Here is a 70,817-nt window from a genome sequence, read left to right as displayed (position 1 = left end):
CCTCCTTCACAGAACAGCTGGGGCTATGGGAATGAGCTGGGAACCATAGCCATGCATCTGGAGCTCAGGGGTGTGGCCTTCTCTGCCTCCAAGACAGCTGGGCCACTGGGAGGGGAGCAGCAGCTGAAGGCAGAACAGGGCCACCTGGGGAAGGTGAGAAGTTGGGGGACAAGCAGAGACAAGGGCCCTGGGTGCCCATCTCAGGCTGACTCCGTGGGCACTCAAAGGGCCATGTGATGGGAAAACTGAAGTTTTGTACCATCTGGCTTTTTGTGTGATCATGATCAACAAATAGAAAGAGTGCTTTCCTAAAACCAGTAAGTGAAATCATATTATATATATTAGCCTGCTTAAAACATCATATACATTTTTCTTTCTCAGCAAATAAAGGTGAACCCCCTCTTTTAAATGAGCTACTTGGTATGGGTTTTCACGATGCAGGGAATCGTTGTGTTATGGACGGATATCTGCATTGTTTACAAAGATCTATTATTGCCAACAATGCTTGAATATATAGCTTCATGCCCACATGATCCTGTCAGTGAATGTGGCACTGACGCTGGTTTACATGTTTTGAATTTTTATATCTACTGCTCCACCAGTTTATACTCCCATTAACAGTGCGTGAGACCACCAGCATCCTTGCCAAGCCTGGGTGTCTCCAACTTTTTCATTCTGCCAATCTACCAGAGGACCTCATTGTGCAGTACTGACAGCCCCATCCTGGAAGTAGACCAAGTGGGTCATAACTTCACCTCTTGAGGGTGAGGTGGAGGGGCTTCCTCCCCGGTGGGGAGGCTGGATGGTATGGTTTGCAGTTCCCTGGATGCTGTGCCTATTCACCAAACTAGAGAAACAAGTGTGGGTGGGAGTGCTGAGTTCTCTGAACCCCGAGGCAACCTGGTCCCTCTGGTATTCCCAGAGGGGCTGGAAGGTGAACCCTGAGGTTTACAGGACCTACGGGTAGTGAATCAGCCTTTTACTTTCACCAATAATAGATTTCACTTCTAGGGACTGAGTGGGGTCATGTTGCCTTCTCTGTAGCAGAGAGTATGCTTCTCCGTGAAAGAGAGGGGCTCAGTGAGCGGAAGATGTGAGGTCCTATACCTGGATCCCGACAAACACTCTTTTTTATTTTTTTAATTGAAGTACAGTTGATTTACAATGTTGTGTTACTTTCAATTGTATATAGCAAAGTGACTCAGTTATACACATATATATGTATATATCTATATTCTCTTTTTTTCAATTCTTTTCCATTATCGGTTAGTACAAGATATTAAATTTAGTTCCCTGTGCTATACAATAAATCTTTACACTCTTAATCTGGGGAATGGACCTTCCTGCACAGCCTGGTTACTGTATTGAAACCCGTGTCTTTTCATGAGGACCAAAGAAAATGATAGAAGTGCTTTGAAAACTGCAAGCACCCAAGGGTCCTCCATGAAACCTGGAAACCCTGTGTTACTGCACCTCTTGCAGCATGGCTCTGACTGTGCCTCTCGCCTCCTCCAAAACCTTCGGTGGCTTCCTCCTGCCTGCAGAGAGACATCCCACTCCTCAGGAAGGCATCCCAGCCCTCCCAGCTGGGTCTGTCACCCACCCTGGGCTCTAGCCACACACAGTGTTTGGTTGTGAGCTCTCTCGCCTTCTTGCTCTGACTCCGTGATTTTCCTTAACTCCCCCCCACATTTCCAGATCCTGTTCATCTTTTTTTTTTTAATTTAAAAAATGTCTTTCTTTCTTTATTTTGGCTGTGCCACGTGGCTTGCAGGATCTTATTTCCCCAACCAAGGATTGAACCTGGGCCACGGCAGTGAGAGTGCCCAGTCCTAACCACTGGACCGCCAGGGAATTCCCCCTGCTCATCTTTTCAAGCCACCTTTTACATGAAACTCAAGCCCTATCCCTTCAAATGCACCCACAGGTATCAACCTTACCTCAAGGAAGCTTCTGTCAGTGACTTCACTCCCCTCGTCCCCGCCTAATCCTTCCTCTCCACCAATCCCAACACAACCGCACTTCTATCTACAGTATTATGTGTGTCTGAGCACACAGTGTGGTGGAAATAGCATACAATCCACAGTCTAAGATTTGAATCCTAGTTCTGCCACTTAGTGTGTGATCTTGGGGAAATTAGTTAACTGCCCAGGGCCTCAGTTATTCTATCTGTAAAGTGGGGGCAATTTCTCCCACTCGCAGGATTATTTGGTAATCAGTGGTTCTCAGGTGTGTGTGTGTGTGTGTGTGGGTGTGTGTGCATGTGTGCTGACTCCCCAGGGGACGTTTGGCCCTGTGTAGAGACATTTTTGGTTGTCACAACTTGGGAGGGATGCTACTGGCATCTAGTGGTAGAGGGCAGGGATGGTCTAAGTATGCTATGATATATAGGACAGCTCCCTACGACGAAGAATCCTCTGGGCCAAAATGTCAACAGTGATGAGGCTGAGAAAGCCGGTGTAGATGAAGGAAAGTAATAAGGTGCTCTAGGCTTTCTGGCTCACAGTAGGTGCTTCCTGAACAGCCTTTCTTTCTTCCTGCCCGCTGAGTGTCAGCTCTTTATGGGCAGGAAACGTATCTGATTCATCCCTGTGTTGTCTGGAGCTCCCAGCATAAGGCCTAGCACAGGGCAGCTGAATGTCAGGATTGGGAAGGAAGGAAAGAAGGTAAAGAGGGAATATTCTTATTGTTGCAGGTTCTATGGAAAGGCAGTTGAAGACCTGAATGTGGGGATATGGAGCCTCCAGGGGAGTAAGAGGGAGGGAGTTTTCCACGTGGACTATTATTTGGAAGGAAGGCTGGTGGCTGAAGAGATGGGCTGGGTGCTGTGTGGAGACCTCCTCCAAGTACCCTGCCCCTTTTGGGCCAGCATCACTTAATGGACAGGGCACTTATTGTTTCTGCCTCTGAATCACGGGGCCACGGTGAGGAGGAATGTGGCATGATTCAGGCTGAAGGGCTTGACCATGGCAAGCTCCCCAAGTGACTATTTCAGTAATAACACTACGCACTTTTATGTTTTCCTTTCATCACAGCTCTCAAAGCACAGTGCAAACGTTAATTAAGGCTTTCAGCATGGCATGAGGCACTGTGTGTAAATATTACTCTCCCCACTTGGCTGAGAGGGTAAACTGAGCCAGGGGAGGGCAGGTGGCTTAATCCAGTGTGGCTCATACCTTATTGAGGCTCCACCTTGGAGAAGTTGGGGTTTAACAGCCTCCCTGCCTCTCCAACTATGACTTCTTTCTCTCCTTCCCAGGCCCTCTTGGTGATACCATGAGTAGAAATGGTTTCTTATTTCCCACTGGGGCAGCAGGATGACAGCTCCAATGCAGAGGTGCAGGGCATAGGGAGCTCCTCATTCAGATATATCCCTTCACTGCCATGTGTCACCACTTCTGGTGGGGGGGGCAGTGAGGGGACAGAGGATGATGTCAGAAGGCAATCGAAACATTGTGGATTTTTGGGGTTTTTTTTTTTTTTTTGTGTGGTACAGGGGTCTCTCACTGTTGTGGCCTCTCCCATTGCAGAGCACAGGCTCCGGACGCGCAGGCTCAGCGGCCATGGCTCACGGGCCCAGCCGCTCTGCGGCATGTGGGATCCTCCCGGACCGGTGCACGTACCCGTGTCCCCTGCATCAGCAGGCGGACTCCCAACCACTGGGCCACTGGGGAAGCATGTTTTTACGGACTTCCCTAGCGTCCAGTGGTTAAAACTCCAGGCTTCCTCTGGAGGGGGCACAGGTTTCATCCCTGGTGGTGGAACTAAGATCCCACATGTCCCGTGGCACGGCCAAAAAATTAAAAAATAAATAAAGAAAAGAAACATTGTTTTTAGGAGAGACACTGGGGGTAACTTTAACTTTCCTCGGAATTTTTCCAAAACCTTAACAACAGGTGAATCGGGTTAAGCAAATAAGAGGGTTCCTTGTATTGTTCCTGCAAATGTTCTGTAAATTTGAAATTACTTCCGAATAGAAAGTTTAAAAGGAAAAGAACGGATGTCTTTTCTAGAACCGCAGCGGCCAATGCAGCAGAGAGAGTCCAAAAGAAACACTGGAGGAAAAGAGACAAGAGGAAAATGTGTTCTTAAAAAAGAAAAACAAAATCCAAAACACTGGCAGAAGGAAACCCCTTCCGCTGAGCGCACAGGCTTGCCTCCTTGGGTGACACCGCACCTCTCTGTCCTCGCACGTCGGGGTGCTGCAGTGGCGCGCGTGCCCCTCCCCGCCACCGCGCCGACACTGCCCCTGGCGGTGACTCACGCCGGGCATCCTTTAAATACGGGGAGGGACCGGCGAGCCGCACTCACGCAGCAGCAGTGAGGCGTCCCACGTCCTCCTCTCTGGCTCCCTCTGGTTGACGGCCGCCGGGCGGGCGCTGAGCTGCTGGTAAGTAGGAGGGCTGGCCTCCTGCCTCCTCCCTCCCTCCCACCGGCCTGGAAGGACCCGGCTAGCCTCCCCCTCCTTTTTTTGCTGACCCCGCTCCCCGGGGAAGAGCGTCCAGAAGGGGCAGGGCTGGCGCGGTGCCTGGGGATGCTCTCAGAACGCGGCCGGTGGAGCCTGCGCTGGAGGGCCACGTGGCCGAACCCAGGTGCCTAGGGCCACAGCCCCTCTCTGCGGATCCCTGACCAGCCTCTTACTCTTTTTGTCCTGACCCGTCCTGGATGTCGACCTGGGACGCTGAGAAGATGTTTTAGACCGGCAAAAAGTTGACTTTGAAAGTTGACTTTCAAATTATCACACCAGTTACCCATCGAGCTTACCTCTTACGGGATACAAGCTCCACTGGGAGAAGAGTTTCTCTTTTTAAGATCCAGGTTATTTGAACCCAAGTCCTCTTCCCCAGCACTTACTATGGTGGCCACCAGCGGCCTGTCCTGTATTTGGGTCTGTTGAGGACCAATGGGGGTATCCCAAGTGACAGAGCTGTCCTCTTTTCATAGGCTGACTTCTAGTTGCTACAAAAGTGGCTTCAGCAGATGTGCTGGCGCCTGGTTTGGATTTCCAATTTGGAGTTCGGCTGTGGACTCAGGGTTGTTCCAGACTCTAAGTTTGTGTACGGCTTAGGCGGCTCCATCATTCTGGCAGCTTTCCCCTCTTGCCTTGGCCACTAACAGCTTTGGGAAGGGAGAGTCAGGGCTGGAGATGGATTTGTGATGAGGCTGGTTTGCATTTAAAATTGTGACTGTTGAACCTTTACCAGATTCTCTGCTCAAATGTAGAGGCAGGAGCGGGGCCAGGGAACCACCTGTGGAAAACCAGGACTTTTCTAGAGCTTCCCACCGTGCCAAGTGTGAGAGAGCCAGTCTACCTCCAGGGCCAAGTGTGTGACCTCAGGGCAGGTTGCGACTCTCTCTTGGATGACACATCACTCAGACTGAAGGTGCTAGATGCCTGTCTGTCACGCTCCGGCTTCTCCTTTAGGATTATATCACCATATCAACCGGTGTTGGTGCCACTGGCTCTGTAATTTAGAAATTCTTTAATGGCTGTCACTTCTTATACTCTGAATCGATTGAACATCTGGGGTACATTCAGGGCCAGACAGTCCTATTTGCCTGTGGTCTTGAGTCAGCTGGGCGGGCTCTGCAGGGATGAGACAAGAATGTGAGAGAGGTCGGTGTGCGGGGAAAGGTTCTGAACAGACCCTGCAGAAAGTCAGGGCACGGAAAGGCTCTCCCAGGGCTGGGGACACTACCTGGGCTTGCTCAGTAAATGGGGGGGGGGGGAGGCTGCCACTGGAAGTAGATCCAGATGTGGAGAAATAAGGAGAGCTGGGAGAGAAGCTGTTCCAGCTCGGTCCTGCCAGCAAACACTCCCACAGCTGTGACTACACGTGGCAGTTTGCCTCCCTAAATCCTGACCGCGAAAGACTGACGGCAGCTTCTGGTTTCACTGCCTCCCTGGCCTTTGGGGACACAGGATTTAGAAACTTCTGTTAAGATGCTTTGATGAGGGGCTGGTCCATTTTACCTAAGTTGGGCCCCCCAGGTGTTACCCTGAGAAAGGGGCTGTAGCCCATGGCTTTTAAAATAAAAGCCCCAAGTGGAAGCGTCTCCCCGCTCGGCTGGCAAGTTTGTCAGTATGTCCTGCCACTTCTGCCAAGCTAATTCCAGCCCTGCTCTGGCCTCTGCCAGAAGCCCTACCTCCCCTAACCCCAGGGCTGGAAAGGACTTGTTTCCTCGTACTCATTTCCTTTTCTAAACAAATGGACTGAACTTTGACCTCGATGGGCCATGAGAGATGGGGTCAGTGACTGAGGCAGGTGGAGGATGAGGGTGTACCTGCTCTTCCCTTGGGGCTCCAGGATGTGTTTGGGGTGGAGCCCTGAGCCGGGCTGTGTGTTGAGACGATGGGATCACCCGCTTCTGCTTGAACAACCTCTTCTGTCCTTCCATCCACTCCTCCAAGCCACTCAGGTGAAACGGAGCAAACACGAGCATCAGGGCAGCCTTGAGGAAGAACATCTCTCAAACCATGCAGCCTGGGAGTTGGGAGAGGCACTTGACCTTGACTAATCATGCTGGGCAGCTGGAGGGTGGATTGTAGATGAGCCTGATATCATTTTAGAATGGAGGGAGAGAAGCCACCTCTTCCCCGAATCCAGGCACAGCTGGACACGTGGCTGATGAGGTCCTAAAGCCTCATGTTAAGGTTCAGGGGGACCACCAAGCTCTATGGTTAGTTAGAGCCCTGATCTGGGTGTCTGGAATCTTCCACTGACTGTGTGAGCCCAGGCAAGGCTCCTCCTTCCTCTGGGCCCCTTAGTTTTCCCATCTACAAAATGACCAGATGGTTTGACCAGATGGGCTCTGAAGGCCTTGGCATCTCTGATGCCCTGGGCTCTAAGTGCTGCTCCTGGGAGCAGCCTCTACTGCTGGGTTCAACTTAGCACAGACCCCAGATTTCTGACAGGGATGGAGAAAGGGCCACTGAAGGAAGTATCGATAGAGGGGGCTGGACCCTGTCTATGGCCCGACCTTCAGCCTCCCCAATCCAGGGTTCAGTCTCTCTGTCTTGGCAGTAAATGACATAGGTCAGGAGCATGGGGTCCCAGCTGGTCTAGGCCTCAAGTGGTGCTTCCGAGTGTGGGCTGTGGACCCCTGCCTCAGAGTCACTTGGGGAGTCTGTTAAATGTGCAGGGTCCTGGGCCGTTTCCCCTACCTCCCAGACCTAGGGATCAGGAGCTCTGTGGGTGGAGCCTCCAGAGATTCTGATTTTACTCGACAAGATGAACAATATTTGTAAGTAACATTTATCAGGTACTCATTTTGGGCCAAGAACAAGCCTAAGTGCTTCACATGCATTAATTCGTGCAATCCTCATCACCGCAGTGCTGTGAGTTCGGTTCTATTAAGCGAGTTTCCCAGGCACTTCCAGGCGACATTTAGGCGACATTTATGTACTGATCTGGGGAACACAGTGGTTACCCCCTTCAAGCGAGACGTGGAGGTCAGGATACAGTGAGCCTCTCATTCAGACAGTGGCTTCAGACCCGCTGGACCGTGCAGAGAGGAGCGGCTTAATTGAGGCTGACGCCGGCTGTGTACAGGGGAGACAACACAGCCCGATGCCTGGCATCTCCCTCGGAGGACGGGGCAACGTCTCAACGCTGATGAGGCCATGTTTTGGGAGATCTCTGTGCGGGGAGGGCACAGGCCACGGAGGGAGATTTCCTGTCTGGGCTTCAGTTTCCCCAGGTGTGCTGGGAGGGGGCCTCCCTAAGGCCCCCCTCTCAGGTCCCTGATCCATGAAATGGTTCTTGGCTGTGTGAAGATGCGCCAGTTAACAAGTGGGATTGCCCTGCCTGGAAAACTTTGGAAGCAAGGTGGGCCTGAAAAGATGGATGCAATGTCCTCAAGCCTCCATGTGAAGGTGGCACTGCTGGTGGTTCCACGTGACCTATAGGGGGTGGTGGGAATGGCGGGGCTTCAGGCCAAATCTCCTTTCTGTCTCTGGTAAGATATCAGAGCTGCCAAGGGCCCCTGGGAGTCTTTACAATAGGGGAAACTGAGGTCTGGAGAATTTAAACTCACACTCCAACTTAGAGTTAAGACAGAGTAGAACATCCGTCTCCGAGGTTCTTTCCAAAAGCTTTGCTCCATGGCATTGAAATAAGAAGGCGTCTCCTCCGAGGGAACCTCGTGTTTCAGGAATGTGATGATGGTATTAAACCCAAAAGTCCCAACCCACCAACCAACAAAGCTCAGGGCTTCGAGGCTAATTACGTGTTTGCCCATGAGTCATAGAGGCTGTTTTTGCTAAAGAGACCAGAGCCAGAGCGCCTGGTCCAAGCGCTTCCACTCCTGGGGAGGGACCACGTCAGCGTGCCCAGGTGAGCTATCTGTCTGTCCTGCTGTGTGTCTGCGGGCTCAGTGAATTCCCTGGGCCAGCGACAGACACCAGGCTGCTCCCCCTCCCAAGACAGGGGCTGGACCAAGTCGCTGCAGTGACTAAGGACGAGTTTGGCTGCCTGGAGGAGGAGGGTGTAATTAGGGCAGCTCTGTGGGTCTTTAACTGTCATGGCTGCCAAGCGGCACAGGGCAGCTTGGACTATCAGTCCACTGTGTGCTGGGCTCCTGAGGGCCTCAGGCTGCCGTGGACGCCGGCCACACTTGCTGGATATCCAAGGGCCCGGCTGGTTATCCAGCCTGCTCCCGCGGCCCCTCCCTCCCCTGAGGGCTCTGCAGCTGGGTTTGGGGTAGGCTCCCTGGAGATCCTTCGCAGTAGTCAGTGCCAGCCATGGCGGTAACAAGTGCTAGAAAGTAGGAAAGCAGCGCATGTGGTGCTGGAGTGGGCTCTGCAGACACGAGGATTTATAAAAGGGAAAATCTGCAAATTCTTGCAATATTCGTTAAGCTGAGTGTGGTTCGTTTTAAACAGCAGTGGCTCTGTTTCCATAAGGGAGTTGTTCCCATAAGGGAGTTATCTTTTTCCTCCTCTTCCCAAGACGTGAGGCACCACCCCTGGCCGTGGGCCCTTCCTGGGGCTGGCTTGATGCCCCCTCCCCAGCTGGGGAGTGCAAACTCAGAGAGGTCTGAGATGGGTCTTCAGAAGGTTCCTTGGCCCACACCATCATTTATAGATGGGGAAACTAGACAGAGACTGCCCTGGGCTTTCCAGGTTATGGGCACTTTAATTTAGTCCCTAATACTTGGGCTACAACACCATTTTGAAGCATCCTGGGCATAGGAGTATACATAGAAATTAAGTGCTAGATGGCTCGTCACCAGGACTGATGCTTCACATTTTGTAAGTCAGTCTCTCACACATATATCAAGGGGATGGGCAAACACCCACAACTGTCTGCGTGGACCCCCTGGGAGCACAGGCACAATTGTCCTGGTTGATGGCTCTCATATCCTTGCCCTGGGACTCAGCCTTAGAATCCTAAAGTCTTGGTGATGGACAGCTGTCATCTACCAGGTGTAGAATCTTCTCTCCAGCTTCCTTACCATGTTTCTGCTTTCTTTCTGCTTGAACACTTTCAGGGATGGGGAGCTTACTGCCTTATGAGGTTGTCCATTCTGGTTCAGACAAGCTGTCTTCGGTGAAGAACTAAAATGCATGTGACCCCATAGCTTCTGTGTACTAGTTTCGACCTCGAGAGCCACCCTAAGGCTGTTTGCTTTATCCCAGGGCAGCCCTTCGCGCACACTAAGAAAGTGCTTGCAGGCTCATCACATCTTCTCTTCTTTCTGCTATTCGTCCACAGTTCCTTCAATGGATGCTCAGATGTTCTGGTTTCTGCATCCCCTCACCATCCTCTTACCCTTCTCTAGAAGGCCTTCAATAGACCAGTTTGTCTTTGGCCTTCTTGAAGTTCAGGGTGAAACTGAGAACAGCATTATAGGTGTGGACTGATGAGGGTGGTGTAAAGCAAGACTATCACCTCCTTTGTTCCGTACTTAATACTTCTATTAATGCAGCCTAAGATCACATTAGCTTTTGTGAGCAGTCTTCTTTCTCTGCTACCATCAATAAAACGCCCTCACATCTAAGGGTGGATGTTAAGTCACTCTTTCAGTGCCTCCTTTCTAAGCTGTTCATTTTCTGCTCTCAAGTTCTGGATCCAACATTTATCTATACAAGTTCATTCTTTTAGATGTGTCCATAGCTTAATCTGGCCCCCTTCCTTTGAATCTAGACTCCATTGTCAAGTTGTTATTTTTCTTTCATTTCTCCACAGTTCTACATACTTATTTGAGTCTTGATGGAAAGTACAGCAGGTCAGGGCTTGGATGGGCTGTAACTAGGGCAACAATCAAGGCCTGGGTAGGTGGGGGATGAACTTGGGTTCTGTCCTCAGAGTAAGCTTGTTGAGAGCAGGGGAGGGGTGCATTGAGTTGAGGCCAGGTTGGGAAGCCTGGATTACTCTGAGTTATGGGCCAGACTCAGGACTCCATGAGTTCAGGGGAACAAAGAAAGGCCAGAGAAGTACCTTCTCCACCCAGTCAGTTTATGCCTTACAGGCCATCATTTGAAATTCCTTCTTCTGACTCAGGGCTTTTGCTCATTAAAAGGACAGGCACTGCAGTAACACTCACGGTTCTCATCCAGGAATCTGGAGATGCTGGCTTTAAGCTCTGAGCCTCAGTTTCCCGGCTTCCTGCATTCCCCCAAAATGATGGGCATGCATGATCAGCAGGTCTTAACCCTTTGGGAGTTAGAGACCCCTTTGAATCTCAGATGGAAGTTACAGATGTCCTACACATGCACAGAAATCCATAGTCCCTTGACTAAGAATGCCAAGATTCAAAGCACCTTGAGGCCTTCCTGCCTCCAAGAGTCTACAAGGGCCATTGTAGGGGAGCTTGGCACTTGTTCACACGTTTGCACAGAACACACCCTCACAGCCTTTCTTCAATTTGCTCCTCATGGCCGCCTCAGGAGGGGGCAGAGGTTATCACTGTCACTTAACAGATGACAGGCCTCAAGCTTCATTCGAGTCAAACAGCTAATTTGTGGTCCTTAAATATTCATGTAGGGCCCAGTTCCCATGCCCCCCATCTCCACTTTCTATTTGTATAGACCTGATCTCAAACACCAAACGTTCCATGACTTTGACTCCATTCCCAGATCAGCACCATGTCTGCGGGAGCGTCTGGGCCTACCAGCTTTCAGCTCAAAGTACATCCTAAGTTTTCTGGGACTTACTCGAGGCCACCCAACGTTTCTTCTGGAAACTAGGACTGGTACCCAGGAGGCAGACCCCAGACGTCGGCCGACGCACAGCAGCCCCTTCCGGAGAGACAGGAAGTGGTGTGGATAATTTCCTTTTATTGGGAAGGTGGTTTGGATTAAACCTAGATGAGGCCCCTGTGAAAGGGTTAACACAGGGGCAGGTTGGTGGTGGCGGTGATGGGGCAGTGCTTGCCGCTGTGCGGCGGGGCCCAGGGAGACGGAAGGCTGAGCTTCCCCGCAGTCTTTTCCACCAGATCGCAGTGTGGTCCTGCTCTGTTGGCCGCTGCTTCTCCCCGCAGGTGTTCATATCTGTGGCCTCAGCATCTTCCCCCAGGTTCAGGCCCTGTTTATTTAATCTCGTGTCCTATCTGTTCCTCCTGAGGAAGCCACATTCAACTAGCAGTTCCAGGTGCTCTGAGAGACACAGAGGTGGATAAGATACTGCTCCTGACTGAAGGAGCTCATAGGGATGGGACACAAACGTCCCCGCCCTTGCAAAGCCTATTGACTAGTGAAGGAGACAGACGGGGACACGGTGAATGCCATGTGTGGCTGCTGTGGCTTAGGCCATAATGGAAGTTGGGAAAATCACCTGCACGGGAGGGTAACTAAAGCTGACTCATGAAATCCTGGAAAGCTTCCTAGGGGTGACTGCCTGTGAGCTACACTTAGAAGTGTGGGGAAGATTTGGATGAGGATGAAGAGCCCTCCAAGTGGGGCGAATGGCTTGGGCAAAGACGTAGAAATAGGAAGGCCTGGGGGAAAACGAGGCTGCAGACCAGACCACAGGTGGCATGAGATGGGTATGTGGTGATGGGGTTCAAAGGCAAGCCAGCGTTTGGCACCCAAGGTTGACGTTGGCTTAAAAACAGCTGAAGCGTCAGTGAGGCAGTCCTGACTCGTGCGCTTTCTCTCCTTGCAGAGGCCATGCCACTGAAACATTATCTCCTTTTGCTGGTGGGCTGCCAAGCCTGGGCTGTGGGCTGGGCCTACCATGGCTGCCCTAGAGAGTGCACCTGCTCCAGGGCCTCCCAGGTGGAGTGTACGGGGGCGCACATCATGGTGGTACCCACCCCGCTGCCCTGGAACGCCGTGAGCCTGCAGATCCTCAGCACGCACATCACCGAACTCAACGAATCCCCGTTCCTCAACAGCTCGGCCCTGATCGCCCTGCGGATTGAGAAGAATGAGCTGTCCCACATCGCGCCCAGTGCCTTCCATAACCTGGGCTCGCTGCGCTACCTCAGCCTCGCCAACAACAAGCTTCAGGTTCTGCCCGTCAGCCTCTTCCAGGGCCTGGACAACCTAGAGTCGCTCCTCTTGTCCAGCAACCAGCTGGTGCATATCCAGCCGACTCACTTCACCCGCTTCAGCAACCTCAAGGAGCTGCAGCTGCACGGCAACCACCTGGAGTTTATCCCCGACGGGGCCTTCGACCACCTGGTGGGCCTCGTCAAGCTGAATCTGGGCAAGAATAGGCTCACCCACCTCTCACCCAGGGTCTTCCAGCACCTGAGCAACCTCCAGGTCCTCCGGCTGTATGAGAACAGGATTTCAGACATCCCCATGGGCTGTTTTGACGGGCTTGGCAACCTCCAGGAGCTGGCCCTGCAACAGAACCAGATTAGCATGCTGTCTCCTGGCCTCTTCCACAAAAACCGTAACCTCCAGAAGCTCTATCTGTCCAACAACCACATCTCCCAGCTGCCCTCCGGCATCTTCATGCAGCTGCCCCAGCTCAACCGGCTCACGCTCTTCGGGAATTCCCTGAAGGAGCTCGCTCCGGGCATCTTTGGACCCATGCACAACCTGCGTGAGCTTTGGCTCTATGACAACCACATCGCCTCCCTCCCGGACAATGTCTTCAGCAGCCTCCGCCAGTTGCAGGTCCTGGTCCTCAGCCACAACCAGATCAGCTACATCTCTCCGGATGCCTTCAATGGGCTGGTGGAGATGCGGGAGCTGTCCCTCCACACCAACGTGCTGCAAGAGCTGGACGGGAGTGTCTTCCGCACGTTGGCCAATCTGCAGAACGTCTCCCTGCAGAACAACTGCCTCAGACAGCTCCCGGGCAACATCTTCGCCAACACCAATGAACTCATGACCCTCCAGCTGCAGAACAACCGGCTGGAGAACCTGCCCTTGGGCATCTTCGATCACCTGGGGAAGCTGTGTGAGCTGCGGCTCTATGACAACCCCTGGAGGTGTGACTCAGACATCCTTCCGCTCCACAACTGGCTCCTACTCAACAAGGCCAGGCTGGGGACAGACACCCCCCCGGTGTGTTTCAGCCCAGCCAATGTCCGAGGCCAGTCCCTCATCATCATCGATGTCAATGTTGTTGTCTCCAGTGTCCAGGGTTCAGTGGTCCCCGAGGTGTCCACCCACCCAGAGACACCCAGCTACTCCGACACCACCTGCGTCTCCTCCACCATTGACTTCACCAGTCTGACCACCACCGAGACCACCGATAGCCGTGACACGGGGGGCATGACCCAGGCCCAGAGCAGGCTGACTGTTGCTGCCATTGTGATTGGCATCATCGCCCTGGCCTGCTCCCTGGCTGCCTGTATCTGCTGTTGCTTCTGCAAGAAGAGGAGCCATGCAGTCCTGATGCAGATGAAGGCACCCAATGAGTGTTAAGAGAGGCAGAGGCTGGAGACAGGGCTGGGGAACCGTGGGACCCCCAGAGGATCCGGGATTTCGTAGTTCCGCCTCCACCCCTGGGTCCACAGAGCCATCCCCTGCTCCCCCTCTGGTCCCTGAGAGAAAGGTGTCCCCACCTTTTCCTGACCTGCCTGGTTCTCCTATAGAAGAGGTTCTCGCAGAGCCTTCTTACCAACAGGGAGACCTAACCCACTGTGGCAAAAACCCTGCGGTGTTCCCAATTCACATCCCTGGGCTTCTCTCGAGAAAGCCCCTCCTCTAAAGCCTCACCAGCTCTCCTCCAAAAACCACCTTCCCTGCGTCTGTACCCCTGCCAACCTCTATAGACGCAATTATTACACACCTGCCACTTTGTGGCAATGGTTCTCCGCCGGGACAGCCCCGCTCCCAAGTATTATGTAAGTTGATTCCCCTTCTTCACTCCTCTTGTTTGTGACATGGCTCTACCCTGTCCCCTCAATGAAAGGTCTCCCTTCACTTCCTACTCCCGAAGGCAAGGTGACTTCTCTCCTCGAAGAAGGCTTCAAACCATATAGCTGATCTCTTAAGAACTGCCAAGTGCCCTGGCTTTCAGGATGCTATGAAAGAGAGAAGGGGAAAATGAGGCTGTTCAGGTCCTGAAGGCCGGACTACCCTCAGCATCTCTTGCGATTTTTATCTGGAAAAGGGAGAAAGGCACCGGTGCAACAAGTTTAGCCGCTTAGAGAATGATATTTCTGAACTGCAAACTTTGCTTTGAAAATTTCAGTCCTTTAAGGAATAAAATCATGTAGAATTTCTCACCGCCCCGCAGAAAAACTTGAAAATCAGCTTATTGGTACTGGATGGAGAAAGCAATTTGGTGCCTGGGGGTCCTTGTGTTCACCCCCAGGATTTTTCTCTTTTAACTTTTTGTGGAAGTGTAATATACATACAGAAAAGCATGATAGTGTATAGTTTGATGGATTTTCACAAACTTTACACACCTGTGTAATCAGCCCCCAAATTAAGAAACGAGACATCGCCAGGATCCTCCATCCTGAGCTTTTCCTGGAGAAGACTGGGGCCTGTGGAGGTGGCATGAACTTACCTGGGAACTGGCTCCCCATGGGTCAGGATGAGCCCCTCACTGCCCTCCCCCTGCAGCCAGCCCTTGCAAAGGCCCAGCTGCCAGGGTTGGAGGAGAAGATGTAGGTACACTCTGGCCTGGACGGGAAATTGTATTAAATCCCGGACCTTGAAGCACCAGGCTTGGCCAGGTCAGAGGCATCTCAACTAGAGAGTCCCATGCAACCACACACCCTACCCTGCCAACAAGCTGTCTGGTGCTCATTGGAGGCCCCTCTGCTTGGGCCTTTTATGGGCATGATATGCCTATATCTGTTTTTAATTTTCACTCTCCCTTTGGGAAAGTGAAATAGCTCAGAGATGAGATCCTTTCATTGGACAGCCAAGTGTAATGGAACCCAGCAATCCCTCTGGTTGTGGTAAAATTCTCCATCGACATTACAGTCAGCTAGACACTGAATTTCACCATTCTCATACACGGCAGGCAACATGGGTACACAGATAGGTCACACCGGGTCAAGGCCCTCTGTGGAGCCTCTCCCTGCCTGTGGTCTGGTTACAAGAGTTGAGTTGTTTGGTCCAGAGTTGCAGTCACATGAATACCTGCCCTCGCCATCCTTCCTGCTACATATATATTCACACTGGTAAAAAAAGTACACTCAGGACAATGCATGTCTTTCTCTGGACAACTGGTATACCAGTGTAGAAGTAGAAACAGTGACATGGAGAATTTCACGTATCTGTGTCTGCCCAGGAAAGAGCTGCATCCAACACTACAGGGATCTGGAAATCTGCTATCAATCCTGACTGGCCTTTACTAGTTCCCTCTGCCCCACGAGACAAATAAGAAATTCCCTTGGGCCTTTACAGCATGATGCTGGAAGGTCCCAACAAAACGAGTATGTAAGAACTTGTGCATTTTGTAGCTTTTCACTCTCTGTCATAGGGAATCTGGGAGAGATGGGGCCTGTTAAGGCAAAAGACATAGTATTCCCAAGGTGAATCTGGGTCTCCAAAATGTTTTCAAATTATTTATAGCACCTGGCGGACATGTATCAAGGCTTGCCAGGGTCCAAAAGGACGTGAGTCCAGAACTTGGGGCATGGGCATCATTCCACTGATGGTGGCCTGCCGTGTTGATCCTGGGGCCCAAAGGGGAAGCTTGGCTTGCTCTCCTCCAGACAGGAAGCATGGTTTGGCACTGCATTCCTCAAGATGCTCCTTGTAACTAGGCTCCAACGTCTCCTTGTGCAAGGGTACAAGTGGGCCAGAGATGGCAGAGAGGTGAGGAAGGAGTCCTTTTCATCCAGTGTGCCCTGCCAAGCTGAACCCAGAACCCCTGGGTATTGATGGCATTGGCCATGACCTTGGAATATCTTCCTCTCTGGCCCAGGATATCACACGTGGCCTGAGGGCAGCTGTCCTCAGAAGACTCCCCACAGGAGCACCCTGGGTGGGGCTGGTGGACCCTTTGCCTGACCTTCTGAGCTTGCCTGTTCCTTTCTGCCATCAGCGTGGACTGGAAGGAGCCACTGGGCCTCCTCTTCCTTGGCAGGCGTTTTGGTCTTTCTGAACCACGTTGTCTGGTCAGGGAGCTGCCAGAAAATGTGGGTGGAGTTTCCTTTCCGACAGGATGATGCATTTGCTCACTTCTTGGGGCTGGAGTGAGCTGCTCGGTCCCCCAAAAGTTGAGTTCACTTTCCCCCTTTGCTCATTGGCTTCTAGTTCCCCTTGCCAGTGCTCCATTTGGAGTGGAGGGTCAATGTTGGAGGAAAGATAATAAAAGCCCATTAGAACCACTGTTTTTCAAAAATGCTTACTGTTCATGGATACCCTTCAAAGCACCTAACAGCCATTTTCTTTTTAACCCTCACAGCACCCCTGTGCTTGAGTAGTACATGTGAGAGGGTCTAAAACCACTTGTCTTCTGCGACATTATTCAGTAGGCTGTGGCTTTACCTTCTCTCTTTAAGCTTTGCACAACCAAAGAAAACGGGAGTCACTCCTGTTGCTCCCCATACCATAGTCTTAGCCATTGGAACCTCCCCTGGTACTGTATGGATCCAACGCTTTGTGAATACAGGAAAAAATTAAACTCAGCCACCCGTTAAAGGAAAACTGGCTTCTCTCAAGGGAACTGTTGGGCCGCGTGTATATCGTTCCTCCTCGTTAGAATTTAAAGGCAAAACACCCTCCTCAGAACTCTTCCTGGGAACCAATACAGTTGTCACAGATGTCTGTGTAGTGCAGTGATGGGAATCGTTTCCAAACTCGGGAAGCTTGTGGCGAGCAGACAGCTAGAGATAACTAGATAACTAGAGTTGCTAAAGAGACACTGGAGGTAGCCCGGCCTTTAGCTATGAATCACTCAAAGAATTCAGCCTACAGATCCCACAGTCGGAACTGAATCGGGGCTGTTGGGGAGCCGGTGGTGGTCTTGGGGAGCAGGTCTTCGCTGTGGTTCAGAGAGGCATGAGGCCTACATTCCTCCAGGCCAAACTTCTCCCAGTGTGAGCGCTCTCCTTGACCTAAGGAGAGATTGTTCTCACAAACCTGTTACCTTCGTGCTACCTTCAAAAGTAGATCAATTTTGCCTCGCTTAAAGAATCATTGCAAATAGTCCCAGGTGCTTGGTGATGCATTTAGAGCTTTCTAGGCCCCCGAGGTTTTACAGAGTGTGAGCCCTGGTGGGCAAGGTTGGGGGTCTGTCTTTCCTGGATGCTGCTTGTAACAGATTTGGTGCACAGAATCAGCAATAAACGGTATACACAGGACACGTGGGATACTGTGGGCGCCTTGGCTAGCGGATCTCACTGTTGATTCTACGCTTGTCACACGAATGCAAGGCTGACCTGGACAGCCCCCCCACAGAGACCAATTCCAGGCTAGGAAAGGTCTTTGGAAAGTGAGCGGGGACCACAATGATGTCTATAGGTCACTGTGGCCAGAAGGGGCCTTAAGAATAGGTTCAACCCATTTTATAGATGAAGAAGGTAATATTGGGACAGGAAATGTCCCATTCTTATTTCCGCTAGTCACCTAGGGAACTAGTGGCTGAGCTCGCAAGACGACCAGGCTTCCAGACTCCCAGGCTGGAGTTTCTTCTATGCCTCAGAAAGGCAGTGAAGTTCACTCAGCATTCATTAAAGTGTCTGCATGCACGCGCACACACACACACACACACACACACACACACACACACACACACTCTCTTCACTTTGTTCTGAAGCCCCTGGACGTACACCTTCAGGGCTGTTCACTCTCTCCCCAAGCAACTGCTTTCATCCTTGGATAATCCCAGTGGTTAAAGCTTCTCTCTCCATATTGGGCCAAAATTCACCTTCCTATATCATTTCCCCCTTTTAACTCAGAAAGGGTTTACAAACTTAAATAAGCACTAAATAAAGAAACAAACACAAAAGGACAGCAAACCCACAGCCCTCTTAGAATTTCTCCTGGCACTGAGAGCCCATGTGTGCGTGTGGCCGGCTGCCCAGCTGTGGTCAGTCTGACCTTGCACTGGAGGGGATGTGAGTGTGGAGCCCTCAGGCCAGAGCAACTTACTAGAAACTTTCTAGGGCCTAGTGGCTGCCCTTAGGGTCCTAAAGTTGCCAAGACCATAACCTTAGCTGGATTTTGGCCCCAACCTGGATCCGTCCATGGGAACAGTTCAGGGTCATTTTGTAATCTGCAGAGGCCTTGCCTAGATTCTCTTCTGCTGTCCTGTGACCCTGGTGACATTCCGGGAACGCTCAGGCCACGTGAGGGGAGGAACCACTGCCTGGAACTTTGATCAGCAGCAGGACTGCTGGGTTCAGGCTGACCACTGACCACACCAGAAGCCCTTCTGCTCCTGAGGGACAGCCAGGGCAGCTGGTCCCCAACCGTGAGCCCCTCGCGGTAGGTTTCCTGGGGTCACTACAGGGCTCTGGGGTCTGTGGGGACGTGGGAGGAATCTGGCCTGGGATCCCAGCTTGGGGGCAGGAGATGGGCTGGCCGCTTGTCCCAGGTTTCAGAGCATGTCCCCAACTCCATGAAGGCTGCACCTCCTGTGTCCCCTTGCCCGGGCAGGAGAAGCCCCTGAGGTACTCAGCCAGGGTGGTGCTGGGCTGGGGCTGGAGGCAGGTCACGGTGTGGGATTCTGAGATGAAGGTGACCCAGTCCCTGGGCACAGACAGCTCCTAGTGGATGGTGGGGATAAAGCCAGTGTGACCATATGTGTAGGTTTTCCCGGTCCCACCCTTGTTTATGCCTGTCATCCTGGCATAATTATCAAGAGCTCTCCTTTTATTCTCAGAAGTGTCCTGGTTTCGATGATAAAGTAGGAGTAAAACATGTATGTGGCTACGTTTTAGCAACAGTTATTATTTGCCAGGCACTGCATTAAGTCCTTTACTATTTACCATCTCATTTAGCATATTTATCATCCAATTGAGTGCTAATTTTAACACTAAGGGATGGGGTAATAACCAGGTATTGGGAAACTGAGGCTTAGAGAGGGAGTGACCTGCCCAATCCCACACAGCTAGTAGATAGCCGTGTCAGAATTTAAACCCAGGGTACAGCAATGACAGAGCCCTAATCCATGAAGCAGGATGAAGAATAAGACCCTGGATACAGGCTCACGAGAGCCACAGATACATCCTGTTCAATTCGGCACCCAGGGCCTGAGCACCTCTCTGGCTCAGCCCTGGGCCAGGTGCTGGGGTGCATGGCCAGGTAAGAGATGCTGCGGTCACGGGACCGCCACCTCCCAGGGGCTCCTAGTCAGGTGGTGCAACTGACTAGAAGGCAGAGCAGAAGGACCCACATGTTCGACAGAAGACAAGTCCCTGCAGGGTCCAAAAGAGGCACAGTCCAGAAAGGCTTCCCAGGGGACGTGGGACTTGTGCTGGCCTGGAGGGTAGGGAGAATGGGGACAGGTAGCAACAGGGAAAGGTCAGCAAGGGCATTCTAGTGGAGGGGTCTGCCTAAGAGAGGTGGGGCCCATGGGGAGCATTTGGAGAAAGGACAGTGCCCGCTTCACAACCTCCTATTTCAGAATGTTAGTTCCCTTCAGGAAGCTATGACAGTGGATAAAGTTTCCTTGAGCCTCTGCAATGTAATTGCAAGGAAGGAAAGGAATCAAGGAAGCCCCTGTTAGGTACTTGGAACCGTGCTGTGTGTTTTACATGATCTAATTTTTTTTTAATTGTTTAATTTTTTTGGCCGCGCTGTGCAGCATGCGGGATCTTAGTTCCCTGACCAGGGATCGAACCTGTGCCCACTGGACTGCCCGGGAATTCCCTACATTATTTTTATAATAACTTTCAACCTTATTACAACAGTGACACCTATTTATTATTTTTAAAAGTTGAAAATACATTATTAAGCCAAAGGAAAAAATTAAAATCACCCGCAATTAATTCTGTTCTTCAGAGATAACCACTGCAAATATTTTGTGTACCGTCTGAAGCTCTCTAGGGGACCATCAAAGTCACTTCAGTGACATAAACTCAGGTGTGGGTTGAAAGGAGCTTATTACGAATAACGAAAGACGTTCCTCTCATCACTCAGGATATTCCAAGGGTTTTTGGAGCTCTGTGCCAGGCAACAGAAAGACCAAATATAAATGTATTATATCAGAGTACCGTAAACCCATGGCCAGTTGTTTCATTTAATTGCCGCGATGACCCTAATGCGCGGTAATGCGGGTGTTATTATTATTATCATGATTACCACGATTGTTCTCAATCTACAGACGCGGAAACTGGGACTCTGAGGGATTACTTCACTGCTTGGGACACCCTGGGCAGCAGGGAGGGTGGGGAGGGCGGGCTGGCTGGGAAGGGAGCCAGCCCAGGTCCCACTGCCTCAGCCACTTGGCTTACCTCCCCTGATTGAGAGGAAAGGAGACCGGGGTCCCGGAGACTTGGATGAGGCAGTCAGGGGCTCCAGATAAGCCTTGGAAGCCCCTCTTCCTGCTCGCAGATGTACTAGAGCCCGAGGGGCAAAATCCAGCCACGTTGGTGAGACAGATCCTGTTGTGGATACCCCAGGTCCAGGGACAAGTCCCCTGGGGGTGTCGGGCCGGGCTCTGGGCTCCCGTCACCCTCTGGAAGGAGTGAGGGTTGGCTCTGTGGTGGATGACAGATGGGCTTGTGGTACACACACAAATGTGCCAATCCAAAAGTAATCTGAGAAGAGGAAAGAGTCCATTCGCAGCCAGTCACCCCTCCCACCCTCCTCCACAAAAAAGCCAGGCTTCCTCGGCTTGCTGAAGGCATGGAACATCTTTGTGGGCATTTGCCGGTCTCTGTGCAAATGCAGAGGTGGTTTCTTAGATGACGAGTTGGAATCTTCTGGCTGCCGCCCCACTATCCCCTTCCTCCACAGTACCTAGGCGGGGATGCTCCCGGTCTCCAGAGCCTGTGGAGACCTGCTCTTGAGGGTGGCTCGGGGAAGAGGCCCAAGTCCAGGGCATCCTGGCCACATCAGAATCTGAGCTCCACTAAACCAAGGACAAAACAATGACCCGTTTCCCTTGGCCAGAAGAGCCAGAAAGTGCTGTAGCGAGACATCTGGCTGGCCCGTAAATGAGGTGCTTGAATGAGCTCACCAGTCTTTCCTTAGCTGACTCCTGTGACTGCTTTACAACAGAGCTGGGGCTGGCCTGGGCTGACGTAGCTGAGTGCTCTCTGTGTACACGGCTCTGGGTTTGGAGCCTTCAATGCATTTTCTCATTCACCCTTCAGAACCACCCCTTGAGGAAGGTAGTATTGAACCTTGCTGTTTTGAAGGTGAGGAAATTGAAGCACGGAGAGGTTAAGTAATTCAGCCAAAGCCACACAGCTAGTAAGGGATGGAGACAAGATTTGAACCCAGACTCTGACACCACAGCACAAACTCTTAGCCATTCTAGAGTGATGTGAGAGTGAGTCTTGGGCTGGGAGCGGAACATTTGGAAATGATAAGTGTTCCATACCCTCACTGTGAGTACCATCTATCACTTCCTTTGCCCCAGTGGACTGGGACAAGAGGGTCTTGCACTGAACTTTAGAGGCCCTGTTCTGGTTCCCCTCCCACCATGACACCCCCAAGGGGTGAGAAGTTTGCATGATCAAAGGGACATGCCCATCTGGAGGCTGTGTCCCCATCTCAAATCCTGATTCAGGTACCCAGGACCCAGGGCTTGTGTGGCATGCCTCCCGAGGTCCATCTTCTCTAGGCTGACCCCGTCACAGAAGTGTGTTCCCTTAGGCTTGTGAGGTGCGGGGACACAGCTGTGTGAGGGATCTCTACTCACAGTACCGGAGAGAGGCCGGTGGGAAGAGAAGGGGACAGGCGGTAGACAAGGTCCCTTGTGTATGTTCACCTTGGGTCCTGAAAATGTGAGCATGGGTCTTCCTGTTCCAGAAGCCTTGTGGTGTTGCTGCAAGCACCTTGCTGACAGCTCAGGCCATCAGGACGGATCCTAGCCCCATACTTCTTAGTCGTGTGCCCTTAGACCAGTTGCTGTAGCTCTGGGTCCCCCAGTTTCCTTGTCCTGGAAATTTCTCGATGTGCTCTGAGGATCAAGATGTAGGTGTGAGAGCTTTGGGAGCTGGCAGGTGGGTCTCGCCCCCCAGCTCAGCCCCCCACACCAGAGAAGCTCCTCCCACCTCTCCCACCAACCACTGCCTGAGCCTAAGCTGATTTCTCTACACTTGATTTTCTGTGCCATTGATGCCATAGTTTTGACTCAAGTCCTGAATTCTCCAGTTACATCCTTTGTTGGAAAATTCTAAAGTATATTATTTCTTTTTTTTCTGTATAACTACAATTTTTTTTATTAGTTATCTATTTTATACATATTAGTGTATATATGTAAGTCCCAATCTCCCAATTCATCCCACCACCACCCCCTGCCCCCGCTTTCCCACCTTGGTGTCCATATATTTGTTCTCTACATCTGTGTCTCAATTTCTGCCTTGCAAACCAGTTCATCTGTACCATTTTTCTAGATTCCACATATATGCGTTAATATACGATATTTGTTTTCCTCTTTCTGACTTACTTCACTCTGTATGACAGTCTCTAGGTCCATCCACGTCTCTACAAATGACCCAATTTCATTCCTTTTTATGGCTGAGTAGTATTCCATTGTATATATGTACCACATCTTCTTTATCCATTCGTCTGTTGATGGGCAGTTAGGTTGCTTCCATGACCTGGCTATTGTAAATATTGCTGCAGTGAACATTGGGGTGCATGTGTCTTTTTGAATTATGGTTTTCTCTGTGTATATGCTGGGTCATATGGTAGTTCTACTTTTAGTTTGTTTTGGTTTTTTGCGGTACGTGGGCCTCTCACTGTTGTGGCCTCTCCCGTTGTGGAGCACAGGCTCCAGATGCGCAGGTTCAGCGGCCATGGCTCACAGGCTCAGCTGCTCCGTGGCACGTGGGATCTTCCCAGACCAGGGCACGAACCCATGTCCCCTGCATCGGCAGGCGGACTCTCAACCACTGCGCCACCAGGGAAGCCCTACTTTTAGTTTTTTTAAGGAACCTCCATGCTTTTCTCCATTGTGGCTGTATCAATTTATATTCCTACCAACAGTGCAAGAAGGTTTCCTTTTCTCCACACCCTCTCCAGCATTCGTTGTTTGTAGATTTTCTGATGATGCCCATTCTAACTGGTGTGAGGTGATACCTCATTCAGTTTTGATTTGCATTTCTCTAATAATTAGTGATGTTGAGCAGCTTTTCATGTGCTGCTTGGCCATCTGTATGTCTTCTTTGGATAAATGTTTATTTCGGTCTTCTGCTCATTTTTTGATTAGGTTGTTTTTTTTACTATAGAGCTGTATGAGCTGTTTATATATTTTGGAGATTAATCCTTTGTCTGTTGATTCCTTTGCAAATATTTTCTTCCATTCTGAGGGTTGTCTTTTTGTCTCGTTTATAGTTTCCTTTGCTGTGCAAAAGCTTTTAAGTTTCATTAGGTCCCATTTGTTTATTTTTGTTTTTCTGTCCATTACTCTAGGAGGTGGGTCAAAGAAGATCTTGCTGTGATTTATGTCAAAGAGTGTTCTTCCTGTGTTTTCCACCAAGAGTTTTATAGTGTCTGGTCTTACATTTAGGTCTTTAATCCATTTTGAGTTTATTTTTGCATGTGGTGTTAGGGAGTGTTCTAATTTCATTCATTTACATGTAGCTGCCCAGTTTTCCCAGCACCACTTATTGAAGAGACTGTCTTTTCTCCATTGTATATCCTTGCCTCCTGTGTCATTGATTAGTTGACCGTAGGTGTGTGGGTTTATCTCTGGGCTTTCTATCCTGTTCCATTGATCTATATTTCTGTTTTTGTGCCAGTACCATATTGTTTTGATTACTGTAGCTTTGTAGTATAGTCTGCAGTCAGGGAGTCTGATTCCTCCAGCTCCATTTTTTTCCCTAAGATTGCTTTGACTATTCGGGGTCTTTTGTGTGTCCATGCAAATTTTAAGATTTTTGTTCTAGCTCTGTAAAAACTGTCATTGGTAATATGATAGGAATTGCATTGAATCTGTAGACTGCTTCTAAAGCATATTATTTCCAAGTGACATTGGGTTAGAAGTTAGAGGTACAGCAGGGGCGGGTGAGACACAGTGTCCCCATGAGGCTTTTCCTTTCACCTGCACCTCTTGCTTTGGTCCCAGCTCTCCCAGCAGGAGTGATCAAGGAAACCAGGAGATCTGGGTTCTAACCCAGGCCCCACTGCAGACACCTGGGGGCCTGGCCTCACCCTCTCAATGAGGCTGGCCAGATGGTCCCTAGGGTCCTCATGTCCTTTCTAGTGGGATTTCTTCTGGAAACTGCCTTTGAGAACCAAGGACCAAAGGGGTTAGCAGGAAGGGGACTGGCATGTTGATAATATTATGGCACTTTACAAATAGGAATTGCTCCTCTCTTACTCTAGGTGAGGGAAGGAGGAGGGAGGGCTCAAGGCCGTGCTCACGCCTGGCTACGGTCATTCACTCCGGGCTGGAATCATTCCAGGGAAGGGCAGCTCTGCCTCTCAAGCTGCTCATCTCAGCCATGGACGATTCAGTTCAACAGACCCTATCATGAATCAACACGAGCATAGAGAGGACCACACCCACCTTCTTGCAGAAAGGACAGCTGTGAGAACCCGTCATCTGGAGGACGATGCCAGGTGCTAAGATAGAGAAACATATCAGGAGTCAGAGAAGGCTTCTGTCAGGATGCCCAGGGGTTTCATGTAGGAGCCTAGGGACAGGCCAGGTAGCAGGTATGGGTGGGACCATGGCTACGTCATCCTTCTTCAGCCAGGCCCTCTTCTTCTTATCTGTATTCTGTGCATGCAATCTCAAGAGAATAAAGTCTCACGCTAAAGTTGAACTCTGTAATGCTGGTCTGTGGGGTGGCAGGACCAGGAGGCTTGTCCTTTTCCCTAGTGTGTCCTGAGTGGCAGCAAGCACCATCACTATTAGAGACCTTCCCAACCATGGTGTTTAATCCACCTCCTGTGGCTTACCTATGTGGCCATCAGAGGAGCCTCAAGGGAGCGGCAGCGCTTTTTCAGGGAGAAATTGTTCCTTCTCTATTGATTAGGCAGAAAAATTCCTGGAAAAACTGAGAGTTATTGAGTGTCTGAATGGGAAGAGGGTACAGGGGGCTTTTTGTGAGCACTGGGCTTGCATGTGGAGCCTTTTGGCTGAAGCTGAATCTTGCGAGGGAGGAAGCAGCCAGCAGAGGGCAGCAGAGAGGCAGGCAGCAAAAGGTGCTTGGGGCCAAGGTTCCCCAACAGGGAGCCAGCTGAGTTCTTGCTGAGGACAGGTAAATTGAGAAAAATTACGATTATATTGCGTGAGGATTTTCCCTTTCTTTCTGCCTTTCCTTCTTTCTGTCTGTCTTCTTTCTTTCTTTAAAGCTAAATATATTCTAGCTAAAGGGCATTTTGTTCTTCTACTTCTTTAATGTTCAAATAATCTTTTCTGTAATGATGGTGGTTTGCAACCTTTAACAATGGTTAGCATAGCTTATTAATTGCTCACACTATGTCAGACACTGTTCTAACAACTTTACCTATATTTACTCATTTAATCCTGCAATTACCCCAACAAGGTTAGCACTAATATTATCGTCATTTTACAGGTAAGAAAATTGAAGCACAGCCCAAGGTCACATAGCGAGAACGTGATAGAGCTGGTATTCCAACTCATGGAACTTGAACCACGAGAAGCCATGTAAATGATGATGTGGGTGGGAGCAGTAGAGATGTGGGGGGTACAGACCCCCTAATGGGACAATTAAGGCCCCGTTGATCTCGTTATGTGGGAATGTGAACCCAATGCCCCTAAATCATCCTGAAATCTGGAAACATTTAATGTGCTACTTCTCAGTTTCTACATGCTGGCTAGTGGTTTAGACATAAAAAAGACTGAGTGGTAAGTAAAATGTGCTTGTAAGCTGTGTCACCAATTCGTGACCTGTGGTAGATGCTGGCGTTAAAAAAATTTAATATTTAGTGAACTAAAAACTTGGTCCCCTTCCCTCATTTAAAACAAAAACCTACAGGTCTGTGGAATCCCCTCATCTGGGACCCACCTGTCCACACAGTGTTGGAAAGTTCCGTGGGCTCCAGGCTGGTGATAGGGGTGGCGGGCAGGAGGGGAGCATTTTGGTAGCAGCGCTGAAGAGAAGGCGGACTCATTTCAAGATAAGAGCCCATCTTGTCCCTGTGTCTGCTCTCAGCCTCAGCGGTGCAAAGAGCTGAGGGTAAGATCTCCTCATAATTAGGCTCTGCGATGTGCTGAGATTTGAAAACTCAGGAAGAGTTACGGTTAAAAGAATTTCCAACTCAGGAATAATCTGCCCATACTTTACATATCATCTTAAAATTTCCACAGTACCCATGGTCTCCTTTTATACCCCTGTTCCATGCCTTTTGGTCTTGCTCCCACCTCTTTCTCCAATCTGGAAAGAACACGTCAAGTCCATGAGACCAGGGTCTTGGTCCTGCCACTAACCTGCAGGGTGGGATTATGGACTGGCCACGAGACACCCTTGCTGTCAGAAGGTTGGAACTCTGGTCCTATTGACCTTGCAAGGCTGCTGTGAGGTGGTATGAAAACAACTATTAGAAACATAAACTAGCTTCCCACCTCCTGGCTCTCTGACCAGTGTGCTGGTCACCGGGCTGCCTGCCCTTGACGAAGGTGCCACTTCTGTTTTCGCTTCCCACTCAGATCTAGGAGATGCTGCCCAGAGCCTGGCTGCGCTGGGCCTGCCTCTTGCTCCTGGCCGTGCCTACCCAGCCCTGTCCCAAGGGGTGTGACTGCTTCATCCGGGAGGTCTTTTGCTCCGATGAGGAGCTGGCCACCATCCCGCTGGACATCCCGCCACACGCCACAGACATCATCTTCGTGGAGACCTCGTTCACCGTGGTGGGAGCCAGGACCTTCAGTGGCAGCCCCAACCTGACCAAGGTGGTCTTCCTCAACACCCAGGTGTGCCACTTCGGGCCGGATGCCTTCGGGGGGCTGCCGGGGCTCCAGGACCTGGAGATCACTGGCGGTGCCTTCTCCGACCTCAGCACTGACATCTTCTCCAACCTGACCTCGCTGGGCAAGTTCACCCTCAACTTCAACATGCTGGAGGCTCTGCCTGAGGGCCTCTTCCAGCACATGGATGTCCTGGAGTCCCTCCAGCTGCAGGGCAATCGGCTCCAGACGCTGCCCGGGAGGCTCTTCCAGCCTCTGAGACGTCTGAAGACCCTCAACCTCGCTCAGAACCTCCTGGCCCAGCTGCCCGAGGAACTGTTTGCCCCCCTCTGCAGCCTGCAGACCCTGAGGCTGAGCAACAACGCACTGACCGGCCTGCCCCAAGGGCTGTTCAGCCACCTGGGCGGCCTGCAGGAACTCTTCCTGGACGGCAACTCCATCTCCGAGCTGCCCTCGCAAGCGTTCGCGGGGCTGTCCCGCCTGGAGAAGCTATGGCTGCAGCGCAACACCATCAGCCACCTGCCCTGGTCCATCTTCTCCTCCCTGGGCAATCTGACCTTCCTGAGCTTGCAGGGCAACGCACTGCGGACGCTGCCCGCCAGCCTCTTCGCCCATTCCCCGGGCCTGGTCAGCCTGTCCCTGTCCCACAACCAGCTGGAGACCATCCCCGAGGGAGCCTTTGCCAACCTGTCCAGCCTCGGGTCCCTCACGCTCTCGCACAACACCCTCACCCATCTGCCGGCTGGCATCTTCAGGGGCCTTGAGGGGCTGGTCAAGCTCTATCTGGGCAGCAACAACCTGACGGCCCTGCACCCAGCCCTCTTCCAGAACCTGTCCATGCTTGAGCTGCTCAGCCTTTCCAGGAACCTCCTGACCACGCTCCCCCAGGGCATCTTTGACACCAATTACAACCTGTTCAACCTGGCCCTGCACGGCAACCCCTGGCAGTGCGACTGCCACCTGGCCTATCTCTTCGGGTGGCTGCACCAGTATAGCGACCGGCTCTTCAACAGCCAGACCTACTGTGCCGGCCCCGCCTACCTGAAGGGTCAGGTGGTGCCCGCCCTGAGGGAGGAGCAGCTGGTGTGCCCGGTCACCCAGGACCACCTGGGCTTCCAGGCCCCGGGGCCGGAGGACAGGGAGCCAGGGGGCGGCTGGGATCTGGCCATGGCGGAGAAGGCGACCTGGGGCCGGTGCATCTACAGCAACCCCGAGGGCACCGTGGTGCTGGCTTGTGACGAGGTCCGGTGTCGCTGGCTGAACGTCCAGCTGTCTCCCAGGCAGGGCTCGGCCTCCCCGGGACTGACGTTCAACGGCAGTCAGGAGTGGGACTTGAAGTCCACCTGTGGCTCTGTGAGGGTCACTGTGTCGATCGAGGCTCTGGCAGGGGAGCCCTAGATGCAGAGCAGATGGGCTGGGAGCCTGGGCAGACAGCCTCCAGGCCCAGCCAGGCAAGAGCCGGCGAGGGGAGCTGAAGCTTTGGTTCTTCAGATGCACGGGATGGAACTGCATCTCCCCTGGTGGAGCGTGTGGGGGCTCACCCCCCGAGTCTCCGCCACCCCCTCCTTCTTCATCCTCCCAGTCTCTGAGTCTGAGACCTAACAGGGCCTTCCTCAAGCTTTGCAAAGCATCCGTTAAATCTGCATCGTGGTCCAGAGAATAAACTGATGGCGTTGCCCTGGTGTTTTTCTGTTATTGAATACCCACCTTAATCTCATCCCCACCCTGAGATACCCTCTTACCACTGCTCCATTTCCACAAAGTGGAGGCCACCCGCTCTTGACATCCAGTTCAAGAGCCAGTGTCTGTTTCTATTTCTCTGCCTGGAACTGTGGTTTTAATTGATAAAGACAAATAGGGGAGAGGATAAAAGCAGAGGTGACCAGAAAGATGAGGGGCGGGGCTCTGACTCCACGTTCAGGGGACTCATGCCGTTCGTGCCCCACTCCAGCGCTTCCAGGAGAAGCTAGGTGACAGGGGCTCTGGAGGGGAAATGCTTTGCCTGTTCAGCCGAAGGGATGGCTGCTCCCTGAGGGGAGGGGGGAGGAGGGAGCTGGGTGGCTGGGACCGACGCCCTTCAGTTGTAAGTGTCGGCCTCTGTGGACTGCTCACTCACTGAAATGGTCCTCTCTTGGTTCTGGGGACACCACCCTCTTACCCAAGCCCAGCTGCTCTCCCAGTTTTACCCAGTCACCTCTTGCGCGCTGGTGTCCTCGGAGCTGGCTGTCATTCAGGATCCCTGGGTAATCCCTGTGCAGGCCCTTGGGGGCAGATGCCGCCTCTACGCTGATGACCTCAAATCTTCAAAGACCTGAGCCATATCTCGGGCTCGGGTTTCTGGCTCCATGATGAGACATCCGCCTGCTCTGCCTGCAGCCCCGTGTTTTATCATGACAGCCACAAACACGTCCAAACCAGACTCCGACCCCAGCTCCTCCTGGGTCCCAGCAAATCGCCAAGCCCAGGAGCTGGGAGTGGTCTTCAATCTCTCCTCCCCTTATTCCTCTTGGCCAACCAGTCACTGAATGCTTCTGAGTGCCACTCTGTCCATTTCTCCTTTCCCCGTTCCCATCCCAGGGAAGCTCTTTGTCTCCCTGGATTGAACCGTGACCCAGCCCCCTTCCTGGTTTCCCAGCCTACGGTGCGGACTGGCTTGGGTGAAGTGCTGGGGTAGGGGAGGGAGAAATAAATCAGATGTACAGCAGGCCCTCCAGGGGCTCATAGTCTGGTGGAGAGATCAGAAAAGGATTCATGGGATGAAAACATAAGTAAGACGGGGTGGGCACCAAGAAGGTGCTGGGGAGTTCAGGGGAGGTGGTGGTCTGGGTGAGCACAGACCTCGGGAAGCTGCATTTGATCCCTGGGCCTTGAGATTGTGCAAGAAGCATGTGAGTCAAGGGATGGAGACAGGCAAGTGGGTGAGGACAGGGCCATGGCCTCTGGAACAGGCTACAGGTGGGAGAGGAGGTGGGGAGATAAGTAAGGCTGAAAGGTAGCTGGAGCCTCGACAGGCCCAGGGAGGAGTTCACGTGTTCCTTAAGAATGCCCAGCTGTTACTGAAGGACTTTATGCAGAGGAGGGTCATGCTCCTGCCTGTGAAGTTTGAGGAGATCAAGGGACAGGGGAAACAGTAAGGATTCTTGCTTGGCTTGAGCTAAGAGCTGAGCGAACAGCTCAAGGATGCCAAGGAAATAGAATGAAATGTTTTCAGCAACCGAACAGCACATACACAGATGGATTAAAAGACTGAAATCATTACAGAAATGCAAATTCAAACAATATAGGTATCACTTCATACCTATTAATCCCATGGAAATTAGAAAGCTGGATTATGGGCACAGGGGAGTCTCCAGGTACCGCTGGCTGGTGCAGCCACTCCTTCAAGGACACGAGCAAGCCTGAGGCAAAGAAAGGGTTTGGTTGAGGGAGTCAGGGGTCCAGTGGGTGGGGCTGGAAGATGGGGGGAGGAGAAACCTGGGGTGACTCTCAATTTTCTCTCCTGGGAGACAGGGAGGACAGTGAAGCCATCGACCAAGGGCAGGGGCAGTTTTGGGGAAAGGGAGGAGAAAGATGCCAGCTTTAGACAAGGAAGTACAACTTCACCCTCGTGTCCAGTGACGCCCTTTTAAAAAGACATGCTTCCTGAGCATCAAACCAGTTAAATTCTAAGGTGATGGAAGGTAGTTTGGCAGCTGTGCCAAAGGAACAGACTGTCTCCCAGATTCATTTGGTTCAGTTCCCAAAAGCCTCTGGTTTAAGAATAATCCCGACCAGGTCCTCCAAGGTTGGGGAACGTTGCTTCCCCAGAAAGGAGGAGGCCCTGAGCAACTGAGGGTCCCGTGATGCCAGTCCCCAAGGCTTGTGCTTTCACTGCCCAGGCCCAAGGCTGGGCTGCTAGCTTCCAGCTCGTTGTGATATCCACTGTCTGGGGAAAGGGTCACCAGCACACAGGAGGCGCTTCCCAAATCTCCATCAAATGGATGCCCGTCTGAACTACAGCTGCTGGTCCAAATAGTCCTTGGGTCTACCGCCAGGGATAAAGGAACAAGATAATCCCACAGACATTTCTCTTAATTATATTCCCTCCCAATAGAACTCTTTGTTAGGTTAAGATATAATAATTTTTCTCTGTGCTGAATGGTGCTGTGGAAAGAGCACCGGCTGACAGGGCAAGCTGCTTGCTGGCCCTTTCAAGTTGGTTGGACGAGATCAGAGTCACTGTGCTCTTTGGGTAGGGTTGCCAGATTTACAAATAAGCACATACATACTGCTAGGGACATATTTATATACTAAAAAAGCGATTCGTAGTTTATTTAATTGGGTATATTATTTGGTGACCCAACCATCTGATGGAAGTGGGGAAACAATGGGGGCAGAAGTGAGGGTTCAGGGGTTCTCTTCAGGGCCAGGGAGGCCAGGCCTGAGCCTGCAGTGGTGCAGGTCCTGACTACTGAGGGCTGTTAGGGTCTTCAGGTTGGAGCTGACAGGAAGCAGGGGGCGCTGAGCATCCCCCCAGACCGAGGTACGCAGACAAAGAGGCAGCTCTGAGTGTGCTGTGCACCCAGGGCCCTTGGTCCTGCTGCCTGTTTCCTTGTGAGGTGGTCCCAGTCTGGGGCAGCAGTAGAGCTTTTGATGGGTTCTGGAAAGAAATCAGGACACTTGGCTCCCCCTTCCTTAACATTTGGCTTTTGGCAAATCATGGCTCCTCTCTGGGCCAGAGGAGGTTGGTTCTCAATGCTGACTGAATCCTAGAATCACCTGTGGGAAGTTATAAAAGACAACAGGGTCCCACTTCCAGAGATGATGATTCAACTGGCCTAGGGAGACCCAGATATCAGTTTAAACACACACACACACACACACACACAAAACATCCCCAGTGATTCTAATGCTCAGCCAGGCTTGAAAACTCAGGGCTCGATTTTGTCCAGTTCTAGGTCTTCCCACTATCTGTAGCTGCCCCAGGGTTGTGGAGCAAATGCTCACCTTATCAGATCCACCTGGTGTAATGCTTGGGATGAATTCATGAACAAAATAAGCCACAACACTGTGTCCCAAAATATCTCATAGGTTTTTTTGTTTGTTGGTTGGTTGGTTTTATTTTATCATCCTCAGTGTTCTCAGATTTTGGAGAAACAATAAGCTGAGTGCACGCTGGCTTGTTTTCTTGCAGTACGAGGACGAGGGTGGCCAAGTTCCTCCAAAGCACCTCCTTAGAGCAGATGGGAGTCCTTGCGCTGATGCCTGGAATGTTCCACAGTTCTTCAGTGACTTCCCCGCCACTTGCTAGCAAGGTAACCTTGGGCAAGTTACTGAAACCCTCTGCACCTCAGTTTTCTCATCCATGCTGTTTATCACGGGGATAATACTACCCACCTCACAGCGCTACTGGTGAAGATAAAATATTCATTCATGGAAAGAACTGAAAACAATGAGACGTGGTAAGTTCTCAAAAATGTTATCTCTTATTATTTCTAGAGAAGTGTGTGTGTGTGTGTGTGTGTGTGTGTGTGTGTGTGCGCGCGCGCGCGGGGGAGGCAAGAACTGGCCAACCTCTTGGCCATTGCACTTGTTTCACCCGTATTCATTGGTGTTTCTGGGAGGATGTTGACATTGCTGTTTATATATCAAGATTATATTATTGGGAGGATTGGAAACGCCATTTACAAAATTATTCAGTGCTAACAGTGGATACTGGAAAAGTGGATGGTGCTGCCACAGATAGACAATTTCGCACAATACTAGTGCAGTAAGGAATTCTTTCTCACACTGTTTTCGGCCTGCCTCCATCTCTTGCATCCGTAGACAGTTCAACATCTCACAAACCTGCAAAGGTTCCGATTCTGGGTCTCAGGGCGCCCCCGCGTGGCCAACTGGGAGAACGGCTTTCCGGGAAGTCACAACCAGGGAGCTCCAGAAGGGACAACATGACCACATGGATGCTTCCACGGCTGGCAGCTCCTGCCGAGCTTCTGTTTCCTGCGATTCTGGAACGTGCCCGCGCCCAGGGAGCGGTTGGAGCGGAGGCTGAGGTCCCGGGTGCACCTCCACCTCGTGGCGTTTAGACATGCCAGGCGTTCAGATTTGTCCCAGTGATGTTCTGCATGGGGAGGGTGGGGGCACAATCCTGCACGACTGTGGGTTGTCTTGCGTCTCCCATGGCTTCCAAACAGACCTCCAGACACTGCTGTGGGTGAAATCCTGTCAGTGATGATCTCTGCTCATATACACTCAAAATTGTGGTCTCTGCCTTGTTGTCTGCACACTTTTTCCAGGACTGTCCCTTAGTATATATATATATATTCTGGGAAGACTGCTTTATTTTCTTTGGAATTTTATTCAGAGTTTTTCAGGATTTTGGAAAAAAATCCCCCTTGGCAATGCTTAACTCTTATTTCAAGAAGTCGCGTATAGAGGAAAAGCAACTTCTCTTAAATTCGTCCTTTACTCAGTATCTAGTAGGTGAAAGCCTCTAACTACTTCATCAAGTCTCTGGTGAGGTCTTATCCAAGCATTTACACGCAAAAATGAATATTATTTTATTATAAACTGCCTTTTCTTTCTAGCTTATGACAGTCAGAACATTTAATTTTTAAATTCTCTTTGAGATCTGATGATATCTGTGAAATTTATTTCGGGAGACTGAAGGGGGTGTTAAGATTTATTTGCTTTAAAAGCGGTGTTGGGTCTGTTGGTGATGAGCTCCACTGTTCCAAAGTAACAGAAGGAGCAAAAGCTAGATGTCAAGGTCTCCAGAGAAACAGAACCAGGAGGATATATATATACAGAGAGAGAGAGAGAGAGAGAGAGAGAGAGAGAGAGAGAGAGAGAGAAGGGAGATTTATTACAGGAGTTAGCTTATGCAATTATGGAGGCTGAGAGATCCCACGATTTGCTGTCTGTAAGCTTCAGAGTCCGAAGGCCAGAGAACCAGGAGCTCTGATGTCCAAAGGCAGGAGAAGACAGATGTCCCAACTCAAGCGAAAGGGCAAATTGGCCCCCCCTCCACCGTTATGTTCCGCTCAGGCCCTCAGTGGATTGGATGGTGCCCATCTGCATTGGTGAGGGCCATCTTTACCCAGTCTATGGATTCAAATGCTAATCTCTTCTGGAAACATCCTCATAGACACACCCAGAAACAGTGTTTCACCAACTATCTGGGCATCCCTTAGTCAAGTTGACACATAAAATGAACCATCACAGTCTCTGTCAGTGGAGGTCTTTAAGTTATTTCCTGGCTCCTTTTCCCCACAGGCAGAGACTGTGGCCGCCTTTCCCACACCGTGTGATGGTACCTCTCATTTCCCCATTGCAGAGAAGCTTTGTAAAAGGGAGTAGAGATTCAAGCTGCCTTTGGAGAGAGAGAAAAGATTAGGAAGCCTCATTTGTGGCATCTGCTCTGTCTCAACCTTGCTCTGCGATTGTGAGCAAGTTACTTGCCCTCCCTGGGCCCCTGAATCTTCATCTGGTAACCAGGGGCTGAAAGTTTTGAGCGCTGACGTCCTCTTCAGGTGGGTGTGTGGAAGGTCTCACCTCCTGCCCCGGCCCTCCAAGGTAGGCTCACCTGGTCTTGGGGATGCTGGGCACCTGCAGCAGGGCCCAGCCAGAGTCTAAGCTCTCAGAGCTCTGGGCCCTTGGGCCCTCGACATGCAGAGTGCCATCGGGGCCTTCCAGGCTGGCCCCTCAGGAGCTGCCTACTGGCTGTGACCAGTGACGGTCAGCTCACTGTCTCCTGACACAGCCCACCTTCCCTGGGCAGCTCCAACTGTCCAAATGGGCCTCCCCGCTGGCCTGGCCAAGTGGACACTCCTGTCCCTACAGTGACCTTCAGAAATGGAAGCAGCTTTCCCATCTCCTCAATCATCCCAGCCCTTCAGTCATCCCAGCTCCAGTGTAACCCTCCCCAGTCACAACTTCTCATAAGCAGCTGCTTCTCGCAGGGTGTGGTCTTCATAGAAACCATGGTTGGGAGCCCTCATGAAGGATGTGCCCTCCTCCTGCTGTGGATGGATCACAAGTGTGGAGTGTAGACCTGACCGCCTTCCCGCAGGGCTGGGCTCTGGGCCAGAGGCCCCCCTGGTAGATAGAGAAGCCATTTTCCTGATGCCGTCATCTGATAGGTTCCCTCCATGGCTGACACCTGGGGTCGTTTTATTTCTTCCTCAAACTATGTGGCTGGCCTGTGTGCTTTGGTTCCACTCCTGTAGGATGGATTATCCCAACAGCAGCCTTGCCAGGCTTTCCTCGTCAAGCTGGATTTCATAGAAATTCCAGAGACTCTGGGGTCAGCCTTCATAGAGAGATCCTTCATGGGCAAAGACATTCCTTTTGTGGAGTGGGGAGCACTGATGACCCTGCGAGGCTGAAAAAGGTGGCATTTGCCTATAAGGCCTTTGAAGCAGGTGTGCTGATGGTCTGGAAGGCTGGTGTGCTCAGGCTGCTACAGCTTCATGGGGCCTCATCTTGTCAGCTGCAGAAGCAGAAGCTCGGTCCTGAGAACGACAAAGGAATGAGGAGAAGAGACTGTTTGATGCCCTTGCTAATTAGACAAACGGTTCTGGAATAATACTGACATTTTCTTCCTGCTCAAGGGACCAGGCTCCAGCTGACTTTTGTGTCCATGGTTGAGAGAGATCTTTGCCCTTCCCAGGAAAGCCTTTCAGAGACTGTCCCACTGAAGTCCTTCTGCTAGCAGAGACCAGGATTGGATACCACCCCTCAGGATTCGGGACAATCTTGTGTCCCATGTTGAACTGAACATTCAGCACAGTGGGACTGAATTTTTTTGCTGGAAACTCCTTGAGCTGGAAGTGATGAATTTGGAGAGCAACCTTCCTGGGGGGCTCCCATGTTCTGTCTTCTTTGGACCAGTCCAGCACACAGGAGGAAACTCAGCTTTGTTTTTCATGGTCTGTATAATTTATACAAGCAACAGGGACCCAGCCTGCATCCCCTACTAATATAGAGTTCTCTCTACGAAATATAGATAATTTTGTCCCCTATGGCAGCCGGAGGGGGAGGGGAGGGAGGGTATGAGGAGGAAGGTTAAGATCCATCCTCTGGGGCAGCAGAGGGCAGGGGCAGGGGCAGGGCCAGGCCAGGGCAGGAAGGCACCATCAGCATTGACAGGGAGGGGTCTGGGGAGGGGCTACAGGAAAGCAGCCAGGGGCTGGGGGCCCAGGAGATGGGGGTGCCAGCGTGGGGGTCAGTATTTGTGGTGGGCGGGGGTCCACTAGTGTCTTTGGTAGGGGCTGAAGGTACCACCAGTGGGGGACAGGGGTTGCACAGGAGTCTCATCAATAGAAATAGGGTAAAGGTGAGAGGGTCGGGGTTGGGGTGACCTCAGGTCCTAGGAACCCAGGAGCCGAGTGGCTGCCGGGACACTCCCGGTCCATTTACGCAGTGCCCCTCCCCCAGGAGCAGGGGTCTGAACTTCTGCCAGTTCCGTTGGTTCAGCCAAATCGCTCTTAACCAAGAAGTTGACCGTTTCTCATAATCAGATTTCACCTCTGCCTCGGGGAATCATGGATTTGGGAAATTCACAGATTTCAGCGTGGGAGCCAATTCAATCACCTCTTTAGAGGTGGCGTGTTTTCTTCTCTTGCCAAATGTGAGGAGTCTCTCCCTGCAGTCATTGCGGTGGTGAGCTTGCCTCAAGGGACTTCTGTATCCCCACCGAAGCTCTAATCCATGAGGTTCCCTCCCACATGGCCCCAGAGGATTCCCAGGTGGGTGCAGCTGTCAGCATCTCAGAGGGACAGCGGGTCTCGCTGAGGCTGCGCCATCCTCAGGCACACCAAGCGCCAGCCCTGCTGACCACCTGACAACCACCTGGCCTCCTGCCTGCCTGCAGCCGCATCCTTGGCAGCCCCCGCTGTGCAAATTTCAGCCCTCAAACCACACATAGTGACCACCCCTGTGAAGGCACTTCATCAACCCTGATGTCCTCTGAGCAGCCGTGACCCTCAAACTTCAGCCCTCCTGTCACTGCTGCCTTGCCCAGAACACCAGTCTTTGCGGTCTTCAAAACCATGGCTTGTTCGGGGACGGAGGCCCCGTGGGATATGCTTCCCTCTGCCTAGATTTAGTCCCTCTCCAGCAGGGAGCACACTGCCACGCTGTGGGGCTGAGCCCATCCAAGAAGGAAGCTCCCATTCACCATTCACTGCATGTCCCAGGAGGTTCTACAGCCAAGGCCTCCCTCTCTCCCGATCAACCTTTCCCCTAAAAACACCCACATGCTTTTGCCACCCCTGTTCTCAGCAGCACAGAAAACACTCAGCTCACTGACCCCTTGTTTCTCCCCTGTGCCCCTCCTAGGGCTGCAATGGGTTACCATCGACACACCTGCTGCAGTGTGTTCTCAGCCTGTCTCTGAAGTGTGGCTCTTTTGTGGCTTTTCCCCAGCTGTGCCATCAGCCTGGGTACCCACAGGTTGTCCCTGGTGCCTTTGAGGCTGAGAAAGTTGCGGGGGAGAGAGGCGAGCCCAGAACAGAACTCTTCCCATGGGAGGAATCCCATGGAGTTACCTGAAGCCAGTGTGGGCACACACCTTCTCCTGCCCACAGGAGGGGACATACGACTTCTTGGGAGAGGAAAGGGGTTAGACTGAACCCTAGGAGGCTGAACAAGGAGATTTTTATTCAGTCCCTGGTTGGATTCTATTTTTGCTCCAAAATCTGTGTCAGACATCATACTTTTGGCATCTGTGAAGCTGGCAAACTTGTGAACACCCTCAGAGTCCTAAAACTTGCATTTGTGGAGTTAGCATATCCTAATAAACAGCAGGCCGAAGCCTTAGGGCAGGGGTCCCCAACCCCCAGGCTGGGGACAGTCCGCAGCCTGTTAGGAACCAGGCCACACAGCAGGAAGCGAGCGTGAGGCAGGAGCGAAGCTTCGTCTGCAGCTCCCCATGGCCCCCCATCACTCACATTACTGCCTCAGCCACCTCCCACCCCCCAACCCCTCCCTAACGCCCCCCGCTCCCGCCCCCCACGTAAAAATTGTCTTCCCACGAAACTGGTCCCTGGTGCCAAAAGGTTGGGGACCGCTGCCTTAGGGCGTTTGCAATAAGTATTATTAGATCCACTGCCTTTGCCCACAAACACGTCACCTATTTAAATTGAAATAGAAGAACTCGTTCATACAAAATTTCACTATCCAACCTCTACACTCTCCAAATTAGAGCTCTAACCAGGAAAAAGAAAAATGTCTCACGAGCAGCCAAAGTAAGTTTCCAGTGCCTTGGATGAAAGCTCGTGCATTTGCTCAAAAAAATATTCCTGCACTCAGGGTCTGTTCACTTTTATGTTAGACACAAGTCCATCACGTTTCGTCATATGGTTTCCAGACTGTAGTAGATTAAAGGCAAAAAATGTAAACTGGGAGGAGGGTGGCAGTCCTGCTGGAGACTTGCTAGCAACAAACAAAGAGACACAAAAATGGCAGAATCAAACACGAATTCCCGAAGAGGCGCAGCTGGGCCATTGAGTGGCGGGCCCTTGGGTAGTTCCCAAGGTAACACGTATTCCAGCGCAGAGCTGGAGGTAAATAATAAGCCCTGGTGGATAACGATGGCCCGAGCTGCCTGGAAAAGTCCACGTTATGTACAAGACTGGCTTGATTTGCGGTCCCCTGAAAGCAGAGCTTGGGGCAAGGGCTTGGATGCAGTCTAATTGGGAGGTGATCCCAGGAGGCAGGCGCATGCGACAGGGAAGGAGGAAAAAGCAACATAGAGATGACTGCCGAAGCTGCTCTGGGTAACGGGGCTGACTCCAGAAGGACTGCCTGAGAAGCATCCAGAACGATTCTAGGAGGCAGAGCATTTACCCAGCAACTCCCACCCCCACCTCCCATCCGCCCCCACTTCCGGAAGTGGGCTCGAGGATGGCGGAGGATGGAAAGCCCGCCGAACCCGGAAGCTGCTGCTGAGAAACGGCCCGGATGAGGGCGGCTGCTTCGAGCACCCTGATTACAGCAGCGGCTGCGAACTCTAAGGGGTGTAAATGTTATCAATTAACAGGGCGTGTGCTCAGTTATCCAGAAGATGAGTCGATCCAGAATGGTCCTTCATGAGGGCGCAGGGCTCACAGTGCCCCGGGGGATATTGAAAGAGCTCCTGTGCTGGCGGATGTGCTCCTGTCAGGGCCAGAGCCTATGGGAGCTGTTTTCAGCGGAGGCTCCTGGCGACTCTTCGTTAATCCCGGCGTCAGCCCAGCGGACACTTCAGTGCCACTCCTACTGCCGCCTCCTTCAGCCGCTTCTCTGGAGGCGCGATGCCTTCACTCGTCCCCAGATGTTGCCTGGTGTCTTTGGTCAGGCTTCCCAGAAGACCTTGAGGTGAGGGTCCAGATGCGGGTGATTTCTCATCAGGAAGTGATCCTGGGAGAGGCTGGTAAGAGAGTGGGAGAAGATGACAGGGACATGGTGGGAAGTCTAGCAGTATGCGACCTCAGACAGAGAACCAGCCCCAGCCCGGGCCTGCAAGAAAGCTCTGGAGTGTAAATTATTTCCCAGTTTGCCCTAGCTGGCCCCAGTGGTGGGAGGAGAGCTCTGCAAAGAGTCACAGATGCCTTGGTCAGGGGTGAAAGCACGCAGAGGCTGGGGAAGGGTGCACGGGACCAGTGAAGGTGGCCCTGGGGATCTGGGAGCATTGCCATTGTCCACTACAGTTGGGTCCTACTGTGAGCCTGGCGCTGGGCTAAGGTGTGGTTTTGCTGTGTTTACTCTCTATCCACTGGGGGAAGGAGCTGGTTCTGGTTACCCCTGCCTTCAAGTGCACAAGACCCTAGGAGATCTGAGTCCTCCACTGGGTCCTGTGACCACAGGGCCTCAGTTTCCCATGTATTAAGGAGGGGGGTTGACTTGTAAGACAGCCTCCCGCAGTGGTCACTGAAGCCTGATGTGGTGGCGTGTGCATACGGAGAGAACGCACTTTTTAGTTGTCATTTGTCGTTTCTTATCTAGAGATATATGATTAAAATTCTATTATAAGGGCTTCCCTGGTGGCGCAGTGGTTGGGAGTCCGCCTGCCGATGCAGGGGACGTGGGTTCGTGCCCCGGTCCAGGAAGATCCCACATGCCGCGGAGCGACTGGGCCCTTGAGCCATGGCCGCTGGGCCTGCGCGTCCGGGGCCTGTGCTCCGCGGTGGGAGAGGCCACAGCAGTGAGAGGCCCGCATACCGCAAAAAGAAAAAAAAAAAAATTCTATTATAAGGCTGATGATGAGACACACAGACTGTTTAATGAGATGGTAGGGTGGAATCCTAGGAGCATTTTACTTTTGTAAATTCAATCCTAAGATCTAAGGAGAAAGGTTGAGGGTCGTGCCAGCGAGAACGAGAGAGGAGGTGGGGCAGGTAGGTAATTTTAGGTGGATTTTTTTTTAACTGAAGTATAGTTGATTTACAATGTTTCCGGCGTACAGCAAAGTGATTCAGTTATACATACATACATATATAGGTATATATATATTCTTTTTCAGATTCTTTTCCATTATGATTATTACAAGATATTGAATATAGTTCTCTATGCTATACAGTAGGACACTGTTGTTTATGTATTTTATATATAGTAGTGTGTATCTGTTAATCTCAAACTCCTCATTTATCCCTCCCCCACCCTCTTTCCCTTTTGGTAACCCTAAGTTTGTTTTCTGTCTGTGAGTCTGTTTCTGTTTTGTAAATAAGTTCATTTGTATCACTTTTTTAGATTCCACATATAAATGATATCATATGTATTTGTCTTTCTCTGACTTACTTCACTTCGTATGCTAAACTCTAGGTCCATCCACGTTGCTGCAAATGGCATTATTTCATTCTTTTTTATGGCTGAGTAAAATTCTATTGTATATACGCACCACATCTTCTTTATCCGTTCACCTGTCGATGGACATTTAGGTTGCTTCCACGTCTTGGCTGTTGTAAATAGAGCTGCTGTGAACATAGGGGTACATGTATCTTTTTGAATTCAAGTTTTTGTCTCTTCTGGATATATGCCCTAGGTTGATGTTTTTAGGGTGGTGAGATAGTTGAGGCAAATCAGGCTTAAGAACAAGAGGCAAGAATAAAAGATAATTACCACTTGAGGACAGGACAAAAGAAGTGTAAACAGTTGAGCTGCAGTGTCCTCTGGGTGTTGCCCACCCACATTGCGAAGAGCACAAAGGCCAGCTCTTCCCATAGTTACTGTTCCACGGTGAGGGAAGCTGGAGCTGTGTGGGCTCACTTGCACTTTAGAATCTACCATGACCCGATCGACCGCGTGGATGCTGGCTGTAGCTCTGCTCTTCGGAGCCCATCTTGGAAGGAGGGGCTTTTTGAGTGATGAGAGTTTTCCTGCCTGTCTCTAGCATCCATAAAGTATATTGGCAGGATGCGGGGACCTCTCAAAGCTGTGTGCTCCCGGCTGACCTATTCTATGCCTGGGAAGGACGCTGCACCCCAAAGAATGCTTGGGGCCGGGGTCGGGTCACGGGCGGAAGCCTGAATGCCAAGCAGTCATTAGGGGAGATTGATGGAGGGGAGCGCCTTGAGGGGGCCCCAGAGGCCTGCCGCAGTTTCATTGCGGTTATTTATGGTCTAGCTGGGGCGTCAGAAACGGGATGACAGCTCGCCGTAAGCTGACCTGGCTGGCGCACAGCCTGCAGCCTTCTGCCTGCCCATTCCTCAACTTGAGGAATGTCAGCCTCAAAGACAGTGACCAGACGTGGGAGGTGTGGAAGGAGAGATTCCAGAATGCATCCTAGCCCTGAGACCTCTTTATCCGGAGAGAGGTGTGTGTGTGCGTGCGCGGGACACATGCTGGTACCCCCTAAATATTTACATAAGCAGACATTTGTGAAATAGACATAGCACAGCTAACTGGATTCATTTTTTGGGGGGGTGGGGGGTGGGGGTGGGTACAGGGCAAGGGAACATAAATAATCCCAAACAGCAAGTAACCCAAAAATGGTTCTTTGTAATTGGCTGGGGGAATATACGCTAAAGGTTTTTTGTTTATCTTCTTGGTTAGTTTGTGCTGTGTGTGTGTCTTTCGGCGACAGAAGTACCAGTCTAATCCTATTTAATTTATCTGAGCTTTGTTTTCTTAACGGACACTGTGGGTCAAGGAGGTCCAGAAATGTCCTGGGTGCTAGGGGCTACCTGACATGGTTACTGAGAAGCTCGGACGTCTGTGGATGGTTCAGTCCACGCCAGGGACAGACAGCAGGACCTGCCACGGTGATTAGCAGCAGCCTGGCTCACAGTGGCCCAAGCAGGGTGAGGGGCCCATGGTGTGCAGCCAGAAGCCCAGGTGAGAGTCCTGGTGAGGCCACTTCCTTGTATCCCATGGGCCTTGTCACCCCTGCCGGGTCTGCCTCAGTGACCCTGTGGAGATCGAGGACACGAGGCAGGAGGAAATGCTCTGAAAACTGGAAAGCACTCCTGGTGAGGTCCGTATCATGGCATCTCTGCCTGGAGGGCCCTCCGGGGAAGGAAATGCCCACCAGAGGCAGAGGCCAGATGTCTGGTCTGGGCAACAGAGCAGCAATTCTGTGTTTGGGGCCCTGGGGAGGCGGCTCCAGGGATTCAGCCTGGGGTGGGGGGCCTCGCCCCGCAGAACTCCAGGAGGGAGTGGGGAGGGAGGATGTGATGCTCCCTGAGAAGGAGGCTGCCTTTTGTTGGAGGACAAGCTGAAGTCACGGTGTGAGAAGTGGAAATGAGTATCACTTGGCAGTTCCATGAGGCCGCTGAGCTGAAGAGCTGAAAGGGGATCATTGCCGTTGGGTCCCTTTATGTCTTTTCATCTGTTTACTCCACAGCAAGTGCCGGAATAAGAGACCATGGTCTAAGGTGACCAATTCATAAAACCTCAGCCAGCAGTTCCAACTCTGGCGGAAAGTACCTGACCGAGAGAAGCGCAGGGGCCGCAGGACTCCAGACGAGAATTTTTGTCAGTTGTTGCACAGCAAATTACCCTGAAATGTAGTGGCTTAAAGCAGCAGTAATCATTTATTATCTCTGTGGGGGTCTGCGGGCCAGCACGCAGACAGAGCGTGGTGGGGACAGTTTGCATCCACACCATCAAGTGGGGCCTGCTGGGCATGACCTGAAGGCCCACACTTGCCGCAGGCCCTGGCTGCGGGCACATCTTAAAGATTGGGGAAAATAAGATGTGTGAGAGGAGAGGGAAGGAGAGAGATTCCAGGTAGAGAGGCAGCGTGTGCCCAGGGCTGAGGACTTGAAGAAGCATGGAGAGTCGGTGGCAACTGCAAGAAGTTCCGTGATGCTGGGGCCGCTGGTGAGGGGCCGGGCAGGTGGGAGGTGGGGCTGCAGCGTGGAGGGGCTTAACCTGCAGTTCATTATCCCCTGGGGCTGTCAATTCCTCCAAGAATCAGACCCTCTCCCAGGAAAAAGTACTTACAGGGACCATTTCAGAGACCCACGTCAAGGGCCCTAACCGCAGGGGACCTCAAAGGATCCCTTCCTGTCCTGTGTTCTGTGGAGCCAGCTTGGGTCCTGCACTTGCCAGTGATCTCACAGGTGTGTGTGATCTCGGGGGTCCCCAGGAGCACATCAGACTCAACCCAAATGCCTTGCCCAGCCACTGGCATCACTGAGCCCCAGCTGTTGCTGGCATCTTCTGGGCATCCTGGCTTTCCTGGCATAGATAGAGCCTCACTGTTCACTAAGTGCTTCTGTATGGTTTCTATTCTCCCGATGGGGGAGGCATGCTCTCCACTCTACAGATGGGGAACCAAGGCTCAGAGACCATTGTTCACTCGCCCAAAGTCACACAGCTAGTCGCCATCAGAATGGGCATGATGAGGTGGGTCTAACAGCCTCTCCAGGACAGCCCATTTCCACCTTGGCATCCTTTCTCCTGATGCGGGGCCTGGCATATCACTGAGCCACCTGATACCACCTTGCCCTGCCCCGCGCACGAGGCTCAGCGCCGGGACAGTGTGACCCAGGCATGGGTTTGCCTCCACTGGAAAACCTCCAGCAGAGCCATGCTGATCCTTCCACACCTGCCTCTCCAGCACTCCAAGTCTGTGTTTCCAGTGCATGCCAGATACCCTTCCAGGGAGGCCCCTTACTCTTCCCATGTTAAAATCTGCACTCGTCATCTTTGCTCACCCTGGATGCCTCTAGTGGTCCTGCCCTAGGCATTTCCTGTATCTGGGCTTTCAAGTAGGCTTGGCCAATAGCAGGTGGGCGGAGAGACACCAGGGTATTTCTTCCCCTCTCTCTGCTCCAGGAAGCATCTCCGTCAGGGCCTGGGTCTCCTCTGTGCCCCAGCTCCCACTGCACAGGGCTGCTCTGGTTTCTGCTGGGCTGGGTTGCTCCTGGCCTTCCGGTTCTAGTTATACTGCCTCCTCTTTTCATCCCTCCTTCTCTAGACGGTGCCAGTGGTTTTTTTCCCCATTGCTAACCTCTATGCTGCCTCAACATCGTATGCAGCTTCTCAGCTTTTACATCACTATACAACCAATCCCTGTATTAAATTCCCTGTTTGAGATACCAGTGTGCTTCCTGCTGCCCAGCTGGACCCCTGACTGAGACCATTCCTTTACCCGAGGATGGCACCAAGTCAGAGCGTTCAGTCACCAAACTCACCTACCCCTCACCCAACTAGTCACCGAGCCAGAAGACTATGCCTCTGGAATCCCTTCGAGACCAGCCCCCCCCCCCCCCCCCCGCAAAAAAAAAAACCTCTCCTCCCATCTGCTGCAGCCCTGGGCAAGTCCTTATCATCTTTGGTTAGGATAGCCCCAGCAGCCTTCCACCAGGGCACGCTGCCAGCCCACCTTCCCCACAGTGGCCTGGGGGCTTTAGACAAGGTCCCCAGAACGTTCCCAATCAAGCCTGACTTCAGAGCTAGCCTTTCCAATCTGGTCCAACGCTACCTTCCAGCCCTGGCCATCCTCCACATCCCCTCCTCCCACCGTGTACCCTATGGCCCTCCACCTGTGTTCACCTGTTCCTTCTGCCTGGACCACCCTGTCTTTTCTCCTGGTGAATGTCTACTGATTTTTTAAGACCTACAGCAGATACTGCCTCCTCTAGGATGAAACACATCACTCCCCTTTCTGCCTTCCATGGCACTGGGTCTGCCTCCTTAAGAGTCCTCACATGAGACGTGAGTTTCTCAGGGCTGGGACCCTGTCTGAGCCCTCCTTCTACCGAGGCACCTAGCCCTTACTCATGAGGTCAGTCAGTCTTCTATTGGCTGGAAGGGAAAGTGCTATTGGAATCAGCTGGCCTCCCAAGCCCTTGGCGATGGGGCCTGCCCAGGTCCCTTTCCTGTTTGAACAATCGGCCAGACTCAGGGGCCTCTCCTCCCCTAACACCAGGGCTGTTCATTTCAGTGACCTTCTCAATGATCCTGGTTAATGTTTAATTTCAGTTTTTTTGTTTTCTGTAAAGCAGATAATAGGGTGGTGTAGCTGGGAATATAATAGACCACAAGAGGAAAACAAATACCCACCCATTTTTACTTAACTACAAATTGTTTATTCCCCCCCAGATTTGGGGGGATGAATGGAAATGAAGGCCGAATGTTAAAATGTAGCCCTTCAAAATTGCTATAACCTTATACAGAACGTTGGTGATTCTCTCACCACAGGCCCTAAAGCTGGACTTTAGGAAGGCTTTGCACATCAGCAGTTTGCTGGACTCTAGAAAGACTCAGTCTTCCCGAAACTTCCATCAGTGTCTGTTTCCTGCATCACAACTCAAATGGCTTCCCGTGGGATCCTGGATAGAGCCCAAACTCATCAACCTTAAATTCAAGTCCCCCTTCCCCCTCTCTGTTCAGCCTCAGCTGCCTCTTTTCCAGCCAGACATCCTGTTTACAGATCCCAGACAGGACATGGGGTGGGGTCTCACCTCTGTACCTTCTGAGGACAGGGTAGAGGAGTGGTTAGGAGTGTGAGGTCCAAATTTGGACACGTTCAAGCTCCATCCTACCCTGGCTGTGATGGCCGCGCAGCCTCCAGGAAGCCTGCTCTGATGCCCCTGACCCACACTGTGCATCCCTTTAGTGTCCACCTACTCCAAATGCCATCCCTCCTCAATTCTCATGGACATCAAAACCTCCAATCCTGTGATACCGATTTCATGGTCATTTATTTGTGTTTCTCTAGTCTCTCCACCCGGACTCTGTGTGCCCCTCAGAGTGCCTGCATGAAAAATGACAAAAAAGGATAGAAATTCACCATGAGCTGCGGTCAGAGCTGGCCATCCAGCCTGCTTTGGGGACAGGATGCTCAATGTATCACATCTATAAGATGGGTGCCTGTAAGATAGGCCTCTGATCTGTCTCTCTTCCCTGAGAAGTCAGAAAAATAATCATGAACAAAAAACGGGTATGAGTCTCAGTGGGTGGGGTCAGCGGCTGACACTCAACTCTCAAACCTGGCCCCTCCTGAGTCATCTTGGGCAGGCCCCCTCCCACTGTGTGCTCTGTTGCAGTTTCCCTGTGTTTCCACTCCCTGCCTCAGTGCACTCCCGAGCAGACAGGACAGGAAGGACCTGGGCCTCCACAGACCCCTTCTTGAGTTCATGAAGTGCCTGACCCGTGGATGAATAAGATCATAAGTCACAAGGGCTGCCCCCTGGGGAGGAGAGGGAATGTTTATGAATGTATGAAATTTGAGGTGCCCAGAGTGATTGACCCTAGGCAAGTTCCTTCCCGTCTCTGGGCCTCACTTTCCCCCATCTGTGTGCAAGAGAATCGGATCAGGTAATCTGGAACGTTCCATCCAGCTCTCTGATCCAGATATTATGGGGAGGATGTAGAGAGGATTTCCCAGCACTCAGCACAGCCTGATCCTACGAGACCTGACCAAATGGCGTTTAGAGCAGCGCTTTGCCCTAATGTCAGACGGATCGCCTACATCTAGGTAAACTGTAGACTCTGATTCCCTGGGTCCGAGGTGGGGCCTCACATCTTCATTTCTGACAAGTTCGCAGGCGCTATCAGTGCTGTTCCTGGCCCACCCATTGAGTCATGGCTGTTCAGCCCTGTTTCTCAAGGTGGGTCCTGGGAACAGGGGCATCAGCATCACCTGGGAACTTGCTAGAGCTAAGAAGTCAGACCTACTGGGGCAGAAACTCTGGGGTGGCGCCCGGCAATCCGTGTTTTAAAGCCTTCTACGTGATTTTGATGCACGCTCAAAGCAGTAGGACCACTGTTTTAAGGGAACCGGTTCCGTACTTGGCTGTACATAGGAAACGCCTCGAGAGTTTTAAAAAATACTGGCGCCCGGGTCCCGCTCCCAGGGGTTCTAATTTAATTAAGAAGGGGTACCTCCTGGGCACTGGGATTTTTTTAAAGCGCCGCAAATGATTGTGATGTGATCCCAATGAGAGAATGTATCCAAGATGTCAGGCCCCACACCTAGGCCTGCGGGGCTCCTGGACGCGCTCTCCGGGCTATGGCCACTAGGGTGCGCTGTTGCGGCGCCTGGGAGGCCGGCCGCAGGGCGGCTCAGACTCCTGCCAGCCCGCGGCTGGAGCGGCTCCGGGGCGGGGGGAGGAGCGGGGGCGCCTGCGGGAGCGGCTCCTGGCCGAGGCGGCCAGCCCCCGTGCATCTGTACCTAGTTAGTGCTGGCCGCGGCCCCACCGCGCTTGACGTCAGTGCTGTGCTCCGTGCTGGGGAGAGGCGGCCGTTGCAGCCGCTGCGTACAAATTGCTTCACCCGGCCGGCCCTGCTGCCCCCCTCCTCCAGGCAGGACGCCAGGCTCACCCTGGGTACCGAGCCTTTGTTCAACGCTCCTCGGATGACGAGGAAGCCCCTCCCGGATTCCACCCTACTGGGGCACCAATGTCCTTTCCCATCTTCCCTGGCAGCTCCCTGCCCCTCCCCTGCCTTGTCAGGACCCTCAGGGTCCCAGGAAATCCCCCGGACCCGGGTCCCCCAGGCCAGATCCTCAGATCTGCCAGGTCAACTGCAGGAACCAAGTCTTAGCTTTCTTTCTCCTGAGTTTCTCTTCTCCCTGGCTCTCCTCTGCTCCTGCCCTGCTGCCTGCTCCTTTTCTCTCTTATCTGATGTGTGTGGATCAGATATTTCAAACTGATATGTTCTCATAGCAGGAGTGGAAGAGATGAGGCCAGAGATTGCCTTGGTTTAATATGACAGATAAGGCAGTGCTCTTTGTAAGGAACGTTGTTTGCGTTGGTGGGGAGGAGTAAGGTGAGTTCTGGTTGTTGATGAAACTTCAGTTTCAAAAAACAAATTCTTTCCTTTAAGCAGGGGTGGGAGTTTATTCTGGAGGAGAGAGTGCCTTCAGGTACAGTAATGCTCTCCTGTCTAGCTTCCCCTGCTGGCTGAGGACATCCCTGGAGTTGCTTTTCCCAGTGAGGATACCAGAACTGCCTTTATCATAAACGCTCCATCACAGTTGTCTTTATTATAAATGCTCCATTTCACCCCTGCTATTGCTCCCCTCCCCCGTGTTTGATCTTCTGGGCCTCTGTGTGAGATTTCATCTGGAGAAAGGCTTTGTGGGTAAAAGCAGCTTGAACGCCTCTGGTCTGGATGATGCCTGATGACCCTCTGGGTTTCAACAGCTCATAATTCTAAGAGGAGGAGAGGGAATTCTGGGAAGCAGGAGGCAGGCTTGATTCCTGCTCGAACCTTGACCTCAAGTGCCTATTCCTGGTTCCTTCCATTTCACACCCCTGCCCGCTCCCAACCATGACAGTGCAGTGAGGTGGGCATTCCCTGCAGCCCCAGAACGGGGAGAGGCTGCTGGGGTGTTGGAGAGGGACACAGACCAGCAGCACTGGGCAGGTAGCACGGAGCCAGGCCAAGTCAGATGGGGAAACCGAGGCCCAGAGAGGGAAAGGACTTGCTCAGGGTCACACAGCTGGTCTGCAGCGGATCCCTTCACAAGCTAATTCCTCAGAAGCTCCTGGCAGGGCCCCTCAGAGCTCCTACAAGGTGTCGGGTTGAACACTATCAGGAAACCTTGAAGGACTGACGGCTGGGTGCCAGAGGGAGCGGGTTTGGTTTAATCTGAGGAATACTAATCTCTCCTTGAATCCAGATAAGCGACCCCTTGCCAGAGGCAGAGGTCCTTCCAGGGCTCAGCCTGACCCTGGGACAGCAGACCCAGCTGGGGCTCTGGCTAGAGACAACTGCCCCAGGGCTCAGAGGGGATTTCACCTGCCAGGCGCCACCAGGGACAGAAAGCCAGGGAAGAGGTGTGGGAGGTCAGTATGGATCCTGCACCTTCCAGCATAGCCTCTGAAAATAAAGGTCTGAGCCTTGAATTGGATCTCAAAAGGGCCTGGGGCAGCCAGTTTCCCTGCTGCCAGAGTTTGGGCCAGTTTCCCTACTGCCTCAGCAGCGCATCTGCCCAGAGCCCAGCGGGAATTCAGGGACTCATGAAACAGCAGCTGGAGGAGGACCAAGGAGATTCGTACTCTTGTCTTGTGGGTAAGGAACGAGGGCGGGGCAGGAGAGGGATGGGCCCAAGGTCCCCGGATAATCAGCAGCAGAGTGGAGCTAGGACGTAGGCTCTGGACTCTGAGTGGTGTGTCCCCGCCACTGTCCAGTTTTCCATGTGGACAGAGGCTCTGCTTTCTCTCTCTTTGGGTTGTGTAATGTGTGTGTGTGTGTGTGTGTGTGTGTGTGTAGACGTTTCCTGTTTTCTGTGTCTCTGCCTCCAATTCTTATCAGCTTCGTAAGACCCAGAGCAGAAAATTCTATAACCTCATTCACCTATTCCAGGATCACTGTCGGGAAATCCTCTTTCCACCTCGTTCAGAGCTCCCATGCTTTAGTTTAAGTCCCTCCAGGTGGAGCTGGCAGGGTCCGTGGGACTTACTCCAAGGTCCCCAGGGAAACTGGCTGGGCCGTTTTGCGAGGAATGTTTACTTCCACTTCGCCGTCTCCAAGCACGCGCTGTCTCTGCCTGAGGTCTTGAATGTTGCTGCTTTCGGGGGGAGGGGGGCGGTGTGATCCCAGCTGGTGATTTATGGTCTGTTTACTCAGAAAGCGCTTGCTCAGTCCTGCTGGTGGGAAGGGATGGCTGGACGGAGGGAGGTGAACGCGTGTCCCCTGAGCTGCAGAGGGAGCCGGCAGGGATGACTTACCCACTCCCTCTGACGGTTGGCTTCCATTTACTCATTCTCCGTGCCTCCCTCCACGTGATGAGAAGCCGAATGCTCTTCTCCCCTACCTGGGAGGCTTCAGGCATATTTTCTGCTCAGAGGCCACTGAATGCAAAATTCCACCCAGAAGATGAGGAAGGAGGAAAGAATTTAGCTGGTGGAGCAGTACTGTGTGCAGGATCTGTACTGGATCCTTGCGTGGCAGCCCTGGGATGGAGGTATTGCCTCCATGTCACAGATGAGAAAGCTGATGCTCAGGGGGCCTAAAGTGCCTGAAGCCACACAGAAGTGAATAGAGTTGGGATCCAAGCTCTCGTCTGGCTAGTACCAGCGCTCAGGCTCTTCTTCCACCAGGGTTTCTCGAGTGTACCCTGGGCCACCGACATTAGACGCACTTCCTCATTCAGTCCATCCTTTTAAACAGGTGTTACCAGCCCAGGCTGTTCCAGGCTCATGGGAGCCATCAGGAAGCTTCACAGAGCTTCCGTGATCGGGGAGACCAAGACACGTATAAGAACCAAGTCAATTATATAGTTGTCTAAGTCAGCTTGACCATAACAAAATACCATCGTCCGGGTGGCTTAAACAGACATTGATTTCCCACTGTTATGGAGGCTGAGAAGTCCAAGAGCGAAGGGCCAGCACATTTGGTGTCTGGTGAGGACCCTCTTCATGGTTTGCAGATGGCTGCCTTCTTGCTGTGTCCTTACAAGGTGGAGAGAGTGCTGGTCTCTGCCTCTTCTCAGAAGGGCACTAAGCTCATCATGAGGGCGCCACCCTCATGACCTCATTGCAACCTAATTACCTCGCGAAGGCCCGGCCTCTGACTTCTATCACACAAGGGGTTAGGGCTTCAAGGTATGAATCTGAGGGTGAGAGGACACAAACATTCAGTCTGTAACAATGGTATAATAGAAGGTGATAATGCTGTGACAAGGAGAGCCGGGATAGGAGGTGAGAAATGGAGAGGTGGTATGTGGGTTATCATTTTAAATATAATGGTGAGGACAGGCGTTAGTGACATTTGAACCAAGACTTCAAAGGGAGAAATGTTTTGCTATTGACCCCGCACTTCCTGTGCCCACTTCATACCTGCTCATTCAGAACCTCTGGGAATATGTATTTTAACAAGTCTTTTATACATAGGTAAATTTGGAAATCTCTGTCTGCACCCTGGTGCTTCTTCTCCATGCAAAAGACTTTTACTTAAGCGGTCAGGAAGTATTTGCCCAAATCTAGGTGTGACTTTAGGTGTTCAAGAATGAAGTTGGAATCCAGGGTCCTGATGACGCATCCCTTTGCAACTTGATAACTGGCTTATACTTAGTAAGTAAAATAGGCAAAATTCCCTCATGACCATGACTGGGCCTGGAAGGATCTGTCAGTGCAGGGCAGGATGCTCATGTTTTCCAGTCAAGGTGTAGCCCAGGCTATTGGAGCAACAGGCTGGTGTCATGTGAAGAGCATGGCTCAGAAAACTTGGGTTCTAGATCACACTCAGCTGTGGTGAGCTTGGCCAAGTCATTTGCTTCGACTTCCAGGTTTATGAAATGGAGCTGCTAAAACTTCTCCTACTTATTTCGATGCTGCCTCCACCTCTACCACCAGCCAACCTGTGTATGCATCCATCCGCCTACCCATCCCATCCATTCACCCATTCTGTCTATCCATCCATCAATCCTATCCATCCACCCGTCCCTCCATCCCATCTATCCATCCTGTCTATCCATCCATCCACCCACTCATCCCATCCACGCCATCCATCCATTCATTCACCCATCCATCCACTATCACCACAACCATTAGTATCCTCATTTCATTATTATCAACATTTCTGGTTTGACCCATATTCAGATCAACAAAATTCCATGCTAGAACTTATTGTAAAGGAATTAGGCCTGAAAAAAACAATGAAGAAAAATTGTATGGGTAATGAACTAGGATAGTGAAATCTTTCATCTGGGAAGATTTGTTTAATGAGGTCCAAAGGTGGAGTCCGTGCTGCTTGTCTGAGGGAGCCAGACAAGTGCCTTGTAACTTCAGTTGCAGTGGAAGCCGCATGAAAGGCAGCTTCAGATTTCCCCTGGTGGCTGGGAGTCCTGCCTCAGTGCCCAGCCCTATTAACTGTTGGCTTCCCAGTTGCTGAATCCAGCCAAAAACATCCTCCACTGTTTGAAGTGCTTATTGGAAAAGCAGATTTCATCTTGGCTGGAGCTCTGAGCAGTTCCTTGTGTGGGGTACTCCCCAGGGCTGTAATTGAACACAAGAAAGCATCAGCCTCCTTTTGGCATTCTTGCTTTCATCTCGAAGTCACATTTTAAAATTTATATTTAAAAAAGTTAGGGCAAGGGGCCAGCACGGCTCACGCGGCCACTGGTGCCAGAACCCCCAACACGGCAGCTCCAGGAACGAAGGCTGTGGAGTATTAGAAGGGGGAATTAGGACCCTACAGTGGAGCGATGCTTCACGCCAGCTTCTGGGGGCTCTCAAAGTGCTTTTGAGGCTGGGCTTTGGTGTGATGTGGGCTTTGCAGAGCAGGAGGCCTGAGGGTGCAGACCGGGGCCCCACTTACAATAGTCCATTCGGAGGAAAATTTTCTAAAAGCCTCAGAGAACAGGAGAATCTGAAGCCTGCTTGGACACCCATTCAGGGGCAGATCAGCCTGCTGAGCAGGAAATGTTCTTTCCTCCCAATCCAAATCCATTGTGCTGCTGGAGAACTTGCTTCCAAAGGCTTCTATGGACACTGGTGACCACGAGTGGGGGAAAACCCCTGAGGGAAATGCTTGTGCTCTGTTCTTTTTCCTCCGGATGCTCCCTTTCCCAGGAGCTGGGGCAGGATTCTGAAAACAGCAGGTGTCTAATGGATGTTTATTAGACAAGCTCTCCCATGCAAAAAGATTGTAGTTAAGTATGGCACACTGTTTTCCTACAAGCCTTAATAAGACCATTATCTTCTCCAGGGGCCGATGTGAGACAGAAACACCAAGCTTCATGGAGGATTGAAATACAGTAGCGTCCTGGAGAAGGCAATGCCCTCACAGTTCAAACATACACCCAAGTACCCAGTCTGTGAGGCCCAGCTGCCCCCTTGCACAGGGCTATTTGTTGCATCATTATGCCCCCTTGTGCCCCACTATGACCCCTTAACCGTTTTCAGGAGGTTTTGTTTATGGGAAATCATTATTGTTTATGCAGCTGGAACTTATGTTTATCCCTGTTTGACACTAAGATCATTGATACCTTGTGTTTTGCCAAAAATTAAAAATTAAAAATTTGAGGGCTTACAACAAGGAACATACTTATTCAGTAAGATGATAAAAATCATCATCCTGCTTTCAGGACCACAAGAAGGAGGAGGGAAGTAAACATATAAAACCTAGAACTCTTATTAAATTTAACTCTGAGGGTCCCAGTGGCCAAGAAAAGAAGGGGAGAAGTAGGTATATTCGTTCCTTAGGGGAGATAAAATTTCTCATTTTTGAGTTCTAAAAGAAATTTTTGAGGGACTCCTGTAGAGTGAGACAGTAGGCTAGTGTATTGACAACAGTTTTATGCTAAATGCGGAAGTAGTTTTCACAGGGATATTTTCTATTATGGCCTTAACCAGCATTTAGGGAAAATGTCTGGGATGTGGAAGGCGACCTTGAGGGTACAGTAGAGTGTAGGAAACTGTAAGAGGACTGATGAGATCATTATGCATTCCCTACTTAAGGGCACTGGGTTGGATCTGGGACAAAAAAAAAGAAGAGAGGCAAGATAACAATGGTATAGGTCAGAACAGATCTCAGGGGAATCCTTAACTCCGCACATGGCCAACCCCCTCCCCCCGCCCCCAAGAAGCGAGCAGAAAATGAGCCATCCGGTTAAATCAGCTAATGCCTAAGTTTGGTGTTGGTGCCCATGTGCACGTAGGTGTGTGAATACAAGCCCTTCCCCCGTCCTACTGCCCTCCCACCCGGCAGCGTACACCCCACCCTAGAGAAGCCTCCGCACCCTGCAGTCAGCTCCTCTTGTCAGTAGTTGACTTTGATAAACAGCCGAAATATAGGATTTTTTTCAAGGTTTGAAGATCATTAACTCTTTGGAAGAACAAGAGGACAGTTTCTGAAGGCTCGGGGCCGGGGTGGGGGGTGGGGGACAGCTTATGGGTGACAGCCTTAATTACCCCAAGTAAATATTCAGGAGCAGGGCCAGGCAAGGCAGCAGAATCAGGGGAAGGAGTCTTTGCTCCATGGCTGCAGGGCGCCTTGTTACACTGAACCGAGCTCCTCTGAGCTGAGCATGACTCCTGGGCCCCTACAGCCCTGCTCTTTGATGATACTTCCCCCCCTTTGGGAGGCATCGGCTTTAGAAAATTTAGCGTATTTATTCACATAGCCTTAACTGAGGACCTAGCGTGTTCCCGGCACTGTGCTAGGCCCTGGAACTGATGACAAACAGACTCACTGCCCTGGAGAAAGTGGAGAAATCCCCACCCCCACATATAATTATGAGACATGTGATCTCATGTGTGATGAGGACATAATAGGAAATAAAAGTAAATTCTAAAATTCTTCTTTACTCAGACTGGCTTTCCTTCTCGGGAATCACAGGCCAGTTTCCTTCCTGTATCATGATCGTGAGAGTGACCATTACTGACACTTGGGGTGATGGCATGACTTTGGTTTGCAAGCTGCATGTTTGGTTGTCCTGAAGTCCCTTCTGACTTCTGAGAACAGGGCCATCACTACTGTCTGGACAGCTTGGGGTGGGCCCCTCGCGCTCTGCTCTCTCCAGGTGCCTCTGCGGCCTGAGGCTCCATCCCCAACAGGCCAAGCTTCCCTGCGGCCCACACCGGGATGGAGCCCACGCCCATTCTCCTTGTATCCATGCTCCAGCTAAGAGAGCAGCTGGGGATTCCTGGCCTTACTTTGGCCCGACTGAGATGGGGGGAGCCACCGGCACTGGTGGAGGTGGAGTCTTGGTATTTTAGTGTGTAGTCACAGTCAGCATCAGGAAAAGCAGCAGGGAAGTTTGAGCTTGTTCCTTTGCAATAAACAGCACACGGTTTCTTTTCAAAACCAGTTGTTCTTAACCATTATCCCCCTTGAAACATGCGGAGCACCTCTGAACTTGTTAGAAATGCACATTCTTGAGTCCCCCTTCGGAGTTAGTGAATCAGAAACTCTGGGGTGGGCCCAGTGGTTTGGGCTTACCAAGCCCTCCAGGTGATTCTGAGGCCACTCGTGTTTGAGGGCCAGTGAGTAACGATAACTCACCGTGACAGTGATTCTTGGTCAGGGAGGCTCCCCTGGGGCGTGTGCCATAATCTCTGGAAGTGGGCTTGAGGGTGACACATGTAGTTTGAAAAAGTCCCTAAAGAGATTATGATCTCTCCCTCCTCCCCTCCCCTATTTGAAAATCATTGATCTAGAAACTAATTTTGCATTGGAAGAATCATCTCATGCAAATGTCTCCGTATTTTGATTTTTTTTTTAAGCTTCAGAAATTTCATGATACCACGGAGCATCTTGTGTCTGGCCTGGAACAGCTCCCTCCACAGTTAAACACAAAGACTTAATTTTTACACTCTGAGACTTAAAGAAGGAGAAGAGTTTCCTCACAGTGATTTTGGCAAGTCTGTCCTGTGGAGCTTGCTGATTAGAAGTTGGCTGAGGCGACAGCCCACCCCGTGGGTGGGAGAGACCCACCCTCGAACCTGTACCTCCCTCACCAGCACAGGGAGTACGGCCCCGCAAAATGGGATGTCGCTGTGCTTAGCCTCAAATGAGCATGCGCGGCTGCGTGACGTTTTACACAAGCTCCTTAAAGGAAACGGAGGGCGGGAGCCTCTTTTTATCGCCCACGACAGGGAGAAGATAAAGCTGAAGTTGTCCGGTGTTTGCAAACAGTGGTAGACCTGAGGGGTTTTTTTTTTCCTCTGAAAATGTTTTATTTGGGAAGCCTTCCTGGATTTAAAGAGAGGGTGGGTGTTTATAAAATAAGGAGCGTTTGCTTTAATCCACCCCAGCTCACTGCTATCTGCAGGTGTTCAAGCTGCTTCTACCTGCCAGGAAGACACGGAGAGGAGGGAGACTTCTTCTTAGAAAGTGGGTTTTCCTGTTGAAGTGGGCAGCCCGACAAGGCCTGCTTATCTGGGTGACAGGCTCCACCTCCGCAGGAGGTAGTATTTCCCCTGCGGCTACTGAAGCAGGAAGCAGGTGGCAGGGAGCTGACCCCGCAGGGTCCCCCAGAGCGGGCGGGGCGGGGCTTTGCCATCAACCGTGGCTAGTGCTGATCTCTCTGATTGCTGAGAGGTTCTGAGTCCCTCTGAGGAGATGGGATCAGCTGACGTCCTCAGCAGATCCGGTGGTGCAGGCCTGGGTGGAGACATCCGGGCCTCAGTCAGGCAACAGAGGTCTGAAAGGACCCAAAGCCTCCGCTCGCCCTTTGCGCAGAGCGGGGAGGAAGCCCACCCCCCAGCGTGGACCTGGCTGGAAGGGAAGCTGGTTTTCTCATGTGATGGCCCCCCCTGAGCCCTGACCTTCCCCTCTCTAGGATGCAAGCTCCAGAGAAGTCAGATCTGGTTGGTCTTGCTCCTCACATACCCTTAGCATCTAGAACAACGCCCGGCACATAGTAGGTTCTTAATAAATATTTGTTGACTAAGTACGTGAATTTCTCCCCCTCCCCACTCCTGCCTGCTCTCAAGCCTGACAGGGGAGGACTGAAAGGTCTTGTCCCTAGGCTGTCAGGTGCCCTGGGGACAAAGAAGGGCTCTTCTGGGGAGACTGTCACCCTTCTGCAGATGTTTCCAAGGGCAGCTCCGAATGAGGGAGAGGAAGTGAGATCCCAGGCCTGGATACCAGGCCAGTGTGTCACGTGTCTATAAGAGTCGATGGGGCCCGACACCAAGCCCCTCCTGCCGCGCCCTCCCTAACACTCTGGGCTGGAATCTGGCGTGCAAAGTAAGGATAGACAAGGTGACTGGGCACAGGGGCCTTTGCAGACGTTTGGGGCAAGGCTTCTCTGGCCGTTGGCTCTTAAACCCACAGGTCACCCAGAAGCGGGAGACTACCTGACAGGGGTGCGTAAGAGGCTCCGAGTTGGCGAGCGCTGGGCTGGGCTGTGTGGAGCCCTGGCACTGCGGTGGGTTTGTGGTTCTGGCTGAGTGCAGTGTGGCAGGGAACTCCCTGCCCACGGGCTCCAGGCTGTGTGGTCCTTGGGTGAGGACCCAGACCCTCAGACTCGAAGGACCCTGCAGGATGCCTGTCCTACCCTGTCCCAGGCAGGACCCCCTCCTCCACAGCCCCACAGCTCTGTCTTGGACCAGGAGATTACAAACAGTTTAAACTTAATAGAATATTAGTAATGTTTATAGAAAAATATTCCCTGGGGCTTGACTAAGCAATTGCGTTTTAATGATGCCTATAAAAGGCACTGGGTCATTGCTGTGGTTTTTGAACTTTCCCTTCTAACTATAGGTTGTGTCACTGATCCGGAGGTGTTCCTCCTGGTGGGCTCCGCAACAAATATGATGACAACAGGAGAGTGATTAGGAAAGAGAAGAAGAGCAAGGAATGGGTACAAATGTGATACACTTCTCTAACCTCAAATTACCTAAAATTTTTTTGATTTAACTTACATTTCACAAGGAGACCTAAGCCCAGCCCCTTCTAAGCTTGGCAGCAAGAGAAGAAAGAACAGGGAAGAGATTTGCCTGAAGTCACATCAGGTGGCCAAAGCAGCCTTGGGATTTGACAGCTGTGGCTACAAGTGTGTTAGAATGGCATGGGGCATCTGGCTGGAGACTTTAGGAAAAGACTAACGAGTTTCAGGTCCTTTGATAATTTGCCTGTTCTGAACATTCAATCAGTTATTCAGTCATTCATCTTGCAATAAGTGCCTTTTGAAGACCTGGTCTGTGCCCAGCACTGTGCTAGCACCAGGGGAACAGTGGTAACAAGGGACCAGGTTACTGCCCTCATGAGCTTATGGTCCCACTTTCTAACCCCCTTCTCTCTTTTACTGTAGAGCAGATAAAAGCAGTCAGAAGCAATCTGCACGCCCCTTGTCTCCACATCAACTCTGCCCCGCCCCGAGCCTGTGTCTGTGCCCTTGTCTCTGCCTCTGTCCTGGTACGATGGATGAACTTTCTATATGTGGCCGAGGCCAGCCCCTCCAGCTGCCCGAGCCACCCCACACCAGCCTGGATTCTCAGGAACGCTACTCCAGTGTCTCCCTTCTCTCTCTTGCCCTGCCCTTCTTTCCCTCTCTACAGCATCTCTCCTGTAGAGCTGTGCTGTCAGTTCCCCCGTCTAAGTATACCTTCTCTTGACCCTGCTTCCTCCCCCAGAAAAATGGCCCCCGAGCTCTCCTCTTTACAGCTAGACTCTTCCAACAGTCGTGCGTACTTGTCATCTCCAAGTCCTCTTCTCCCACTCTCCCTTGAATCCACTCCAGTCAGACTGTCACTCTCAAAACTGTCTTGACAAGATCTTTAATGTCCTCATTTTGCTAAATCCAGTGACCATTTCCTGGTCCGTCCTTGTCTTGCTTGACCCATCAGCGGCATTGGACAATGGCAAGCGCTCTTTGATTCTTCTTTTAGGCTCGCACCTCACACTGATGGTGTCATCAGATCCTGTGAGCTCTACCTTCTCATCACCTTTATTGCTATAATGTCGGTCCAACCTACCATTATCTCTTGGCTAGAGCATTACAAAAGGCTCCTAACTGGTTCTTTCTGCTTCCATCCTTCCCAACAATGCCCCTCCCTGCCTTCGTTCTATTCTGTACACAGCTTCCAGAGGAATCCTTTCAAAAAATAGGTTGGATCATGTCTCTCCCTTCTCATCTCACTTGGAGCCTCAGCCAGATTCATCCCAAAGGCCTGTAGAACTCTATGTGGTCAGTCCTTCCATTACCTCTCTATCTCCTTGCTCACTCTCTCCAGCCTCAGGACCTTTGCACTTACTGTGTCTTCTGCTGGGAACTCTTTGCCTTCAAGATCTTTACTCAGACGTCACTTTAGTAAGGTCTTCCCTGATCACCCTACTTAAAGTTGCAACCTATCCCACTCACACTCCCTATCCCCCACCCCTGCTCTGTTTTCTCCAGTGTACTTATCACTCTTCAAATATGTATGTTTTTAAATTGAAGTATAGTTGATTTACAATATTGTGATAGTTTCAGGGGTACAGCAAAGTGATTCGGTTATACATATGTATACTTTCTCAGATTATTTTCCATTATAGGTTATTATAAGATATTGAATATAGTTCCCTGTGCTATACAGTAAATACTTGTTTATGTATTTTATGTATAGTAGTATGTATCTGTTAATCCCAAGCTCCTAATTTATCCCTCCCCCCTCCCTTCCCCTTTGGTAACCATAAGTTTGTTTTCTATGTCTGTGAGCACTTACCACTCTTTAATTCGGTGACCTACTAATTCAGTGGTGGAGGTGGGGAACCTGCACTGGGTCCAGGTAATAAGGAGGTGCATCATCTGTAGAAAATTTAAAAATAATCACGAAATGTTGGTCTTGTTTTTTTAGCTCTAGAGAGTCACACAGGTTTTTGGGTTTTTTTTAAGCTTTATTTATCAGCTGCACGGGGTCTTAGTTGGGGCACGTGGGATCTTTCGTTGCAGTGCACGGGCTCTTTGTTGCGGTGCGCGGGCTTCTCTCTAGTTGTGACACGTGGGCTTCTAGCTGGTTGTGACACGTGGGCCCCAGAGTGTGCGGGCTCCGTAATTGCAGCATGTGGGCTCTCTAGTTGTGGTGCTCAGGTTCAGTAGTTGCGGCACGTGGGCTTAGTTGCCCTGCAGCATGTGGGATCTTAGTTCCCCGACCAGGGATTGAACCGGTGTCCCCTGCATTGCAAGATGGATTCTCAACCACTGGGCCACCAGGGAAGTCCCTAAGTTGGCCTGTTTTTTATTAGCACCATGCATTGGCAATTCTAAACATTGTTATATGATACTTTTCCCCACCAGGGTGACAGCTCCTGGTAACTCTCCACTATTTAACATACTCTATATTTCCCTTATTTATTGTCTTGTCCTTTTTCCTCCCATAGAATGAAAGTTCTTTGGGGGCAGGATGTTTTGTCTGTTCACTGCTGTGTCCCTAGTGTTTGCCAGGGTGGTAAATGCTCAGTGTACTTCAGTCAAATAAATGAAGGAAGCAGAGGGCACTCTGTGTGCCCACAGCAGAGGGTCATCAGGAGGGTTTCCTGGATGAATCCATGTTGAAGTGGTCGAGGCAGAAGGAACAGCAGGTGCCAAGTCTGGGAGCATCTTCGCTCTCAGGGTTACCAGCTAAGGGTAGGAGTCAGAATCCACGCGTGTCATTCAGCAGAAGTCCTTCCTTCATAATGTTGATGTGTGGTGAATGAATGTGTTCCTTTACTGGTAGTTGGTTGAGGGTCCTTGTTGACGTCTTACAGAGGGCCGGCTGTCACTTTCAATCAGAATGGCTATTCCCCACTCCTTCTGAAGAATTCCAGGCCTGGGAGGGGAGCACACTCTCCCACACTCCGTCAGAAGCTTCTCTTATCCCTGTGTTAAGTGTGGGAGCTGGGAGACCATGTGCGAGGCTGTGGTAACCATCCCGCAGAGTGATGGATGAGAGATGGGAGCCTTCCTTTGGGAAGATGCCCCTACTTTCTCTTCCCTTTTCTGGGCAGAGCTTGTACCTTCTTCCTTTTGGCTCCTTGTTCATTTCTTTAACACTTACAACATGTTACCATCTTTATTTGCTTCCATGTTTTTATCTTCTACTGAATGTCACTCCAGTAACAGAAATAATGCTGACTCACTTCTGGTCCCTAGCACAGAACCTGGCACATTGGAGGAAATCAATAAACACATAAATAACAAGGCGGGTGTTGTATCAAGTGCTATACCAATATCAAAAGAATATAATGGCTATTGTGATGATGCTTTTAAATGCCCATCATAATGAGAGTGAGTAGTCCATGGTGATTATATAGAATATATATATAATATACTTTTTTTTCTGTAAAGGTGACATTTCACATAACTCTGTTCTTTTAAGTTCCAGAAGCTCAGTATCATCCACAATTATTCAAGCATTCTCAGTGCAGGTGTCTATTCAAGTGTCAGATACGTTATAGCTTCCAAAAAGTGTGAATCAGACCAAAGATCAACTTTAAAAAAAGATGCTAACCTAAAATACTAGTTTTATATATGTACCAAATCTGAGATGGGGAGACCAGCCCATATGCCAGTGCACTGATTTATCCACAATTGGCAGGTGGGCCCTACCCCACTGGAAATAAATCTTATAGGCTTCAGAAATCAGTCTAATGAAATAAGATTTTTAACTAGCTCAAAATCAGAGTTCAGAAACAGTTCAGTTAATATTTAAATATCAAGTTAAGACAGGAAGTTGAACAAAATTAACTTGGAAGCTTTCACAGAGTTTTAAAAAAGCAACACTTGAGACGTAAAATTGACCATTTCATTATATTCAATGGATTTGAGCATGAAATATATGTTAAAATTTTCATTTAGCAGATTCCTTCTCGGACTTTTAAAACCACCACCAATAAACATTTACATATTTACCCCTCCTCAAAGCACTTCCCCAGGTATACACAAATACCACTCATTCTGAGGTCCTGTTGCTCCAGATTAAACAGGTTCTCCTTCTACGAGGGCTCACAGGATTCTGCTCCAGCCAGAGCAAGGTCTCTGGCCCTTGGATAATTTCACCACCTCTGGTTGACTGAGCAGGGCTGGGAATCTCATTATGGAAGCCATCTACCTCCTTCCCAGGCCAGCCTGAGAGGGGCTCAGCGTTGCATCATCCGCCCTGGGCCTCAGCCCTCCTTGCTTGAAGCCAGCTCACCAAAAGTATTTTAAGAGCATTCCAACAGCCCAACTGCCATTCCTCCACCATCCCAGATGGGGAAAAGCTTGTGAGGTGGATCTTCCTCAGGGTGACCACGATCGGCCTCCTTGTGCTTCCAGCAGAGTGCCCTTCACGTCAGACAGACTGGTTGCCAGTCATCAGGTCTGGGAGTCTCAGGGACAAGGGTCGCTCTCAGAAGTGAAGTCATCTCGTCTGAGAGGACACAAGTAGAGATACTGCATAAAACCTGGGGTCGAGGGCTGGACGTGTAACCCTTCCTCACCCACGGCCCACACCCGCTCCTACACAAGTGCCCAAACACCGCAACATATTGGGGCAGTTTTTAAGTCTATTTTTGTCTCAACTGGGACTTTCATTCACTGGATATCTAAGTTCTCAAACTATCCAGTGGGTTCCTGTTTCTTTTTTAATAATTAAAAGAAATTTCATACTTCATGATCACTGTAGGAAAAATAGGGAGGAAATGTAAATAAAAGGAAAATATAAAAAATCAATACTGAAAGGTTAATATATATATATATATATATATATATATATATATATATATATATATATGCGTTGGAGAAGGCAGTACATCCAGACTAGTTATTAGGCAGGTCTGCCAGAAATCAATCCAGCAAGAAAAAGGTGATGTGCTCCAAAAACTCCCACCTATTGTTTCTTCCCTGTTTCCTTTGGGGACCTCGGGACAACAGCTGGGATTGCCACGATAGACGGGCATCACTGGTGCCCTGTATGCACAGCACAGAGGAGTAGGAGTGTACTAACCCGTCTGAAGGGCCACGGATGGCCACTGTCCTACATTTTCCCTCATTGCTCCCAGAGGGTAGCCCTGATCAGGCTGTGGGCTGGGATCTGGGTGAGGTTTACCTATCACCAGCTCCACTTCGCAGCAACTCGCCTTCCTCATCACCAACTCCAAGTGAGCAGCAACTGTCTTCTGCTGGGATGGTGGACAGGATGTGTAGCTGTTCCCAGATGCCTGTGGGTTTGTGCTTCCCACCTGTCCTGCCCAGGCTGATCGTCCAATGTTATCACCAGCCCTCTGGGTAGGCACTAATAGAGGTGCAGCCTTCTCATTAGCCCCAGGACAGCACTGAGGAACTGGAGTGCCTCTTTGGTTCTTTGGGAAGTTCCCCTGGGAGGCTGTGCTCTTATTCTAACGGTGGATGTTCTTTCACCCATGTCCTGTGGGTGCTGGCCAGATCCCCTGTGAGCATGGCGATGGTTCAATCTGGAATTGTCCTCCCGGCCACCCATGAAGATCTGTCTTTTCCCATTACCCCCTGGCTTCCCACAAATGGTCCATGTGGTTTGTCTGCACGCCTTATGCATCACGGTGTCTTGGAATGCCTTTGGGCCATTCTCCAAAGACTCTGGATTTGACTGTGGAGTGCCTGCCCAGAGGGCTTGTCACAGGCTCTGTGGGTCCCTCTGAAGAGTGAGGCTTGGTGGGGGAGAGGGGAGCAGCAGCGAAGGAGTCTGGAGCAAGCATTGTCTCAGGGGAAGGCCTGGCCTGCCGTTTGTCCCCCGCACCCCCCAGACCTCATCACTTCAGAGGCACTTTCCAAAGTGGCTGCCCTTGGGTGCGGTTGGTTGCACACTCTAATGACATTGTAATTAGGATTTCAGCACCACCTACTAGAAGGAGGGTCACATATATTATTGCTCACCCTCAAAACTTCCTCCCTCCATTTTTGCCTAACAAGTGGCTCAGAGAGTATGTTTGAGGTCACACTAATGTCTACTTTGCATCAAAATCCCGGCCCTCGGATGGATGCCCCCCCTCCTGGTTGTGGTCAGCCAAGTCTATTCGGCCGATGGCAGAGGAAGGGTGGAGAGCAGTCAGGCAAGAGTCAGGGCCCAGATCTTAAACGTGGCCCCTCAAGCCGGTTTAAGCCGAATCCTTCCCTTGCCCTCAGGCCGAAAGAGCTTCCCCACTGGGAAACGGACGCGTTGGGGGTGGGAGCATCTCCTGGGGCGGGAGGGTGCGGCGGGCCAAGGAGCGCGGGATTGGGGGGCGGGGCGGGGCGGGTAGGGGAGGAGAGCCCGGGAAGAAAAGAGAGATGGGCAGGCTGGGGCCGGGGGTGGGTGCAGAAAGTGAGGGCTGGAGGAGAGGGGGCCCCCTCAATTGGCCGATGGGCCGGGGCGGCGGCCGAGAGCGGGGCGGGGCCGGTGGTGGCTACTGCGGGGAGGGCGAGGGGCGGGCCGGCTGGTGTGGCCGATGAGACCGTTATGAAGCCGGGCTCCTGGGCTTCCTTTGTTCCCGGGAAGCCATTTAAAAAGCCCCGTCCTCGAGCGGGGACAAAGGCCGGCGGCGTGGAAGGCTGAGCGGAACGCCCCCTTTAGAGAGGCCTTTCCAGTCGCGGGGCCGGACCGGAGGCTCAGGGCACAGCGAGGGCCGGGGCACCGCACGCGGGGCGCGCGCTGCCCTAAGGGGCTAGGAGGGCCACTTAAAAACAACAAAGGTGAAAACACACAGCTCTCCCTCGCTGGAAGGCGCAAATGCTCGGGCTTCTGGGTCCTCCGCAGATGGCCGAAGCGGCTTCCCATCCCCCGCCTGGCACCAGGAGGACGAGGCGCGTGCGCCGCAGTAGGGCGCCTCGCCGCGTGCTCCTCTGTGCCGCTGTGGCACATTCCTGGCCTTTGCAATTATTGGGAAATGAGAGGATCTTTTTTTTTTTTTATCTCCCCTGCTCCCCATTCGCCCTCCCTTGTTTTTCTTCCAAGCATGGAATTATCTACTTTAGCAGTTCAAAAGACATTCCATTCCCATGACAAAAACAGCAACGGTGATGTTGGCATACCGTAGCCCTCTTTCTTACAGGGAGATTCAGGCAATAAATCATAATGAATGAAAATTTAAAATAGCATTTCTTTAACTTTTAATGGTGTACTTTGCTTATTTTCAAGTGCCGCTAACAGCTCTGTTTCTTGACGTCCCTCAAGGAGAACCCATCTGAGATGCTGAGCTAACAATAGTGAATTTTATTCCTTTACAATATTCCTAAAGAAAGTGGATTGAGGAGATTCGTTTTGAACTCCCTCGCAACTCTAACATTCCTGAAGTCTATCAGTGAAAAAAGGCTGATGGAAGACTTTAAAACGGAGTGAAAGAAAAGCTATCACCATGGCGAACGACCCATCTGTCTATCCCATCCATCCAACCCATTCTGTTTAGTGCTCTCTTTCCCTCCTTTGGCAGACCTGAACCTTACATCTGTTCCAGAAACAATGACATATACACATTGGCTCACCCGAGGCAGACTCACATCAGTGTATGCCAGAGTATCTGGAAATGGTTGATCAAAAACTCTCTCAGTAATGGGTAGTCCAACAGGAGACGCTAAACTGGATAAAAATGAAAGATGGGGGATTATTTCCTCAAGAGAACCAAATATTCTAAAAGTTTGAACTCACTTTTAAACAAAACCGTCTCAGACTTTCATCCCTAAATGTGTTGCAATTTACACTCAGGCTGGAGGATGGAAGGGTGTCTCACCAAGTAATTGTTTCCAGTAAAGGTCATTTTCGGCCTCTCAAATCACGACTCTGGTATGTCACATTGCACAGGTATTTTTCACAGCTCACCCAGTCTGATGGTTCTGAGGGTATTTAAGACTGCTGCAGAGAGGAGCCCAGGGCCATGGCGATTAGTGGGCTTCTGTAGGAAGCACAGTGGAAGGGACAATGGGCCAATTACCAGCAAAGCCTGTGGTCTCCCTTGGAGAGGTTAAGGAGAGCACATGGCCTTTGAGCCAGCGTGTCATCTGTCCTGGGGCTTAATCAAGTTATCATATCACCCCAGTGTCTCCAGGCCTCCATCCTTCGATTTGAATGAGGACAAAAATTTGCAGACAAATTTCTAGCAGCAGGAAGTTGGTGCTCTCCTGCGAGGCTGGATGAAAAGCACCTGTAACCTTGTCGGCCTTGTCCAGCTCCTGCTGGGAGCCGCTTCAGGCTACAGCCTGTTGGCTTCTGAGCCTGCCTGTCAGCAGGAGCTGAGGCTGGGGCTGGGGGAGGGGGCGCGGGGAGTGGATGCCATTATGTGTTTCAAAAGAATGCCCTGGAGCTGGCCGGCTGTGGCCAGTACAGCACAATGTGGCTAGCTACCCTGAATGTGTAGGTGGACACTCTCCCCTTCCTTTTGATATTGGCCTGGAGTCACACTTAGGTTAAGACGGGGGCTGACATGCAACAACCCTCATGATGGCATAAAGGGAATACACTCTTTAGCGAGAGTGAGAAGCAGGGAGCTCTCCAGAATGCCGTCAAGGCCAGCCAGATTTCTGCTCCTCTCTGAGCTGCGGTTTCCCCCTTTGTGAAATTCAGGGATGTTGTAAATTTCATCTAATCTGCAGGGTGGAAGGGAGAGGGGGTTTGGTGTGGTAGGTTGAGCATTGATGGGGGGGTTATGAGACCTGTGTTCCAGGCCTAGCTCTACCACGTGTGGGGAGGTGGCTCAGCCTGTTTTTGTTGTAGTTATTTCATTTGTAAGAGGGGGATAATGATCCAGGCCATTAGCTACTTCACAGCTTATGAGTCAATGCGATGATAGATCAGTGAATGAAAAAACTTTAAAACCATTTTACTGGTGCCTTTACAGCCCTTCCAGCATCGGTGCTCTATGACTCGGTGTCACAAAGAGGGATTGGAGGAGAGGAGTTATTAATTAGCATTAATATAAGAGCAGTCCATCCTGAGAATAAGTTGATCACTGACTGTGAATGTCATAGTCCTTAGCAGGAAAAGCCAGAAGATGGGAACTTTTTTTTTTTTTTTTTTTTTTTTTTGTGGTATGTGGGCCTCTCACTGTTGTGGCCTCTCCCGTTGCGGAGCACAGGCTCCGGACGCGCAGGCTTAGCGGCCATGGCCCACGGGCCCAGCCGTTCCGCGGCATGTGGGATCCTCCCGATACAGGGCACGAACCCGCGTCCCCTGCATCAGCAGGCGGACTCTCAACCACTGCGCCACCAGGGAAGCCCCAGAAGATGGGAACTTTAACACTCTGTGGGACTGGTTGTTCTGATCAAAATCAACTTTTCTCAAGTCTACAGGAAATTGGACTTCTTGACATTTTGATGAAAGGCTTGTACCCTAAAAAAGTGGATGGAGACCTGGCCAATAAATTACTTCTTCCCCTGCTCTTTAGACGGTGTTCATATTCTGTAGCCACTTTGTGACAGGGGACATCAACCTTAACCCATGGCAGCTCCAGCCTGTTTCCTCACCTATGAAGTGGGGTGCGTTTTCTCTGCCCCTCTAACTTATGGGAGCGTTGGGAGACTCCGCTGGTTAACAGGTGAGAAAGTGCTTTGTAAATAAAGAGTCAGGCGCTAGGTAGGTTTGCACTGTACGTGCGTGTGCACACACACGGAAAGGACTATTATTGCCCATTTAACTGGAGCTTAAATGAACACGTTGCAGAAATATCGTGGCCTTGTGGACCTCAGTACATGGATCCAGTATCATGGATGATCTGGCTCAAAAGAGGATTCTTCATTCAGAGCTAACACCCGGCTGCTCTCTCCGAATGAACAGCACTGGGGTGCCCTGCTTGATCTCACCTCCTGAGGGGGTGGCCCTGTGGACATAGGCAGGTCTGGGGTCCTATGCAGTGTCCTCCTTTGAGGACTTTGAGGACACAGTCCGCAAGCTCCTAACCCAGTCAGAACTGACTGCTCGCCCCCATCCCCACCTTGGAACTTCGTCCTGCACTTTGCCCCACAATGTGGGTTTTGTATTAGCATTCATTGTGCACACACCTCTCTCCCTGCTTACTCTGTGAGCTTCTCAGGGGCAGAAACTAAGTCTGATTCCTCTTGGTGGCCCAGTCCCTAGTACTGCCACTGGTGCATAGCAGTGATTTATGCATTAAATGTTGCATTGCATTTATCCTGCCAACAGTGAGAGGCCCACGTACCGCAAAAACAAACAAACAAACAAAGTTACCCAGAGCTATATTTAATTTCTTTTGCCTCACTGTCACGGCCTCTCCCGTTGCGGAGCACAGGCTCTGGACACGCAGGTTCAGCGGCCCTGGCTCACGGTCCCAGCCGCTCCACGGTATGTGGGATCTTCCCGGACCGGGGCACGAACCCGTGTCCCCTCTATCGGCAGGCGGACTCTCAACCACTGCACCACCAGGGAAGCCCCCTAAGTATTTTTATACTGTTTGTAAGTAGAATTGTTTTTTTAATTTTTATTTCCCAATTGTTCATTGCTTATATGTAGAAATACAATAGCTATTTTATTAAACTTTTTATTTTGAAATAATGTAGCTTCACAGGAAGTTACTAAGGTAGTACAGAGGACCCATGTACCCTTCACCCAGTTTCCCCCAGTGGTTATAGTACAATATTAAAACCAGGAATTTGACATTGGCACAGTGGGTGTGTATCATTATCATATGTATATATTCATGTAACAACCACCACAACTGAGATACAGAAATAGTCCATCACCACAAAGATCTCCCTGTCCTACTGCTTTATAATCACACCCATCCCCCCTCCCACCATCCCTAAACTTTAGCAACCACTAATCTGTTTTCTATCACAATAATTTTATTATTTCAAGAATGTTGTAAACCTGGAATCATACAGTATGTGGCATTTTGAGCTTGAATTTTTTTCATTCAGCGTATGCCCTTGAGATCAATCCAAATGGTTGCATGTATCAACATATCATTCATTTTTTTTAAGAACATTGTTTTTATTTATTTATTTATTTATGGCTGCATTGGGTCTTTGTTGCTGTGCATGGGCTTTCTCTAGTTGCAGCCAGTGGGGGCTACTCTTCGTTGCGGTGCGCAGGCTTTTCACTGTGGTGGCTTCTCTTGTTGCAGAGCACAGGCTCTAGGCACGTAGGCTTCAATAGTTGCAGCATGTGAGCTCAGCAGTAGCGGCACTCGGGCCCTAGAGTGCGCGGGTTTCAGTAGTTGTGGTGTGCCGGCTCAGTAGTTGTGGCCCACGGGCTTAGTTGCTCCGCGGCATGTGGGGTCTTCCAGCGTGTGGGATCTTCCAGGACCAGGGATCGAACCCGTGTCCCCTGCATTGGCAGGCAGATTCTTAAGCACTGCGCCACCAGGGAAGCCCATATCATTCATTTTTATTGCTGAGCAGTATTCTATATTATGTATACACCACTGTTTGTTTGAACATTCACCTACTGAGAGAGATTTTGGTTGTTTTCAGTTTTGGGATGTTACAAATAAAGTGGCTAAGAAAAATCATGTATAGGCTTTTGTGTTGACCTAAGTTTTCATTTCCCTGGGATGTATGCCTATAAGTACAATTGCTATGAGGTATGGTAAGTGTGTGTTTAGGTTTTAAAGAAACTGCCAATCTGTTTTCTAGAGTGGCTCTAACATTTTACATTCCCACCAGACATGTATGAAAGATCCAGTTTCTCTGCATCCTTGCCAGCAATGTGACTATTTTGAAAATTTTAGGTCTGATAGGTACATAGTGATAGTTCATCGTGATCTTATTTTTCATCTCTCTAATGGCTAGTGATGTTTAACATTTTTTCATATGCTTATTTGCATCCCTAAGTCTTCTTTAGTACAATGTCTCTTCATGTCTTTTGCCCATTCCCTAACTGGATTGTTTGGTTTTTTTACTGTGGAGTTTTGAGAGTTTTAAAATATATTCTAGATATAAGTTCTTTTTCCAGATATGTGGTTTGCAAATGTTTTCTCCCAGTCTATGCTTATCTTTTCATACTTTTAAGAGGATCTTCTGCAGAGCAAAAGCTTTTAATTTTGATTAAGTCCAATTTATCAATTTTTTATTTTATGGGTGATGCTTTTGGTCTAAGAACTTTTTACCAAGCCCTAGGTCTTGAAATTTTTCTTCTGTGTTATTATCTAAAAGTTTTATGGTTTTATGTTTTACATTTAAATCTGTGGTCCATTTAAAGTTAATTGTAAAAGGTGTGAAGTTTAGGTTCTTTATTATTTTTACCCTCGAGTATCCATTTGCTGTAGCACCGTTTGTTAGAAAGACTATTCTTCTCCCATTGAATTGCTTTTGCAACTTTGTTAAAAATCAGTTGGCCCTACTTGTGTGGGCCTATTTCTGGGTTCTGTATTCTGTTCCACTGATCTATGGATCTATCGCTCTTGATTACTGTAGCCATATAATAAGTCTTAAAGATCAGGTAGAATAATTTCTCTCACTTTATTCTTTTTCAAAATTGTTTTAGTTATTCCACTTCCTTTGCTTTTCTATGTAAATTTTAGAATAAGCTTGTCCATGTCTTCAAAAAGTCTTGCTGGGATTTTTTTTTTTTTTAAATAGCAAGTAAGTTTTTGTTAAATATTTTAAAAATACAGATTTTGTGGCAATTATAAATTAATTTCTAATATGATAATAAATTGATACTTTGAACCAAGAAAACAATATAACCAAAAATTCATTTCCTAATGCAAAGCAGGTACCCTATGTTTAGGGATAGTTCA

At 50.8% G+C, this 70,817-nt stretch overlaps 2 protein-coding genes across 2 annotated transcripts; both read left to right on the top strand.

The window, feature by feature from the left end:
• The first annotated feature begins 12,112 nt into the window (after positions 1-12,112).
• Positions 12,113-13,828, top strand: LRRC15 (leucine rich repeat containing 15). Its single transcript, XM_065876946.1, has one exon. It carries the CDS (start codon positions 12,113-12,115, stop codon positions 13,826-13,828), a length of 1,716 nt encoding a protein of 571 aa, XP_065733018.1.
• Positions 13,829-18,692: 4,864 nt separating this feature from the next.
• CPN2 (carboxypeptidase N subunit 2) lies at positions 18,693-29,062 on the top strand. Its single transcript, XM_065876560.1, has 2 exons — positions 18,693-18,799; positions 27,117-29,062. Exon 2 carries the CDS (start codon positions 27,120-27,122, stop codon positions 28,761-28,763), a length of 1,644 nt encoding a protein of 547 aa, XP_065732632.1. The 5' UTR covers positions 18,693-18,799; positions 27,117-27,119; the 3' UTR covers positions 28,764-29,062.
• The last annotated feature ends 41,755 nt before the right edge of the window (positions 29,063-70,817 follow it).

This window comes from Phocoena phocoena, chromosome 4 (genome assembly GCF_963924675.1).
Source record: "Phocoena phocoena chromosome 4, mPhoPho1.1, whole genome shotgun sequence".
Classification (NCBI taxonomy): domain Eukaryota; kingdom Metazoa; phylum Chordata; class Mammalia; order Artiodactyla; family Phocoenidae; genus Phocoena; species Phocoena phocoena.
This window is presented reverse-complemented; position numbering and strand designations above follow the sequence as displayed.

What these genes read in the sequence shown, in the direction of transcription:
- LRRC15 (XM_065876946.1), top strand. Translation starts at nt 12,113, where the DNA reads ATGCCACTGAAACATTATCTCCTTTTGCTGGTGGGCTGCCAAGCCTGG.
- CPN2 (XM_065876560.1), top strand. Translation starts at nt 27,120, where the DNA reads ATGCTGCCCAGAGCCTGGCTGCGCTGGGCCTGCCTCTTGCTCCTGGCC.